This window comes from Periplaneta americana, chromosome 1, assembly GCF_040183065.1.
Source record: "Periplaneta americana isolate PAMFEO1 chromosome 1, P.americana_PAMFEO1_priV1, whole genome shotgun sequence".
Taxonomy (NCBI): domain Eukaryota; kingdom Metazoa; phylum Arthropoda; class Insecta; order Blattodea; family Blattidae; genus Periplaneta; species Periplaneta americana.
Window position 1 is genome coordinate 172,964,652 of NC_091117.1, and position 72,089 is coordinate 173,036,740.

Sequence of the window (72,089 nt, forward strand, 5' to 3'; positions counted from 1 at the left end):
TATTGCAGAGGAAACGGAAGTGACACGGAAAATTGATGTTTGTGCACAAACATTTCCACAAATTGGAATCTGAGATAATTATATTAATACGAACCCTCCGTGTCGCATGTCAACATTACCCCTTGGATTAATAACGTGCCATGAAAGTAGTAAATTTAACGGGATTTAGGAGGAACTGATAGTAGTTTATTTCAATTACCCGTCCTACATTTCCGGGAAGGAACCGATGAAAAATAGAAAAATATCAATCAGTATAGTTTACCTTGGGAATCAAGGCCATTATTTCCCTGAAAATTAACCCCGCATGATAACACCATGGCTAACAAGTTCGATCAATGAAAGTATTTTACAGTTATGTTCAGATAAAGGAACGTGATTTGATTCACGGTATGTGTAAGAGACAACTAAGTACTTCAATATCCAGATAATTTACACTTTTTTTTTGTTGTTGTCTTTAGTGCTGATAAGGGTGTTCGTCTTGACCGAGGGGGCCCAGAAAAGATATTCGACTTTGGTTAGGGTCAGTAAGCACACTAGATTAAACAATAACAAGAGTTTTTTTTTATCGTCACGGATGTTGTCAGGCCAACGAAGAAGTTCTTCTGTTTCTGGGAAGGCCGTTGTACGGTGAGTCAACTTTCGTTCGTCTTGCGCTGACCAAGTCTATCGGTATAAAGACGAGTGTACTCAGTAGGCGTGCGACTTTCGAACCGGAGTGTAGTGTGTGTGCAGTGTTCCGGAGACAAGAAGTGTTCCATCACAGTTGCCGGGCGCCGATTCTTGCTTAGTACGTACTACGATAATACATTCTATTTTTTATTTAAATACAGGTGAACACTACCTCATCTCTTCTCCCAAACACAGACAGCATAAATAAAGGATGATGCATTCACTTTAATTATTATAGTTTATATATTTCAACTTAATCAAAAATTAAAGATGGACTAAACAGTTTTCATCAGTGTTATATAATTTAAAAAAATCAGCTTATTCATTTATTATTATCTATTACAACACGTTCGAGATTAGGTAAACTAGATTTTTATTTATTTTAGTAGATTATTTTACGACGCTTTATGAACATCTTAGGTTACTTAGAGTCTGAATAAGATGAAGGTGATAATGCCGATGGGATGAGTCCGGGTTCCAGCACCGATAGTTTCCCAGCATTTGCTCATATTGGGTTGAGGGAAAACCTCGGAAAAAACCTCAACCAGGTAACTTGTCCCGATCGGGAATCGAACCCGGTCCACCTGGTTTCGCGACCAGGTAAACTAGATATAGGCATAAAAGAATCTAACAAATACAACGTAATAATAATAATAATAATAATAATAATAATAATAATAATAATAATAATAATAATAGTAAACTGCCCCCCATTGAGGGTAGTCCTTACGGACTCAGTATATCCTCAAAAAAATTATTATACATATGTAAACATAGATATTAAATTTTAAAGAAGGGAAACAAAGAAAAGGGTATGAAAAATTACAATTGCTATTAATGTGGCACCATGTGATTAATTATAACCAATAAATAAAACTAATTTATTATTATTATTATTATTATTATTATTATTATTATTATTATTATTATTACTGGTATTATAGTAACATTTACATAAAATGTAAGGAATAAAAGCATATGTCTGAGATATTTTGGAAACAAAATATGAAACACTGAAATAAATTGTACTTCGATTTATTTGACAAAAATATAATCTACATAGGCCTACGTTTTTTTTTCAAACCGAGAGAAACAGTTTACATAGAAGTCACTCTATTTATCAATTTTCAATAAATAAGTACAGGATGATTCACGAGGATTTACCGCCATTTACGTAGCTTATTTCCGAAGATTTTCTTAGCAAAAAATGTCATATAAACATGTGTCCTAATCTCATTATTTCTCATTATATGGCTACCAAACGTACAACAAGGACACCTACCACTAATTTGAGAAACTGACACTACAGGCAGTTTCATCCTCAACTAGTGCCGATCCAGAATTAGTGATCATACCCTAATGTTAAAGGGGAAGAAGCAAAATTTCGAATCTTATAAATTTTGATAAATAGTTTGGTTCTTGAAAAGGTCAGTTTCATGGTCCAGGTTACATCAATAAATATATATTTTTTAAAAATAACTGTTAGGATACATTTTTAACGATCGGGCAGTTTTTGCGACCCCTTTCACAGGTTGGACATAAAACCTAAAAATTAGTGCTATTGATCGATCGAAATATTTAATCGATTAACTATTTGAATTTAATCGATTAATCGATAGATTAATCGAGTTTTGATCGAGTTGAAAAGATGTTTTAATATACTGTAATACACAATTATTGTTAAATTTAACTTGTGTTTGGTGATAAGCATAAGTATTAAATGTTGTATATCTGTATATATTGTATCGTTATATTACAAAACAACTATTTTAATTACTTCCTAATATATTTATTATGAGACTTATAATTTATTGTATCAGTTTCTCTGGAAATTTTCGAGACAAACATAAATAACAAAAAGTATGAAGACTCATCTAGTTAATACTGCTTGATCCATGATTTTAAACACGTGAGTGCATTCACATGCTCCGAATTATGTGCCGTTCTACGTTTACTAGCAATGTTTCCTGCATCACTAAAAACGAAAAAAACTTTTTTTTTCAGTCAAGCACTTCTTCACGATCGTTCAATTTAAATCCAAACGTTTCATCGAGTTTACTTCTCAAATTCTCATATGACTTAATGGAGTTTACACTTTTCACAAATCACATAAAACAGATTTTTTTCTTTATCAAACTAAACACAGAACCTTCATATACAAACTCAGTACAGAAACTGCAACTGCAAAAGTACAGCGGTCGAAATAGAAGACTGGCCCCTATTGTAATCGAATTACCAGATTTTAGAAAGAGAAGAAGGTAATTGCGCTCTCACTTGCACACAGTGTAGGCATGGCTATTCTATAAGGGATGAGGGGGACGAATCTCAGGGAAGTATGTATTTTATATGCTAGGAAGATGTGCTGACAACAAGGTGGAAGTTTGCTTGGAAAACCATAAAACTTAATAAGGGTTTCACATTGTGTTTCAACTTTCAATAGAGGTAGACTAGGTCACTGTCCTCATATCTCCATCTCTTTCTGAAGTGTTTGTGCAAAGATTTTCCCTACGCTACCTGGTTTACAGTTAGAAAATAACAGTACTACTGTGCTTTTAAGTAAGCAATTTCCGAGAGAGAAATATTATCGGAATTTTTAGTATGAGTCTGTATTAACAAAATAATAATATCAACTACCTACAACCGATTAATTTTAATCGACTCGATTATTCGATTAAATATTTTTACAACATAAATTGATCGATTAATCGATTAAATCCCACAACACTACTAAAAATACCTATTTTACCTATTCCAAAAACCTAAAATGGTCTTTTTAAAACCTAAAAATCTTGTCCCTAATTATAAGACATGAATACGCAAGATAGGAAATGATTCTTCGCACTCTTACTGTGAAGGACGTATTGTACATTAAAATGTTGCTTAATTTCAAATATAATTTCTAAAAAGGCACTAGAAGCATTAGATGGCTAGTATACAATCTCATGGTAAAGTGCATGGTGGCCGAGGGGCAATGAAACCGGAACAAGCATCCTAGTCCAATCCTGGAAAGTTATGAGAAGAAAGAAGGAAAATATTTGGCTTATGTCTGATGATGATGGTATCATATAATATGATATGATATGATATGATATGATATGATATGATATGATATGATATGATATGATATGATATGATATGATATGATATGATATGATATCATATGATATGATATATATTTATTCATCTATCATATATCTGTAAGACAGACCTGTTACAATTCATATTGCCCCAGATCTGCCTTACTTTACAATTTTAATTATCTATGCCAAGTCTCACAACTAAAAAAAATAATAAACAAAAACAAATCAATTTAATATACCATTACTTTTAACTTTCTTTTCCCATTTCATCTTCACTATCATTAAAAATTTGCTCAATTTATTTAACTCTCTTTACATATTATCTTATATGCTACATATCTATTCACATTCAAAAATGTATTATTTATCCACTTTTTCCTTGTATTGTCCGTTTCTTGACATTCTAAAAATATATGGAACGCGTCTTCTCCCATGCCGCAAAGGGGGGCAGATATCCTTCTCTATGGTACCCCTCCTTTTTTTCAATTTCCATAATAATAATAATAATAATAATAATAATAATAATAATAATAATAATAATAATAATAATAATAATAATCTAATGAATTATTTACCATTAGAATGTTAGACCATGTAGTCTATTTAGCATAAATCTGTAAATAAATGATCTTGATCATTTCATTAACGCTTCGATTTTCCCTGGTTTCGGGATCCTCTTGGACGATATGAAAACGATAATTCTGAGTACTGTATCTTTCCATTTGCTGTAATTATCTTCCTATTTTGTTGGTGTTGGTTGATTATGCAAGTAACCTGAAGCTTATCTTCAGTGTTGGCGTCATCTCTGGCTGTCTTGCGGTTATCACGGTTATCATTCCAACCATTGGATCCGAGATTTAAGATTTAAAACAACGCCGAGGGCATCGGATTTTAAAGGGAGATTAAGTGCTAAGTAAGCACGACATCCTCCAGGAAGGAAGTAAAGCTGAGAGACCCATGTCGTAGATTTACGGCATGTAAAGAATCCTGTCCCTGATAAGAGGCTGGGCAAAATTCGTCAGCCATTTCTCGTTGGTATCGAATTTCGAAAATGAACAAACCCCACAGTTGAGAGTATCGTTAGACTGCTACTTGTATTACTTCATGTAGGTATTTCTCTCATTATTTGATTTGGCAAAGTCTAATTATAGTCTTCGAGAGCACATTTTGTTCTGCTTCAAGAATTTGAGAATTTTTCATGTTTAAAATTTATATTTCATTCCCACATCGTTTATTATTTTTGAAGTTAGGCCTATATTCTCATGTTACCGTCACTTTGTTTCATCTGCCATTTTTATTGGTATCTACCGAAATGTCTTCAGAACTCTGTTCATCTTGCAGAATAAATTTAAGCAATTACTTTACATGACATTCTCTACTGTAATCTGAAAATTACTTTACAAATATTTAATACTGTATCTTACATTTGCTCAATTAATTTCCATTATTATGATCATCGCTCTATTTATATACTCGTACTACATTTCTAATGAATAGGCGACAGCATGACTGTTGTAATTACCAGAGTGCGAGTGTTCAAATCTCTCTCTAGCTAGCATTTAAACAGACGTTCTGTATCAAACTCTAAAACCATTTAAAGCATCCTAATTTAAATCCAGCCTTTTATAGGCTATAGAGGATGTGTATCACAGTTTACAGACAGTTTATAGCAGCAGTCATCAGCACAGTGCACCCTCGGGCTAGCGTCTCTTACTCGCGGATAAGAGATGTGCACTAGCGTGCATCCGTGGCTGGTGGCGGGTATGCTTTCTCCCTCTCCCTTCTGCACGATGGTGCATATTCCGATACACTTCTTACCCGTTACCCATTTCAGCGAGAGTTGACGACCACTGGTTTACAGACTTGTATTTCCTAAACTCTCTCTCTTTCTCCTTCTCCCCTCTCCTATATAAAAGATTTGTATTAAACTTTGTACAGGGTTTACAGGTAGCATATATTTTTTGTTTACAAACTCTGATTGCATTTCTATGAGAGAAAGTACCCCTTTACAGGGGATGCATTTAGACATCATTAATAACTTCTCTATCTAATGTATTTTATAAAACTTTTCATAGGAGTTACAGGTAGAATATATTTTTCTGTGCAAACTCTCATTACGTTTATGTAAAGGGAATTACCCTTTTATATGGGGTGGCTTTAATGAAAATTAATACATTTTCTCCTTTATAATAGATTTTTATGAAACTGAACGTAGTGTCTTCTTTTGCAACTCTTGACTTTAACCTCTTCCCTTACTATATATTTCAGCAGTTTTGTAAAAAAAAGTGTCATATTTTTTATTTTCGTAAAGAGGTCATTTAATATTGCAGAATCACTGAACATCACTAATTTTCTTACATACCTAAAAATCACTATGAAATAGACATACATTCATACCTGAATTATTATCCCGAGTTATCTCGTGCACCTTGATTCCAGCTCTGGTAGTTGTCCCACTTTGAATATCTCTTGAACTAATTATCAACTTATGCTTTTTTATGGATTAATTTATGAGCACAATGCCAGTGCTGTTATCAAGGCGTTAAATGTTGCTTGTCGTGTGATAGACTCGAAAGCAGGATATTACGCACAGTGGCACATTGCATTCCGGACAGTAGTATCTGCTCTCCTATATGAGAGCGTTTTGGGAAGAATGGTGTAGCAGTCATTGAATATTTGTACCAGTACATCTGTTCTTCAGGTTTGTGAATAATGTTCTGCAGTATCACTATGCCCAAAAGTACACGTATTTCAGAGTCTGTAGTAGACCGCCACGAATTATTTTCAGCATTCTGTGAACACTTATTAGCATGCCGAATCGTCTCTTCGAATATAATGTTGATGTGGTCATTATTAAAGAATAATTTTAAAAAATGAGAATTATCCTTATCAGAAACAATGTTAAAATTTCAGGGAATGGGGATCTCGGAGGTGCAGAAGAAATGGTACCAGATGTCTTCTATTCAAACCACTGTCAAAAAGACGCGACATCAACTGATCTGAATTTGTTTGTTGGTCTATAATTTCCTATTCTGATACCGGTTTCATTTCCTAATCTTCTACAGGAATACAGTATATTCCTGATCAAAAGTTTCGGAATAACTAACTTGATCCATCTTTACACAAAACAGCAAAAAGAAAACACTAAACACAAACAGAAACCGCCAAAACTAACTAGCATCTACTCACTACTGTGTGTGAATGCTATATGAGCATAGAATTCCACTCGCAAGGAAGGAGTACAAAAAACACCACCAGATATAGCAATATCACTAACTTCTTGTAGTCATCTAGTGAGGAAAAGGTTAATGAAAGAATGGAAACGTATGTATTCGGGATATAATCCTTAATAATAATAATAATAATAATAATAATAATAATAATAATAATAATAATAATTTATTTTAGCTGGCAGAGTTAAGGCCGTAAGGCCTTCTCTTCCACTCAACCCGCAAAAAATGTATATACATATGCATGAACTGACAAAGAATTCAACAATTTGATTTAGATGAGAGTTACATGTATACAAGAGTTATTTACGAATTAAACAACAAAATACTATGAACTATTAATTAAACACTGAAATAAACTGTGTAGCAGAATTAAGCTAAAATACATAGAATGTTAATATATTTCAAATAATATTAGATAATAGAAAGAGATTATTATGAGACAAATTTGAAAATACAGCACTATCAGGATGATGTCTAAAGAAAGAAGTAACAATGTAGTCAGCGATAGTTTAAATCAGCATGATTGGAGTGAAATGCTAATAAGTTTATCTTTTAAGCTGTTTTTAAAGGTGTTTATTGTCTTGCAGCCCGTAATACTTTGTGACAAGGAATTCCATTGACGCGAGGTGGATACTGTAAAAGATGATGAATAACAAGATGTTCTATGAAAAGGTATACTTAGCGTGCCACAGATAAGTGATCTGGTATTTACGTCGTGGTTAGAGTATAGATAAGAGAAACGAGACGAAAGGTAATTTGGTGTTAAGGTGTGCAGAATTCGAAAGAGTAAAGACAAAGAGTGTAAAGTTCTGCGTTCTTTAAGTCGGAGCCACGAAAGACTTGCGAAGGACGGTGATATGTGATCATATCGTCGGATGTTGCACACGTATCTGACGCACATAGGTCACTTAACAAAACGTCACAATAATCGAAGTGCGGCCTTACTACTAAAATTAGCAGCGAAAATGGGACTCAAACGAGTTAACTCGGGTTAATAAATTTTGGCACAAGTTAGCAAACCGAGTTAATTACTTTGCTTCTGGAAATCGAGTCAAATCGACAAAATGTTATGCAGGTCGATTTTATATTCATGGCATTTCTCGAAAATTTGCCTTACTATCGGCCCGTATTATCAATGGTTGATCTATTTGGTCGGAAACCCATTTGATACTCATCTAATTTTCTCTCAGTTACTGTTGTTAGTCTTTTATTTAATAGTATAGCAAAAATTTTATATGCTATATCCAACAATGTGATTGGCCTATAATTATTACAATTCAGTCTGTCACCCTTTTGAAGATAGGATGTATAATGCCTTCCTTCCACTGATCAGGTATCCTTTCTTCATCCCATATCTTTAATATTAATTTAAATAGCCTCTGCTTAAGTGTTCTCCCACCATGTGTGGCGTCTTTCTCTTGCACGAACCATAATGCATGTAGGTCCTATTTTCGAAGTATCATGCTTCGAAAATTCACGCATTTACCTTGGAATTTACTGACGAACATCACGAAAGGTGTCTCCAACATCCTGAATGGGAAAAAATAACGCAAGGCTTGAAGTCTGTCCAAATGTTTGCCTGATGATACCATCGTTAGGATTATTACAAGCGCCTTGAAGTCCTAATCCTTGCATTTTTCGCCTGGCACTTTTTTGATATGGAAGAAGCAAAGCCTCAATGTAGCACACCGGAACAAATTTTTAAAGCACGAATTATAACTTACTCATTTCGAAGTCCGATATTGCCACATCAGATCAGAGTACTTGGAGTAATGCTTGTACAGGGACATCATTTTATTTTTACTTCAATTGTTATTGTACCTGAGTTTTTGAATGTACTTCACTCCCACCCCTTCTACTAATGAAGTTCAACCGTCCTCCACACATATCCAAGACCGCATATACAGTCATAGTGTCCTTACGGTCATAGTAAACAGTACGCTCCAAAAATATGTTCGCGTTTTCCAGTGAAAGAGCTTTCAATATTGAATCATTTTCGCACAGGTACTGTCGTCCATTTGCCTACGTCATATCCCGGTTTCCCCCACTAGCTTTTATTCGCCAGCTAGTGGCTGGGCTGTCTTAGCTCTTTTCTGAGAACATTAATTTCTGTTAGGAATTGGACGTCTATGTAATATTATACAACTGTTTAAAATAACTTAAATAAAAGAGCCTCGTTAAGTAATTAACTGTCACGTGATTTCCTCCCTTTCTACGACTCTACGACATAACCACTTGGACGGACAGTAGATAGTATGTCTGAGTAATTTTATCTTTCCGGATCGGGCAGAAGTGAAGATTGAATTTACAGTACGTAAGGTACTCTTTCTTAGAGTAGGTACAGAATTATTTCAACATCAGTTACTAGTACGAAGAACGAAACTGGTAATTGGTATTATATACAATAGTCTATAGTGCGATAATATGCACATTAGAACTGAAGCCTGTATCGAAATGAACGGCCACCATTTTAAAAAATGTGTTTAAATATCCATATGATGATTATTTTTTCAATTTAACTTCATTCTCTATAGTGTACGCTAATGTGCTGTAGACAGTATAATATACACTGCATAATGAATACGTCTGAATGGATAGCTCAGTTCGTGAGTAAAAACACTCATTGTTAATATTGTACTGTATTTTGATTAAACAAGAACCTAATGAAAATGATCAAACTAAAAATTGCGATATTTATTAGTTTACGTAAATGGATGAACTACTTTTCTTCTCTCCTATACCTAGTAAAGTGATTTGTTTGTATTTTACGCCAGTATCATCGAACTCCAGTCGTGGAAGGGGGTAGCAAACGGCGTTGATCCAGAGGTATAGGCAAGTTATATTAAAAATGTTAGTAAAAATAAAATGATGTCCCTGTACTTCAGTTGGTAAAAGCGCGTAGTCGAAAGAGAATGGATGGCTAGCATACTCTGTGTGAAAATGTCGGACGGAGTTTTAAAAGTACCGTTATTTTAACTGATGATTATTCATGTCATAAGGAAGAAATAATGTAATTACAATTCTTTTCTAATTGCAATATTTAACTAAATATTAAAGTTTACAATATTAGACAACGTTACTGGATAGGGAGGAGGGGATTTACAAGTACACAGTACAGCTCAAGCGGGTACAGACATACCGGTACAAGACAGATGCTCTGTTCTAATGCATGGACGGACCAGGACAACTGTTGTTTACATAGAACGAGCAGCAAATACAAACTTTCAATCTCATTAATAGAACATTATAGTAAATTTTCATTTTATTTAACAATACTGCTCCATTTCATAATTGTACGTCTAAAAAAGAAACAATAATGGTTTTTGCACAAAACCAAACTAATTTTTCTCTAATGCAAAATTTTAATCTCTCCCGCTTCCGTATGGCAATATCATTTTAAAAGAAATTTCTGGTTGTGTGATTTTCGAAACGGGGTAAGAGACTCCCAGTTTCTAATAATCGTTGAGAAACTGCTACAAAAGTTCGTCGATTAAGTAACCTTCTTTACGGAAAACGTTGGCGGTACATCCTTCTTGCCTCACTTGAATTACGACGACTTTCTCCATAAATTAATAATATGTGATATTCCTGAATTGTAAGTTGTTTATCGAATACCTGTACTGAACTGCCATCCGCTCGGCAGAAGACCTATGGACAGGGAGCTTGAACTCAGCTCAGCTGTACGTCCGTGCAGAGTACGTAAGCTGAATGAATCCTGCTGAACACGTTGCCACGTCTATCACGCCAGAATATTAACAAACTTAAGCATGCATTATCATTTAATTTCACGGAAACGTAATAGAAGACACTAATATTTATTTAAACTAAAATTAACTCTTAGCTAGATATAACTACTGATGTAACTGTTTTCGTAATTTTACTAACGATATAAGCAGTATAACGCAAATAAAATAAGGAAAGAATTTTTTTTTTCTGGGAAAACTATAAAGTTTTGATCCTATGTTGTATGAACATTTGTTGATCCTGTGGACCGTCCCCGACGACTGTAAACAGGACGGTACTTACACCCCTTACCGTATACCATGTTGTCGATTGCGTTAAATTCCTCAAATGGTGTTTTGAGCGGAACACACTAATTATACGATCATATTCATCTTCATCTTCTCTGTCGTGTTCATCACAGGTGTCATAAAAAGAAAAATTCTCCGGCTTTCGAAACACGGAATTCATGGGGTATCGCTCGAAGATCTCTTAATGATATCGGGTTTGCTGGTAAGATAAATGCTGCTGGTGTCTTTTGTTAATATTTATCTTTGAAGATTCTTTTAGCGGAAGGAACGGCAATATTTCTGATGGTACCCTCTCTGACTCACGCTGAATTTTATTTAAACAGGAGCGACAGCAGTTCGTTATTTGCATTTCGTTTAAGCTGCACACACCTGCCAAGTGTTTCAATCATTACTTCTTGGGATAGTGTATGATCGTGATTGTTTGACTTCAGTACCTACACATTACAACCGTTAGAGATTGTTATTATTACCCGGTTTGTGTAAATAGGTTTATTCCTACTAATCCAATATGCCCTTGTCCGTTTACTGTTTCTCGAATGTAAATTATACATGTATTCTTTATGAGCTGAAATGATGCCATATCTTGGAAAGGATTTCTCATTCTTTTCCATTAGTTCGATTACTGTTATCATCACAAATAGCTTCTAAACAATGTCAAACTCCAAGCGAAACACTCTTCACAAGTCTCTTCCTTAGCTCTTTTTCACAGAAGATGCTCCTTTTTCAATTGAAAGCTTTCTTTGCAATTGTTAAGGAACTTGTTATTCTTCATTATTAATGGATTCAGCTTTGAGAAAAAAAAGTATGACGAATTTTCAAATGTGTGTTGTTCTTACAAGACAATGTACCGGTTCACAAGTTCCTGATTGAATTGTAGAAAATTGATTAAGTTAGCTTGGAATTGATTGACCATCCCCCATATTCGACAGCTTCAGTCCGTTCGGACTATCACTTATTTCCGAAACTTAAAAAAAAAATTTAAAGGGGAGTAAAGAAGTTTTCATCGAATGAAGCAGCAAAAAGTGTTGTGGAAGAGTGTTTTATAGACGAAGACAATTTTTTAAGCCTTAGAATTGCTTATGACCGTGTGCTAGTAAGAGAATATACTTACAATAAGTGGTTGTTATATCAAATAAATAAATAAATATACATAAATAAATAATTTTTCACGCAAGTGAAGTAAGTAGGCATTAGACACACACACACACACACACACACACACACATGTTTCAATATACAGGGTGATTCACGAGGATTTACCGCCACTTACGAAGCTTATTTCCGAAGACATTCTGGGCAAACAATGTCATATAAGCATGTCTTCTAATCTCAGTATTTTCAGAATTTTCAGGAGCTAATTTGAAGTCGTTAGTAAAATACCTTCAGTTTCAAGGGCAAAAGAATATTACAAATAGAGAATGAATTATTCAGAAATATATATTTTTTTAATTGGCTAGTATTCTGAAGCTAAACATGTGTTCTTAATTGTTTTGTACAGATTTTGTTTTTAAAATTTTAACTAAAAAATTACACTCTTCTTACGCACTTATCACAAAATTGTTACAAATCACACGACTTTAGGAACTTGATTATTTACAGCTTAATTATCCCAAAGTATAGTCTTGAAGAATTTACAAGAGTGGCGTGATTTGTAACAATTGTTGTGACAAATCATTAAGGAAATTGTAATTTTGCAGTTAAAAATCGAAAAAAAATTCTGTACGAAGTAACAATGGAATTCACAACACATTTTTAGCTTCAGAATACTAGATAATTAAAGAAATAATACTTATGAATAGTTCACTCTTTATCTGTAATATTATTTTACACTTAAAACTAAAGAATAACCGGTCCACATCTGTGGAGTAATGGTCAGCGCATCTGGCCGCGAAACCAGGTGGCCCGGGTTCGATTCCCGGTCGCGGCAAGTTACCTGGTTGAGGTTTTTTCCGGGGTTTTCCCTCAACCCAATATGAGCAAATGCTGGGTAACTTTCGGTGCTGGACCCCGGACTCATTTCACCGGCATTATCACCTTCATCTCATTCAGACGCTAAATAACCAGAGATGTTGATAAAGCGTCGTAAAATAACCTACTACTCTCTCTCCCTAAAGAATAACGGTATTTTACAAACAACTTCAAATTAGTGTAACTCTGAAAATATTGAGATTAGCACACATGTTTATATAACATTTTTTGTTCAGAAATAAGCTCCGTAAGTGGCGGTAAATCCTCGTGAATCACCCTGCATAGAAACTATTTCATTTTAGGCGATGAACATATCAATACCGCCTCGTTTATTAAATATTCGTGATTAATCAGATTTTTAATAATAATAATACTTACTTACTGCCTTTTAAGGAACTCGGAGGTTCATTGCCGCCCTCACATAAGCCCGCAATAATAATAATAATAATAATAATAATAATAATAATAATAATAATAATAATAATAATAATAACAATAATAATAATAGAAGAAGAGATCTAAAATTATAAAACAAATTAGACCTAATTTATAGACTGAATAAAAATATTGCTAGAGCTATGAAAATATGGTTTCCAGGTATAGCTCTCTTTAAAGCTGAATGTGCACTCAATGTCGGGCTATTGACGTCTTGTCAACCCACATATGGATATAAAGAGAATAATTGGCCCGGGGTTTGATACAGTTCTTGGGTAGCTCAGTCGGTAGAGCACTGGCGAGCTTAGCCAAAGGTCCCGGGTTCGATACCCGGTCCAGGAATAGTTTTTCCCTCGAAATTATTCACTGCTAGAGCTATCTTTACGAGTAAAATGCAAGTCAAACACTAAAAGAAATGAGTAAAGCCTTTTTAAAAGATTATTGAACAGGTTTAATTAACGACGAAAAGGATCGTTAGGTCCGTAGGCCCTACCACTTAAAAGTTGCGTTTTAATAAATTTGTACTTACTAAAATGTATAGCTAATTTAGGCGATGATCTGAGCTATGTGAAAAAAATTATGAAATGAGAGACGGAAGGATATTACTTCACAGAAGACAAAAGATGCCGTTACCAGTGCTGAGATAATTCGTATTGTTGACCGGCCAGATTTAGGATCACGACCTCGAAGCCTTTCTTTGCGTCATGTAGTCTTTAGACGATAACACTGATATGTTGTAAATAAGAGTAATTTACGCCGTTAAGTAATAGATATTGCGAGAATAACACGTTACAAGGTTGATAAAGTAGGCTACGAGTGATTTTGTTAAATTTTTCTCACTTATTCCGTCATGAAAGTAGAATTGGCATGTATCCTATATTAATTCCCTTTCGAGCTATAGGCAGTCGTAAATTATTGTAGTCTTCGTGCTGTGTATGACCGTTAGAATATTCAAACCCAACCGACAAGCCATCAAGTGACAGTTATTGTCCTAGTCCAGGGATGTCAAAGCGCCTGCACTGCGTGCTCTCAGAGCGATGATTGTACAGTAGTGGCAAAAAAACCGGACCGACCCTTGTAGCTGATTTCAGAACCTTGTTTACACAGAGCACGATAGACTGGTAACTAAGACTTTCGTGGTTCGAATCCTGCCTGGGAAGGAAACTTTTTTTTCCTTATCCAAATTTATTCCCAATACTTTTCGATTTCTGGTGAAATTCATGTTCTGGGAATAATAAGTTAATTAAGTAGTAAAATATCGCTGCAATCGAAAAGCATTGGGAATAAATTTGAATAAGAAACAAAAAAAAGCTTCCTTCCCAGGCAGGATTCGAACCACGAAAGTCTTAATTACCAGTCTATCGTGCTCTGGAGTGAACAAGGCTCTGAAATCAGCTATAAGGGTCGGTCCGGTTTTTTTTTGCCATTACTGTACTTTATCTTGCTAAAAAGTGAACCTTGCTGGATTTGTATTGCTTGTAATATGAGCATGTAATACAGGCGCTTTGACATCCCTGCCCTAGTGAACGCCATTATTGTCCCATGAAATCAAACTTATTCACTTATAATCACTAAATCAATCAAAAACATGCAGAGTCCTGTTTTAAAACCAATTCTTTGAATATTCCGTCGTACAAAGAAATCTATGACAACATGCTTTACTAAGTTATAACTTACAACAAGTTACTCTTTTGTACTCAGTGATGTTGCCAATAAGTTGAACTTTGATCTCGGAATGTGGATGACGTTTTCTGGACTGGAAAAAATGAGGAAAGATGAGATATCAGATAAAGATGGAACAAATTCTCTATAACGTTATGGCGACGTTTTTAAAATGCTCCAACAGCAAATAAAACGAAGACATGATTTAAAATTTTCAACTGACTCATAGAGCAAACAGGTGTGTGTGTGTGTGTGTGTGTGTGTATGTTGGTGTTTGTTGGTGTGTGTTTTGGTGTTTGTTGGTGCGTGTGTGTTGGTGTTTGTTGGTGCGTGTGTGTGTTGGTGTTTGTTGGTGCGTGTGTGTGTTGGTGTTTGTTGGTGTTTGTTGGTGCGTGTGTGTTGGTGTTTGTTGGTGCGTGTGTATTGGTGTTTGTTGGTGTGTGTGTTAGTGTTTGTTGGTGCGTGTGTGTTGGTGTTTGTTGGTGTGTGTTGGTGTTTGTTGGTGCGTGTGTATTGGTGTTTGTTGGTGTGTGTGTTAATGTTTGTTGGTGCGTGTGTGTGTTGGTGTTTGTTGGTGTGTGTGTTGGTGTTTGTTGGTGCGTGTGTGTTGGTGTTTGTTGGTGCGTGTGTGTGTTGGTGTTTGTTGGTGCGTGTGTGTGTTGGTGTTTGTTGGTGCGTGTGTTGGTGTTTGTTGGTGTGTGTGTTAGTGTTTGTTGGTGCGTGTGTGTTGGTGTTTGTTGGTGTGTGTGTTGGTGTTTGTTGGTGTGTGTGTTGGTGTTTGTTGGTGCGTGTGTGTGTTGGTGTTTGTTGGTGTGTGTGTTGGTGTTTGTTGGTGCATGTGTGTTGGTGTTTGTTGGTGCGTGTGTGTTGGTGTTTGTTGGTGCGTGTGTATTGGTGTTTGTTGGTGTGTGTGTGTTAGTGTTTGTTGGTGCGTGTGTGTGTTGGTGTTTGTTGGTGCGTGTGTATTGGTGTTTGTTGGTGTGTGTGTGTTAGTGTTTGTTGGTGCGTGTGTGTTGGTGTTTGTTGGTGAGTGTGTGTGTTGGTGTTTGTTGGTGCGTGTGTGTGTTGGTGTTTGTTGGTGTGTGTGTTGGTGTTTGTTGGTGCGTGTGTGTGTTGGTGTTTGTTGGTGTGTGTGTTGGTGTTTGTTGGTGCGTGTGTGTTGGTGTTTGTTGGTGCGTGTGTATTGGTGTTTGTTGGTGTGTGTGTTAGTGTTTGTTGATGCGTGTGTGTGTTGGTGTTTGTTGGTGCGTGTGTGTTGGTGTTTGTTGGTGCGTGTGTGTGTTGGTGTTTGTTGGTGCGTGTGTGTGTTGGTGTTTGTTGGTGTTTGTTGGTGCGTGTGTATTGGTGTTTGTTGGTGCGTGTGTTGGTGTTTGTTGGTGCGTGTGTGTGTTGGTGTTTGTTGGTGTGTGTGTTGGTGTTTGTTGGTGCATGTGTGTTGGTGTTTGTTGGTGCGTGTGTGTTGGTGTTTATTCGTGCGTGTGTATTGGTGTTTGTTGGTGTGTGTGTTAGTGTTTGTTGGTGCGTGTGTGTGTTGGTGTTTGTTGGTGTGTGTGTTGGTGCGTGTGTGTGTTGGTGTTTGTTGGTGCGTGTGTGTTGGTGTGTGTTGGTGTTTGTTAGTTCGTGTGTGTGTTGGTGTTTGTTGTTGTGTGTGTTGGTGTTTGTTGGTGTGTGTGTGTGTGTGTTGGTGTGTGCTGGTGTGTGTGTTGTTGTGTGTTGGTGTGTATTGTTGTGTGTTGGTGTGTGTGTGTGTGTGTGTATTTTTTACCTTGGAATTATTTTTGACGACTAATTAATCTGGAAAAACACTTTTTATGCTTCGGAAGAACTAAGTATTCTGACAACGACTTGCTGGATGTAAATGACTAAGTTTCTGAACCACATTAAACACAATATACTTACAAACATTATCCCTATATTCACATAGTGTTGTGAAATTGTCATTACCGCTCCGAAGGTAAACTCAACATGCTAGCACTAATCGAAAATTGGACTCTACGATTGATAATCTAACAGTGAAAATAACATCCACTGATACAATATGGCTGTCACAAGCGACAAATCCATACAAAAAATAATATAAGAAAATACAGTGTTTTATTCGATTCTTAAAGACGCTGTATTTAGCGTCAATGGAATTAATGATAGCGAGATGCCATTTGTCGAGGTGAGGCCGAGAATTCGCTACCTGACACAATAAACCTGTAATGAAAACAAGAACGATAATTGGAAACGGAGGACGTGAAAGTGAAGATTTTTGATTCGCAATCAACAGAGGACAAAAACGGCTATGCATATCGATATGTACAGTATGTCAATAACGATATGTAAAGTCGAGATTACATATTCTGATGTTATATGTGTATAACTGACCAATGACGTTCTCTCATAAGAACTAACCAGCCAACATAAACACAGGTTAACCAACTTCAGAATTTAAGACAAAGAATATTTAAGAATTCAATTCACGTGGTAATCTGGTCACATTTATACGCGTAGCATATATTGAAAGTGATTCTACTGAATTTCCGAGTTAGTTAGAAATGATACATGAAGAAGAAATTATATCATGGCCTCCTTGCTACAAAATATATGACGTTCAAATAGCTTTATCATGGCGACAAAATGAATCCAGTAGGTTGTGATCGGAAACGAGTTGTATAGGTATCTTATTCAGTGATTTGGTTGGGACAAATATTTAGCCTATAGAAACTCGCCTTTTCAATTTAGAAATCGCCAAATGGACTCGTATTGGGTGCCAAGTTCATGTTTCATGTTTCCGGCGTTCCTGTCCAACTAAACCACTGATCTCATTAAAAAAAATAAATAATAATAATAATAATAATAATAATAATAATAATAATAATAATAATAATCCTGAGTTTATTAATTATTTATTCACGAAATAGTCTTAAAACGCGAGATATTCATGTCAAAACCTCTTGCGTTACTGTTATTACTTATTCATGACAATGTTAGAATTGAGAAGGTCGTCTGTATCATTTCCTAATGTATTGATATCACTGTATTCATACATGAGAATAGGCGTTATTCACCAGCTTTGGTCCACACGTGTGGAGTAACGGTTAGCGCGTCTGGCCGCGAAAGCAGGTGACCCGGGTTCGATTCCCGGTCGGGGCAAGTTACGTGGTTGAGGTTTTTTCCGAGGTTTCCCCTCAACTCATTATGAGCAAATGCTGGGTAACTTTCGGTCCTGGACCCCGGACTCCTTTCACCGGTATTATCACCTTCATCTCATTCCTACACTAAATAACCTAAGATGTTGTTGAAGTGTAAAATAACCTAAAAAAAAAAAAAATTCACCAGCTGTCATGGTTTTGTTGGTGTTATGTTGAGACGAGAAATCGAGTTTTTTGTTAACTGAACTTCAAGACAGCTTTTTAATTTCTTCCTTTGTTTTATTATTTCATGTTCATCTCTTTCACTATTTCGTTCTCTGCTGTAAGAAGGCTATTCGTTCTTGTGTTTGTCTCTTTGGCTACTTATCTATGCTTTCGTAGAAGGTGCAGCGTATATTCTGTTATCTGGTAAACAATCTATTGATCTTGCGTGAGATTTGCCTCTATGATCGTAAACACATCAATAGAGTATTTTCTGAAGGTCACTTCTACTTCGTTAGCCTATCCGCTTGAGGACTCAGAATTCTCGTTCGCTCTAATAAGAACGGTTTATTCTTGCTCTATGACTATCGTATGTCTTTATTTTTATTTCTCTCTGGGCCAGAGTTATGCCACAGTTGAAAATCACTCTGGTGTAAAAGGCGATGTCCAGGAGGTGTGTATCTCTTTTAACCGAAAAGTAGATTAATTGACATAGAAATGTGTCATTGTTTATCAAGTTCTTGATTAAATAATAATATATTTACTATATTTTGAATCTCTTCTTATAAATTATAGGTATTATACAAATTTTAAGGTTATTTTTATATTCATTAATTTTTATTTCTACGTCATATTTGGTGATGGTAATGAGTAGAACCCGGATGTTTGGCAAAATGCCTTTTTTAGTGGGTGGAAGTAAATCATTATTTTCATGGATATAAATGTGATTTGAGGTAAATCAAAGTGAAAGGACTAATTTTTATTTTGCCTATTTTGCCTTTTTAAGGTGTTTCTTGCTAATACAATAATAAATATCCTTTTTTTGTCATTTTAAAGCAATATTTCTTGTTTCCATGTTGAATCTTTCGTACACTACTTTTAACACTTGAATATAAATACCGGTAATTGATTAAATGGCGATCTTACTCGTGTTAATTATGTAAGCATGTGCGGCTTACAGCTATTTCGGTGCTACTTGACACCATCCTCAGAGCCTTCTGTGTCTCTGCGTCATCTCAACTTCGCTGCCTGTTGTGTGGGTGCGTTCGTGTGATGAAGAGTTGTGTCAAATAGTGTGTGAAATACAGACATGGGAATCTTACACATACAACCCAAAAACCAAAAACTCAACACACTAGAACAATATGAAATATACAGACACACTAAAACACACCCTAATCAAATTCTCAACACACAGATCAATTTCAGAACACACACACTATTTGACACAACTCTTCATCACACGAACGCACCCACACAACAGGCAGCGAAGTTGAGATGACGCCGAGACACAGAAGGCTCTGAGGATGGTGTCAATTAGCGCCGAAACAGCTGTAAGCCGCACATGCTTACATAATTAACACGAGTAAGATCGCCATTTAATCAATTATTTCTTGTTTATTTGCAAAAATTAACTATAATGTAATGTGTACAACATTTAAATATATTAAAAAATGACTCACTTTACTAACAGCAGTGAATAAAAGTAATTTATTTCGGTGCTTAATCTGCTAATAATCGTGCTTTATTACTATTGGTGTAATATATACTTTATGCTTATGTTAGTGAATTTGGTGCCGATGGAACAGTTTTGTTACGTAAAGTTTGTGAAAAGACAGTTAATGACGAAGAAAAGTGTTTTATAATTCAACATGTGTCAACTACGAAGTAAAAATGTGAGTTATGTTGATATAATTTAAATTCATTGCTAAAATATATTATGCCTTTTTAAAATTTATAATCCCTTTTTCAAAATTGATTGTGCCTTTTTTTACGTTTTTATTGCCTTTTTGCTGCCTATTTCAACTGTTATAAATACCTAAACATCCGGACTCTAGTAATGATGACCATGACCATGACCATGATGACCATGACGACCATGATAATTACCGCACTATGACATTGACCATGCCATGACAATGACCATACCGTGACAATGACTATGCCATGACAATGATCATGACGACGAAAAAGACGACGATGATCGCGGCGACGATGACACTGAATTTACTCTAGAAGAATTAATATATTTTCAATTTCTGCAGGAACGAATCAACGCAAAGGATGGAGTCGGTGATACAGAAGAACTACATCAATAACACCTACAGCAATGGCCCATACCTAAAACTGAAACCTTGCGTGAAGACACCGACGGTGGAGACGCTGCAGGACCTGATACGAGAGCTACATGTTGTGTTTGAGTCTGACTCTGTCAATGTTGAGTACGTGCACCACCTCATGTCCAGCTACAAGAGCAACCCGGCCGAGTGGCGTAGGTTTGCCAAATTTGACAGATACAGGTGAGAGAAGACCTTTATGAAAAGTTCCATCCTCAGTAAACCAGTAAATATGTAGTGATAAACAACCGATATATGATAAATTAATACAGGGACATCATTTTATTTTTACTTCAATTTTTATTGTACCTGAGTTTTTGAATGTACTCCACTCCCACCCCCCTCTACTAGTAAGCTTCCATCCGTTCTCCACACAGAACCAAGACCGCGTAAGCAGTACTGAGATACTGAGTATAGTACGTTCCAGAAATATGTTCGCGTTTTCCAGTGACGAAAGAGCTATCAAAATATTGAATCATATTTTCGCACAGGTACTGTCGTCCGTTTGCCTACGTCGCATCCCGGTTTCCCCCACCTGCTTCTGTTCATCCCTCTGTAAAGTCTAGTAGCTGGGCAGGATTTGGACGTCTACGTAATATTATACAACTGTTTAAAATAACTTAAATGAAAGGGCCTTGTTAAGTAATTAACTGTCACGTGATTTCCCTCCTTTTCTACGACCCTGCGACAAAACCACTTGAACGGACAGTAGATAGAATTTCTGAGTACTTTTATCTTTTCGGATCGGGCAGAAGTGAAGACTGAATTTACAGAACGCAAGGTACTCCTTTATAGAGTAGGTATAGAATTATTTCAACATGAATTACTCGTACGAAGGACGAAACTGGTAATTGGAATTAAGTACAATAGTCTATAGCGCGATAATATGCACAAAAAACTGAAGCCTGTATCGAAATGAACGGTCACCATTTTCAAAAATGTGTTTAAATATCGATATTATGATTGTTTTTCAATTTAACTTAATTCTCTATATTGTACGGTAATGTGCTGTAACAGTACAATATACACTGCATAATGAATACGTCCGAATGGATAGCTCAATTCGTGAGTAAAAACACTAAGTGTTAATACAGTACTGTATTTTGATTAAAGAAAAACCTAATGAAAATTATCAAACTCAAAATGCGATATTTCCTAGTTTACATAAATGGATGAACTACTTTTTTTCCTTCCTATACCTAGTAAATTGATTTGTATTTTACGCCAGTATCATCGAACTCCAGTTTTGGAAGGGGGGGGGCAAGCGGTGTTTCCGGTTCTAGACCTTTAATCCAAAGGTATAGCCAGGTTAATATTAAAAACTTTGTAAAAATAAAATGATGTCCCTGTACAAGATTTATATATGTGTGTTACGTATAGCTTTCTAAAAAAATATGTTTACTTGATACAGATAGATAGGCCTACCTAGCGAAGTTTTCCTTGTCAGTATTACTGATTAATATTATCTCAAAGTGGTTGCGTTACGCCACCGTGTGATATCTTGGATCCTATCACTGTGAGGGATATAGTCTTAAGTGATGCTAGCCGTTGAATCCAAAGATCATGGATTCAACCGGACCGAAGGTGCTAGATTTTATTGGCGAGTCCATTAAGTTACGCCAAGGGTTGTTCAGGTTAGTCTGTCGCCTGGAGTCAGAGCGATCAGATGTCACGCATGCGGTATAGCGTTGTGTTTCCAGTACAGTTAAGCCAGGCCTGCACAAACAGCGCTCCTTCAGAGCGGGAGAGCTGTGTTTACCGCTCGCCGAAACGGAGAGGAAGATACGTCAGAATGACATAGACTTGATATAGGTAGAGGAGAGGGAAACGACCACTCACGTCAGTTATCTAGTGGAGTGCAGTGTGTAGGCCTATTCTCAGTACCCTTTCACGTTGCTTACCTACTGCTACAGTACAGCATGGAGGAATCTAAAAGACTGAACGTAACATTTAACGATTTACAGCTCGAACTTATTGATCTTCATTGTGACCTAAGGGATAAAGATCGTTTGAATACTACTACTAGCCTGGTTGAGTTTTACAAGACTAAACATTAGCAATAATATCCACGACTACACAAGCTGGCTGTGAAAATGATTGCTATGTTTGGCTCAACATTTATATTTGTGAGCAACTGTTTTCTATAATCAACTTTAAAAAGGCAGACATCGAACATTTGTAACTGATGTTTCATTATGATCAGTAGACTACTGTTTCTTTCAGCTGCCAACAGCATAAAACCTCATTTTGATGTACTGATAAATAAAAATATAACAAAATGATATTGTACATTTAAGTAGCTATAGAATTTCTATTATTTCTGTAAAATAAATATTTCTTTATTAATTAATAATAGTCCAAGATAGTTTTGCAAACACTGAACGGGAATTCATTTCATAAATACTCGTAATAGTACTTCCTTTTATGTATATTTTGTACGAGATCACCCCTTCTTCCGTCCACCCTTATACAGAGCGCAGCTAATATCTGCAATCCGCTCATGCGCTGTGAGCCGGCTCGGAGAGCGCAAACCTTGTGCAGGCCTGAGTTAAGCTATACTGAGTCCTTTTACCGACCGCTCGCCCTTATCCCTACTTCGGAACTCTCCCCACTACTCCTATTACTTCCCCTCTTTCGCGTCGCTGAGCTGTCAGGACTAAATAATCGGTCTGTACATGGCTTCCTTTGGGAAAGAATTGTGTGTCCCAATTAGTACATTTATGGTACGTAAAAGAGCTCTGTTTTAGATTGAGGGCTACAGATAAAATCTGTTGGCCATTTCTTATCCACGTTGAATTTCGACGCTGGAAAAGCTCTGCAGCTCAAAATATCGTTAAAAATACTACTCCAACTTCTTGATCGATCTTGTAGTATATTTACATTAGCCTATATAGGCCTAGTAATGGTAGGCGCTTTTCTCCAATAGTAACTGAAAGCACGTCCATTGCATAATATTTAGGCCTATTCTTTGTTGTCCTGTGCTGATCACATGTCCAAAAATTCTCGCTACTTACGAATAGCTGAAGTTAATTCAAAATGCTTGCGTTAGTGAGGACGGAAAGAATCAAGAATCCAGTCCTTGAAGTAGGTGGTGGAGATAGTAGTGGTGTTGGTTCGTTTGTGAAATATTCCAAATCAATTCGTCTCTTTCGCCGAACGTACACATTAAATGAGCCGTTATAAGTCAACTGGTTGATGGTATAAATAGGGTGTTGTGAACGAAAATGTTCCCACGGCTCCAACCGACTATTTCCACTACTCCCATCTGTCATCTCTAAGCAATTTACTTGTGTACTTAAGATGTCAGAGTGTTTGTATGTCTCTCTTTTACCTTAGCTTCTTGTGAAGAAGATTTTACCTTTTCAGTGTTGCCATGCAAATGGATAAAATGCTGGAGAACCACATTTTTTTTTAAATACGCTCTTTGTTTCCATTGTAACATTTTATTAAATATTGTAATTGTCCAATAACACTGATGAGAATGTTCGACTATTAGTAACAGAAGAAAAGTTCATATTAAGCACCACCACCACCACCACCACCACCACCACCACCATCAATCAGTTTCGGTCTCAGTAGACTAATGTAGGTCTAATTTTTTCAAGAGTTTCCCAAAGGGTATACCCGCATTCTACCGATATGGTTTTTCAGTCTTTGTTTATATTTGCTAGGGAAAGTGATGGCAGATGTCATTCGTTTTGTAAAATATTTTCATTTTCTTTTTATCTAAAATTGTGCAACTTGCCGATTTACGCATAAAACTTGGTTTTGCCAAACGTTTATATTTCGGTATAATAATAATAATAACAATAATAATAATAATAATAATAATAATAATAATAATAATAATAATGTGCTGCCACGGTGGTCTAGTGACTAGAACGCTGGACTTATAATCCTGTGGATCCGGGTTCGACTCCGGTGTACCCCCGATTTATAACTTGTGTTGGGCAAGCCTGTGGCCCAGGTAACACAGGGGTTTTCTCCAGGAACTCCGGTGCCCCTGTGAAATCCCAACAAATCTCCATAATCATCTCATCTCATCGCGGGTGTAGCGTAGATCAGCCTCTTATGGCGCACCCTGGCAACGACTGTCGGTAAATGGTCTACATCAGCAGTGGCGAAGAAGAGTTCGTGCGCCGAGCCACTGTGTAACCTGCAACGTGCATAGCACCTGTGGAGGGAGGCGGACACCCGAAGGGGAAATAAAGCAACTGTCTGACTCAGTAACGGATTTTCATTTTCCTTACGTCCAGCATTTAAATATAATTTTATATAGTACAAGACTACAAACTAATGTTTCGTACGTACAACGAAAAGAAAAATGTACAAGAAAACATAGGCCAAATTATCACGACCTGAAATTAACTGTCTTCAGAATGTCTCTGCGACAGAGTTTCAAAATCAGGAATTATGTCATTTACTGCCAGACGTAGTTGATAACGAAGGTGTTTGTCTGTCAGTCGTGATCTACATTTGGTTTTAACTATTTTCATTATTGAAAATAATTTTTCACAAACGTAAGTTGTAGCGAACATGGCTTCAACAGAGCAAGCGAAAGAACGAAGCTTCGGATACTTATTTTTTGACAAAGATTTGAAAAGTTCAACATCTGTCAAGTCCTTACATCTAGCTTTCATTGCAACATCACATTGTAAATCTATGAATTCAAATTGAAGATCTAACCGCATCATTCGTATATCTACTGAAAAAGGGTCGACGTACAGAGATGATGATGATGATGATGATGATGATGATGATAATGATGATAATGATGATAATGATGATAATAATAATAATAATAATAACAATCACCTTTCAATATTTCATAATGTGGGTGACATGTAGTATAATGCCGTTTTATCTTATACAACCGTTTCCTCGTAATACTTGTGCACAAATCATACATTTAATATTCTCACCATATTGGCAGCAAAAAAATGCGTCTTCCCATCCTACTTGAAACTTTCGTTTTTTTAGATGTACAGTACATGTATTGGAGAGAGACATTGCGACGATACGCCACTCGCAGATCAGAGGCAAATACAAATAGAACGGAGTTTGACTCCAGTAAGTGAGAGGGTGGGGGTTGTGGGAGGTAGGAATGCACAGGTATCACTGCGAGCCACAATGTGCTCATGAGTCGCATTTTCGCCGCGGCTGGTCTACATAACTGACTTCAAATGGGTGAATGACGTAAGTCAAGTACTCGCTATTAGTTTAATAATAATAATAATAATAATAATAATAATAATAATAATAATAATAATAATACTAATAATAATAATAATAATAATAAAACTTTAAAAATCTATCTACTTTAAGACGTCAGTTTCATTAATAATTGCTTTATTGATAAAATTAACTAAATTACTTTTTTTTTTCTTTCTTCTGTTTAACCTCCTCCTTGAAAGCTACGCATTGCGGCCTTACATGATCATGTAGTCAGTACGACGTAAAGTCACCGCTGAAACAATACAGGACAGTACATGACAAGGGGAAAACACCCAGTTCCATGGACCACAGATCGCTTGGTTGGGATGACCAGATTTGTTTGGCCCAAAAACGGATACCGTCAAGAAATCTAGATTAATCACAATAGTACCGTCAGCGTATAATATTAAATCATCTGCAAGTTAAAGGTTAAATGCAACAAAAGTAAACTTCAGGAAACAAAATTATTTTCTAGGAGCAATAATGGAGACGAATATTCCCCGGGGACAATAATTGAAAATAAGAAACTGTCTTCGTAAATAGAAAATGTCTGATTGATAGCCTTATTCTGGATCAACTTTTGGGATTTAAAGAGTCGGACTAGGGGTACTACGATGTTCGTAATGTGGTAATGCATGTCTTGCAAGTTTTTAAAATACATTTAATGAAGTCACAGAAGAATTGCTAACTGTTTTTGAAGAAAATGCGGGAGATTAAGGAATCGAAAAATTTCACATATAAAATTGACAAACATTCCTTTCACTTATCTACTAAAAACAACTTCATTCTACACTTCGCCAGCTAGGCTTCAATTACGAGTATTTTGAGACAGATTTCTCTCGTGTAATAGTTGAAGTCGACTGCAGTTTTCAGCTCTGATTTGATTAGCTGTGTCGTGCTCCTGTTTCGAACATCTGTCCAATTGTCAGTTGGGAGAGCGTTGGTACGTTTAACCAAAGGTCCCGGGTTCGATACCCGGTCCCGGAACAATTTTTCCCTCGAAATTATTCAAATTAACTTTACAGGGAGTTATACCTGAAAGCTTCATTTGCATAATACACGTCACTGTGCGTAACAGAAAGCCACAATTTAAGTCACACAGAGTTAGTGTGCACTCAATGTCGGTTGCTTGACGGTTGTCAGCCCACTTTGAGGTCTGTGGATATAGAGGGAAAAATTGGATCGGTGTCGGGTAGAGTTCCCGGGTAGCTCAGTTGGGAGAGCGTTGGTACGTTCAACCAAAGGTCCCGGGTTCGATACCCGGCCCCCGGAACAATTTTTCCCTCGAAATTATTCAAATTAACTTTACAGAGTGTTATACCTGAAAGCTTGATTTGCATCTGTCCAATTGTTCATGAGGTGAAACACCCCCTTTGTATGAGCATTACTATTTAGTATTACTTACTGACTTACTTACAAATGCTTTTAAGGAACCCGAAGGTTCATTGCCGCCCTCACATAAGCCCGCCATCGGTCCCTATCCTGTGTAAGATTAATCCACTCTCTATCATCATATCCCATCTCCCTCAAATCCCTTTTTATATTATCCTCCCATCTACGTCTCGGCCTCCCCAAAGGTCTTTTTCCCTCCGGCCTCCCAACTAACACTCTATATGCATTTCTGGATTCACCCATACGTGCTACATGCCCTGCCCATCTCAAACGTCTGGATTTAATGTTCCTAATTATGTCAGGTGAAGAATTCAATGCGTGAAGTTCTGCGTTGTGTAACTTTCTCCATTCTCCTGTAACTCCATCCCTTATACTCCCATTTTTTCTCCAATATCTCCTTTATACCCTTATATAAATCTCGAATATTTTTATTCTTACTATTTGTTTCTACCTCATTCAGTTTTTCCTTCAAGTAACCTCTCTTTTTATTCCTAAGTGTACGACTTGCTTCCCGTCTTTCATTGAAATAATTACCTCTATTCTTCTCAACTGGATCCTGTAAGAATTTCAATTCTGCCTGTTTCCTTCTTTCTACTACCATGCAACAATTTTCATCAAACCACGGTTTCTTTTTCTTAGTTTCATAATAACCTATGCTCTGCTCAGCTGCAATTTTGATACTATCTCTGATATTTTCCCACACGCTATTAACATCTAACTCTTAGTATGCTTAAAACAAAACTAGCCAGTTTTTACAGATTTGTAACATTAACATGGTTTCATTTTGAACGGGTAATCACTAAAAAAATCCATTCTTGGTAAGCATTACTTCAAATGAAGACTGCACATTTCAATGCACCTCTTGAACAACAAAATTCATTATATAAACAATCATCATTCACGGCAAAATTAAATGTTTAGAATAATGATTTTTACATTATGCAAAAATAAGGGAGAAAAAGGTTCGAAGAGGAGGAAAATACGAGAGCCGGGAGAGTGTTAAAAATTAGGGGCAAATACGGGAGATCCAGGGAAATACGGGGGGGTTGGCAATCCTAAGTCACACACACACGGATCACTTCATACGATCTGTTGTATCTCTTTGCAAATTGACTTTGAAATTGGCGAGTTTGTGGAATAACGTTTCACAGATTTTCAAATTCCTAAAAAGCAGAATATATTTTACAACACGCGATATCTCTGAGGGTATCTCATTGTACAGACCGTTTATTTAGTCCTGACAGCTCAGCGGAGCAAAAGAAGGGAAGTAATAGGAGCAGTGGGGAGAGTTCCGGAGTAGATAAGGGCGAGCGGTCGGTAAAGGAATGCATTACAGCTTAACTGTACTGGAAACACAACGCTATACCGCATGCGTGACATCCGATCGCTCTCACTGCAGGCGACAGACTAACCTGAACATCCCTTGGCGTAACTTAATGGACTCGCCTGACCCAGGCGCACATTCCTGGCGACTGTCAGGACTAAATAATCGTACTTGTACCTTACATTTACGTACCTGTGTGTTTTATGCCCTCATTTTAATACCCATTGCCAATGAGATGTTTATACTCCACAAAACACTAGATATTGGTTTTGGTAACCGTACGATTATTTGACTGATACGATATCCGCTTTGCCGCAATAAGAGATGACGTGAAAGTTTCTGTTAACACGTATCATCACAACTCACCACACGCAGTTTATTGCATCGGCAAGCTCACATTCCAATATGACGCACTTCTTTCCTTAATTAAGGCTGTTGCTAAGCTTTCGCCTTTCTTTGTTTCGACACCTCCATGACAACAAACAATCAACAACGCGTGTGTTTTCTCCGGCTATGCAAAGATTCACTTCTGAAATAAATTCATTCGTATCATCTTCTCACTTAGTAATTTCTTTTTTTCTGTTTTTTATTTTGTTTCTAATTATTCTGCACCTGTGTTGTTCCCTTCGATACGTATACATTTTACAGCTTTCTGGTGTGCTATTTGTTTGTGTGCTTTTATACATATTATTTTCTTTCTTCTATTCAATGTTCTACAATTTTGCGTAACTTCAGCTTCATTCTTTCCCCGTTAATTTCCAATTTCCTACCTTCAAACACAAGTTAAAATTATAATAGTTTGTAATTTTTTAACCGTGAGTTATATTTATGTTCTTAGGTCTGAAATTATTTCTCCTATTAGAGTAATAATATAAATAATATAACGTGAATACTTTTATTGTTTACACATAAATTACCAATCAACAACATTAGTCCCTAAATTTGTCTACATACAGAAATTAATGCGCAATACCTTAAAATGTATATGTTAAGCACAATTTTAAAAGTCTTTATAATCTGAAAGTGTGGTGTTCCCTACCTTATGGAAATATTAAGAAAGAAGATGGAATTAATGTGAAAATGGGCTACGGATGAATAAAATCATATACTGTATACTTTGGTGAATATCAGAAAAATGTAAGGAAATAAAATTTAAAATGGTATGTAAGCTAAATTTTATTTGAAGTAGTAATAGAAGGAATTCAATGGAATTGAGTATTTAAAAGTAGATATTTTATAAAGGCAATAAATTCAGTAAAAGTTTGATAGTGTTTTTTTCAGGATATTATCGCTATGTTTCTTATGTATCTGTTCACATAAATGTGAAAATTAATCCTATATGGCCTATATCTTTTAAAACTGCAAAAATATTTGTTTGGCGTACATATTATGAAAACGCGTAAGGGACAGAGACGTAGAGTACATATGATTTCTTAACTCCGGCACTATGATCATTAGACTTAAGATTAAAGAATCCTTGGAATAATTCGTTGAAGGAATGTTGAGAGGACCACAAGATCTTTTAAAAAATTCGGCGAAGAAAAAATCACGTCGCTAATCGAAATCAAACCCGTAGCTTCCTTATTCTGCTATATGAATTAAACTTTATTCCGTAGATTCATATTTTCGTAGTAGGCCTAAGCCTAACTATTTCGTCCAACTATGTACTTTGCGAAACTTTTATGTGTGACTTTTCTAGCCTGTTACACAACCTGTGAATTACAGTAAAGAATACAGCCATTAGTTGTGAAAGGGAGACTAATAAAGGAAGTTTATATTTTAGTTGTCTTGATTTCACTGTTTTAAATAAGCAAGTTAATTAAGGTTTCCAGATGTCCCGATATGGCGGGACATTCCCGATTTTCATTAAATTTTCCCGTGTCCCGCTCATACCGGCAATGTCCCTCTTTTTAAGATTTATCCATTCTTAAGCGAATTAAAATTCGCGCATGACGCGAAACAAATGCACCGCGCACCATGTTCAGACTTGTGGGGTATGCAGATTTACGACAGCACTCTCTAAGTTTGTATTTTGATATTGATATGTTAATTTAAACATTACTTAACAACGTTATATAGCTCTCTATATACTTATGGCTTATAAGGAACCCGCACGTTCATTGCCGTCTTCACATAAACCCGCCATCGGTTCCTATTCTGAGCAAGATTAATCCAGTCTCTATCATCATATAAAATTTCCCTCAAATCTATTTTTACATTATCCTCCCATCTACGTCTCGGCCTCACCAAAGGTCTTTTTCCCTCCGGTCTTCCAACTAACACTATTTATGCATTTCTGGATTCGCCCATACGTGCTACATGCCCTGCCCATCTCAAACGTCTGGATTTAATGTTCCTAATTATGTCAGGTGAAGAAAACAATGCGGGTAGTTCTGTGTTGTGTAACTTTCTTCATAAGTTACTCCTGTAACTTCATCTCTTTTAGCTCTAAATATTTTCTTAAGAACCTTATTCTCAAACACCCTTAATCTCTGTTCCTTTCTTAAAGTGAGAGTCAAAGTTTTACAACCATACAGAACAACAGGTAATATAATTGTTTTATGAATTCTAACTTGCAGACTTTCTGATAGTAGATTAGATGATAAAAGCTTCTCAACCGAATAATAACAGGAATTTCCCATATTCATTCTGCGTTTAATTTCCTCCCGAGTGTCATTTATATTTGTTACTGTTGCTCTAACATGTTTGAATTTTTCCACCTCTTCGAAGGATAAATCTCCAATTATTCTTATATTTCCATTTCGTACAATATTCTGGTCACGAGACATAATCATATTTTTTGTCTTTTCGGAATTTACTTCCAAACCTATCTCTTTACTTGCTTCCAGTAAAATTTCCCTGTTTTCCCTAATCGTTTGTGGATTATCTCCTAACATATTCACGTCATCCGCATAGACAAGAAGCTGATGTAACCCGTTCAATTCCAAACCCTGTCTGTTATCCTGGACTTTCCTAATGGCATATTCTAGAGCAAAGTTAAAAAATAAAAGCGATAGTCCATCTCCTTGCTTTAGACCGCAGTGAGTTGGAAAAGCATCAGCTATATATATTAAATTTTCATATTAAATGACACAGTACCGTACCGGTATAGTAAATTATAACAAATGTAATAATAAATATTCATTAAAAGTAGAAAAAATAATTCTTTAATTATCCTATACGCCTACATATAATAGGCTACACGATGTTGATGCACTATTATTCAGCCGCTTGTATATCAACAACAGTAAAATATCTGTCTGATATTTTTAAAATCTGGCAACATTAGGTAGGACAATTGAAGGGTTCAGAACCATAATGGGCTAAGCGCCATTTACTGAAACCGTAGAAAACAAGGGTTAAAATGAAGTTATTACCATAATTCAATGGAAACATATAGCAAGTAATATAAAGTATACACATTAAAACTAAATGATATGTCAATCTTCATTAAACTATGGTATTCAATTAACTTTATAACTCTTGTTTTCTCCGTTTTTAATAAATGACGCTTGGCCCACTATGGCTTTGAACCCTTCAATTAACGAATATAGTCTAACTAAACTAATACAACTACAAGAAAATGATTCTATGCAAAAATATATCATATTAAACGTTCATACATTTTGGCTGTTCCTGTGCTGAAGTAGGCCTATAGCTGAACATGGGGAATCTTTTAGCTCTTTGAACGTAGACTTTACAGTCAGAAAGGCTAGTCTCACTAAGCTTAGGATGATGATGATGATGATGATGATGATGATGATGATGATGATGATGATGATGGTGATGATGATGATGATGATGATGAGGAAGAGGACTATGACGAATTATTTTCTGCCATAAATTCAGAACCTCATCTTATCAGCTAAACGCTTGCACAAGAAATGTATGTATATAATGTGAAAATGTTCTGCAGAAACCCGTTTCTCAAAAACCAAAGTTACTAGTTTGTGTACTTGTTCGTCTAGAACAGGGCTGGGCACATTACGTGAATCTGAGAAATGAGCGCTCTGTGCTTTAAAGAGCGTATCTTCCGAGCGCTCTGACGTATGCATACTGTACGTCATTCAGTGTCGGTGCAGTGGTGACTCTGCAGTATGATGAACTTTGAAGACGGAGCCTCCGCTCACACACTAAACCGTCCCGCTATTCCCAATGCGTTTAATGTATCATGGGAGGAGGAGTTCTTTTTGGTAGAGAGCAGTGGATTAGCAAAGTGTTTAATTTGGCATAAAACACCCCAACTGATTAAGAGGTTCAATATCCAACGGCATTATTCTTTACAACATGCTACTGAATATGACAAATATGTTGGTAATGAACGCCATAAATTAATACAACTTAAAGAAAATGTTTCTCAGATACATTATATTAGAGTATCCATTTGATATTTACATTGCATTATAGGTTATTATACACTTAGTAATATATAATTTTAAATTATACAAGTATTATGATATATCATAGTATAGTATATTACAGTTCATGATATATCATATATCATGAACTGTAATACACTATACTATGATATATCATAATATTTGTGTAATTTAAAATTATATATTACTAAATGTACTATAATAACTTATAATGCAATATAAATATAGAATATATACTCTAATATAATGTACCTGAGAAACATTTTCTTTAAGTTGTATTAATTTATGGTCATATCATATCACATCATATCATATATCATATCATATCATATATATTATATTATATTATATTATATTATATTATATTATATTATATATTATATTATATATTATATTATATTATATTATATTATATTATATTATATTATATTATATTATATTATATTATACTATATATTAACAGAATGACAGTAATGCACTTAGTGAATCGGCTATGAGAATTAGCTACAAAATTTGCCACGAAATTGCAAAGGAATTGAAAACATTCAACGAACGTAATTTCATCAAGCGATGTTTAATTATATTGGCAGATGAACTCTGTCCACAGCAAGTAGGGGAAGTGGAAGCCATACGCCTGTCTCGTAGAACCGTGGTGAGGAGATTGCAGTATGTGCGTATGGGTTATGTAAATAAGCCTAATGATTTCTGTATGTGCATAGAGCGAAGTTTATTTCATTAAAGTAATAAGAGTGTTATAAATTCTGTAATGTACAATGGGTTGATGTAATATCCTTATAAACTATTATGTACTGACAGACTGAATGACTAGAACAACCGTGGCTCTTGTTATATTAATGCAGGGAAGGTAGCTGTAATGCGAGTCCGCCACTGAGTGAGCGTTCTGCTCTGGCTTGGAATTGAAGTGCCTTGCGGAGCGAGAGCAACTCTGGCAGACTAAATGGAGCCGCTCTCATGCCCGGCCCTGGTCTAGAACGTGGGAAATCTTTTGGCTTCCTGAGGCAAATATTTTTCTTTTCCAAAGAACCGTAGTTTTTGTTAGAAATCCTTTGTTAAATCTTCGATTAAAATCTCTCTACCCAGTGTGTCGCGTTCACACAATGCTGCCAATTAATTTTTCCTCATCTTCAAATAACTTTTATTGTTGTCTACGTTTATAAGTAAGTTAGTTGTTTTAAAACGCTTTTAGCTGCATCCAGTATGGCGTCTCCAAACAATATGCCAATCTTCAACTTTAAATAACTTTGATTATATTCACTGTAAATAATACAACAAGTATCCATTATAGCTTGTTGTGTTGCAGTTTGGCTCGCATTTTATTTATTTTACGTCATTATTTTATTTAGGGGTATAGGTACTTAAAGGACAGACGAAGGTTTTCTGCCGATAATCTAGTTTCGTTTGCCGTTTCAAATTCTACCATTGCTCCATTATCGCCAAAGACGTTATATATTATCGCCATATCATATCAACTTCTCAGACTAGTTATAATGACGTTAAATAATCCCATTGCAAAGTATATTATGTAACAATGTGGAAATAGTAGATACAAAACAAAATGCACGTGCCATAAGACAATGACACGCTAATGGGAAACATTAAGAATGAAGTTACGTAGTTTTTGTAACACAAGTGCGATAGGAAGGAAGACCCTGACCTTCCCAAACGCTGTAATTAGTCGCTGCATTAACACATACAAAACACGGAAGATTGTATTTTGGTCAGTGACCCAGGAAATGCAAAGCTGGTGAACGTACAGCACTACACATCACATAAACCATGTAGAATTCTTGCTGCTTGGCCTATGTTAACTACGATTGTTTAAGGGGTTAGGTACAGCTTACAGCAGTAAAATTTTGAAAATATTCAACATTTTTTTCCTCCATTACTGTAACTTGTACAATAACGAAAATTAGTATGTGTAAAACACTGTCCTTCTGCTATATGAAAAAAATATCTTTACGATTAAAAAATAATTATATATTATATATATATATATATATATATTAACTGTGCAGTGATGAAGCCTTTTCCTCATAACTCAAAAACTATTCAAATTTTTTGTGTGTATTTATGCATGTCATGTCCACAATATGATGCAAAATCACTTCTCTACCTTTGAGAGATTGTCTGATAAAAAATAAATTCATTTTAAAAAATGGTCAAATATCAGTATTTTCTTGTAACACAAAATAAAATAGTACATTATGCAATGAGCCTATAATGATAGTAATTAAGAAGCGAGTATGGATATTTATGAAACCAGCGCAAGCGAGTTTCATAATTTTCATACGAGCTTCTTAATTACCATTATAGGCGAGTTTCATACGACTTTTTATGCTCGACCATATTTCTAACTTGAAATTACCGGTATTCAGATGTATACATTTTATTTGTAACTGACAAGATCAGAAGTGACCTTGTTCTAGGTCGTGAATTGTGAGATGTGCGCAGACGCGAAAGTATTGATTTTTTCCGAGGAACAATAATGTCATTGACCTTGACGTAGTCCCGTTAAACTTGATAATATTATAATATTATAACCTTGATTATTGAATTCGACATTGAAAAACGAAATGACAAATTGAATTTATTTGAATATTATTTACAATTAACGCTAATTATTATAGTAACAGAACATAACCTTCTGCGACAATATTGGATTTCCAGCCTCCGTGACTTTTCGCTAATTCTCTTTCGATTGCATATCCGAGAATAATCGATACTTGCGGTTTTATAACGGTACAAAGCTGACTTGTCATTGGCTGAACACATGTAAGCTGAGTTATCATTGGCTGAAGACCTGTACTTTAATGAGTAGGTGTACTTTAATGACATGCATTAAAGGACTGCTACCAGATGTATAATTAGTACATTTCGGCATGGTCGAGCATAAAAAATATTATTTATTAAGGAATATAATTCAAAGAGCATGATATTGTAAACATGAGTTTCAGCAATAAAATAAAAGAGAGAGAGAGAACATAAAAAAGTTAAAAAGTGTATGAGTTATGAGGGAAACGCTGCAACACTGCTCAGTGAAGTGCCACCATTTTGAATTTTGAAAAAATATATAAATAATTTTTTTTAATCGTAAAAATATATTTTTTTTCATATAGCAGAAAAACAGTGTTTTACACATACCAATTTTCATTATTGTACAAGATATAGTAATGGAAGAAAAAAATTTTGAATATTTCCAAAAATTTTACTGTTGTAAACTGTACTTAACCCCTTAACCACAAATAACCTAACCTTCATTGTCCACATTATCGGAAACTGCTTTTAAGTTAAAATAATAGGTTACCTATAAACACTACAGTCATTAAAGCTGTATAGCCTATAAATTATAAAAAAAATCTAGAAAAAAAAGCTATATTATTTATTCGTTCCAACTCATGTTATGAATCGATCTCAATTTTCAGTGTTCCCATTATGAATATTAGCAATTTAAATTAATCTTTCTAAGCCAAAGATGTTTTCATCTATACTAGCTCAGCCTTTAATTTTTTTTATTTTATGTTACCTGATATAGTAAATTACGAAGAAAATCTTGGGATTTAATTGCGACTATCTCGCCATTGTGTGTGTTTGATTTCAAATGGAGGCCCATAATTCGTTATTAAGCATTATTATATTTCATGTGCATCTTTCTCGGTAATTGGCTCGTGTAAATATTGAATGTGTACAAAATCAGACCAATAGTTCAGAAGTAATTTTTAAAGTGTGGTCCGCGGACCCTTCGGGATCCAAGACCTAATAATCAGGAGTTGGCAGATGAGTTTCCAAACTAAAATTTGATTTTTTATTTCAGTAACAAAATTACTATGCAATCCTACTTACTTACAAATGGCTTTTAAGGAACCCGCAGGTTCATTGCCGTCCTCACATAAGGCCGCCATCGGTCCCTATCCTGTGCAAGATTAATCCAATCTCTATCATCATGCCCCACCTCTTTTGTCGTGCTAGAGAATCAGTCCCATTCAGAGGCTTATTGTATGGATTCGTAACAAGCTGTTTTTTTAGGGTGATGGGTTGTTAGCCCTTCACCCAACCCTCAGCTGGAGGACCACCCCTTATCGGCTGTCTACGACTGCTTATTTAATATATTCGCAGCTACATATGTCCCGCGCCGTGGCGTCGCGGTCTAAGGCATCCCGCCTAGGACTCGCGTTACGAAATGCGCGCTGGTTCGAGTCCTCATGGGGGAAGAAATTTTCTCATAAAATTTCGGCCAGTGTATGGGACCGGTGCCCACCCAGCATCGTGATGCACTTGGGGAGCTACGATAGGTAGCGAAATCCGGTTGCGAATGCCAGCTATAACGGCTGGGGGGATCATCGTGCTAACCACACGATACCTCCATTCTGGTTGGATGATCGTCCACCTCTGCTTCGGCATGTGGGCGTGAGGCCAGCAGCCGGCTGGTCGGTCTAGGCCTTCACGGGCTGAAGCGCCACGGATTAGATTACCCTCCATATCTGGAGGCGTCCGCAACCTGAGGACGCGCCATGCCGTCGTGATAGGGGCTCACAATACGTGGACTGTGCAATCCTAGTAATAAATATCTTTTAATTTTAATAAAAATGTAAAACATAACTCTATTATTATTATTATTATTATTATTATTATTATTATTATTATTATTATTATTATTGGCATCACTCATGAGACAACTAGGCCAGGAGATAATAGGGTAGGGTGGCCAGTTCCTTACTCCCTACAATGCATAAACCGCCGAATTATGATTTTATTATTATTATTATTTATTAATTTTTAGTTGTTTATTTAACGACGCTGCATCAACTACTAGGTTATTTAGCGTCGATGAGATTGGTGATAGCGAGATGGTATTTGGCGAGATGAGGCCGAGGATTCGCCATAGATTACCTGACATTCACCTTACGGTTGGGGAAGAAAACCTCGGAAAAAACCCAACCAGATAATCAGCACAAGCGGGGATTTTTATCCTTATTAACAAAGATAATTTTTACAAAGTTTGTCAAGTAAACTTGAGTTTGTAGTAGTTAAGCGAAAAATTAATAGCTTATACAAATGAATATATTTTCTTGCCTTGTACTTAGCAAAAGTATAAAGTTAATAAATGTTCGGTGATCCGGCAAAATGCAAATCACATGAAAGGGGTCCTCCAACTCAAAAGTTTAAGAAGCGCTGGCTTAGAAGATCCATATACACACATGTAGGTTTTATTGATTTCGTTGAAGCTTTTGATAACGTTAACAGAGACAACAACTACTCGAGATACTGGTCAATGATAATGTACCTAATCGATCAGTTCATTACTGCAATATATATATATATATATATATATATATATATATATATATATATATATATATATAAAACCAACCTAATTGCTATACAAATCGACGATAGACTCTCCACCTGGGCTCCCATAAATCGAGGTGTCCGACAGGGCTGTAGTCTTTCTCCACTCCTATTTATTATCTACATGAACCATATTATTCACTTATGGAGACAAACTTTCATGCTGGAATCCCACTAAGCCGAAATAACCATCTCAATACATGAGACACTGCGAAGATTATGTTCAAACAATTGTAAATTAAAAGTAATGGATAAATCTTCACCTTGGAGACATGTGACATAGATTAATTTTTAAGCCTCTGATCATAATATTGTTCTATTATAATATACGCCTAATATGCTACAATCGAATCCCTCTTTTTAATTTTGATAATTTTTGTATTCATTATGTAAATCTTAACTTCATAAGCCCTTTATATTTTAGTGCCTTTTAATAGTTTAGTATTTCACAAAGTCTGGCTACCAATTAAGATCCAAAGTTCTACGTTAAGTGGATTTGTTTGAGCAATAAAAAACATCACTGTATCACTGTACATAACATTTGATAATATGAAGCATGACCTTCAGTCACAACAAAGTTCACATAACGCAATGATGGAGTAAATAATTATTTGCGTCTAGCTCAATTCTCGCATTAAAAACAATAAAATTGAGTACTTTTTCCGATTAGGTATTGTAAGATTATTTAGGATTTGTCGAATAGAGTAGGCCTATTTAAAAAGTGTGTAACTAGTTATTTAGTGGCTAAGTAAACTATTTATAATTGTCTAAAACATGTAGAGGAGAAGGTGGAAATATGGGCTACCATTTTGTTTTCCTCATAATAATGGAAAATGGTGTGGCATATTGCTTGGAAATCTTTATTGACATACAGAGTAATTATTCATATACAATTTTTCCAGTCTTTACAATGGATATGTGCATACATACGAACTGGTCCTCTATAGGTAGTAGGGTCTAAATATGGGCTACCACAAAAATTTGAAAATAAAATTAGAAAAAACAAAGAAACATAAGTAGGAAACCTGTGTCTCATCAATGGCAATATTCTGTAACAAATAACGCAAATCACGATAGTGAAAATACGGAACGTGTTAATGTGCTGGTAATATGGGCTACCTATCCCATATTTGACACATAGCGGTAGCCCATATTAGCAACAGCGACTCATGAAGGTTTCTATGATTATGTATGGCAATTGTTGTCCTAAATAAATGAGGCTATCAAATGCAAAACTCGCCTTATCCAGTTAAAGTGATTTGTCAGAAAACAGGAAAACCCGTTATAGCTATTTACAATTTTGCATTTGATAGTAGTTTACTTAATACAGTATATTAAACTCCTAGATACTTTTTTTAACGCTACAGGCACCATGGAGTAATAAATTGCTGAGTCACTAAAGAAGCCATAAACCAAGGAATATTGGGAATCTCTGGTATTATGTACAGTAGTGGCAAAAAAAAAAACCGGACCGACCCTTGTAGCTGATTTCAGAGCATTGTTCACCCTGAGCACGATAGACTGGTAACTAAGACTTTCGTCGTTCGAATCCTGCCTGGGAAGGAAACTTTTTTTTTGTTCCTTATTCAAATTTATTCCCAATACTTTTTTATTGTTGGTAAAATTCATGTTCTGGGAATAATAAATTAATTAAGTAGTAAAATACCGCTGCAATCGAAAGGTATTGGAATAAATTTGAATAAGGAACAAAAAAAAGTTACCTTCTCAGGCAGGATTCGAACCACGAAAGTCTTAGTTACCAGTCTATCGTGCTCTGGAGTGAACAAGGCTCTGAAATCAGCTACAAGGGTCGGTGCAGTTTTTTTTTTTTTGCCACTGCTGTACAGTATTATAGGCTTTAATGAGCTTCTGTTGAAGCAATGAAAATTTTAAGAAATAAAGATTCATTCATTCGTGTGTCTGTCTGTCTGTCTGTCTGTCTGTCTGTCTGTCTGTCTGCCTACTCATTCATTCATCCATCCATTCATCCATGTAGCTATGTAGGCCTACTTTTCTGAACCATAAGTATAACATACCTTCCACGTTATTACCATAAATTAGTGTTCACCCTATATATCTGTTCAAGAATGTTGGAAGCTTATTTTTTCAAAGAAAAATCTGATAATCATATTTCAGATATACACGGAATCTGGTGGACGAGGGGAATGGCAAGTTCAACCTAATGATTCTCTGCTGGGGAGAAGGCCATGGTTCTGCAATACACGACCACGCAGATGCACACTGCTTCATGAAGATGCTACAGGGGTCACTCAGCGAGGTGCGATATGCATGGCCCGGAAACAATGCCAAAACAGAGCATACTGGTGACGATTTTGACGATCCCCTGGCATTGAAGGAAATAGGCAGATCCCAGCTGGACCTCAACGAGGTCTGCTACATTAATGGTACAGTATAACAACAAATTAGTTACCAGTTACCTTAACAAGAACTCGGTAGGCCTATCTATATAATAAAATCTTTAATGCAAATTACTAATCATAATTAATTACAACGATGAAACATACATGAAGAAACAACATTAATAGCCTAATTGAATTAAAATCAACAACAAAGCGACAAGTAACATAAAACTTGTAACAGACCACATGTGACGTAAGATATAGTTACACATCATTAAAGCACAGAGAAGGATCACCTAACATTTCGATCTATAGGTAGGCTACGAGTATAAAAAATGAACAGAACAAACAAATTGAAATTATACAAATTGTAGAATCGTAATTCAGCTAATTCAGGCAATCTAAAAGACGAATAACGTGAATTTAGATTTTGTATTTGCGTTAAAGGAACTTAAGGTACGGTCACACGTCGCTACTTTTGCAGCGCTACTTTTATACTGCAGCTGCAAAAGTTGCGTGTCGTGTTCACAAGTAAGCCAAAAGTAGCGCGCTGCACGCTACTTTTCGTGCTGCGCAACCCGAGTGCTGCAAAAGTTGCAACTGGAGGTTGCGAGTCTGTTCACACGCAAGGCGCTACTTTTGCAGCTGCAATCATGCTGCAGGTTCCCATCTCCGTGTTGACTTCTCAATATACATTTTGTGGTTATGTTCGCATTATTAAGAAACTCATGCGAAAGCTTACTTATCTATTATTTGCTTTTCTGTCGTACTAGTATTCAGAAATTGACATTATTTTTACTATAAAGCTTTTAAAAACGCCTATATACTTAAATGATAACCAACAGTATATTCACGTAATCAATGTTGGCAACCCTCCTGTTTGGAACTACTCTACGGAAATTTTAAAAAATGAATTATATCGTCAGCGATTATGCTCAGACTGTGTTGTACATTTAATAACTGTTACAAATAATTTATTTTCATCACATTTAACATTAAAATATATCCAAACAATAAAAGTATCATTGGCACATTTGGGTGGTAACACTGGTTGCAACCGCAGCAAAAGTTTCAACAAAACCGATATCAAAAATGCTGCGGCTGCAACCCTGAGAACCCTGTTCACACGTCGCTACTTTTAAGTTGCGCGCAGCATGGAAAAGTAGCGGGCAGCAGGTTCGGCAGCCGCTACTTTTCGGGTTGCACCGTTGTTCACACGTCGCAGTACAAGAGTTGCGCAGTTTTTTTGTACTGCAGCGCTGCAAAAGTAGCTACGTGTGACCGTACCTTCATAAGCAAAATTCTCTATAATACACGCTTCAGGAGAAAAGAAAATAATTTCAGGGGTATATTTCGTTAGGCCTGTATTTACTAACAGAACCATTTCACTAATCAAGGATACAAGTTTATTCAACTATTGGATGCATTCATGTATTGTTATAAATGAATGCTTCAAAATTACTTTTTTTTCCACTGAAGTCACATATTTTGTTAATTTGATGTTACAACCTTTTTCGAGGGAGATCTTCAATTATAATCAAGGTAGCAAAAAGGCAGACGAGACTGATAAACTGGTCTTGGAACAAATTTTCTGGCATTCATTCTTATTTCTCTCAAGACAATCAACACACTGTTATTCAACATTACTCACACGATATCTAAATATGGGCAAACTATGAAAGTTGTTCAATATGGCAAGAAGAACAAATGCCTAGAGAATGGAAAGTTGGAATAATCTGCCCAATTTATAAAAAAGGAGACAAACTAGAGTGCCAAAATTATAGAGGCATAACTCTCCTATGTACAATGTACAAAATATTCACTTACATTCTCCGGAAAAGATTGGAGAAATACTACGAGAACATCATAGGCGAGTACCAAGCCGGCTTCCATGCAGGAAGATCGACCATAGATCAAATTTACACTGTTAAAGGCATGACAAAAAAGTTCTGAGAGTATAATCTCAACTTATACCATTTGTTTGTAGATTTAAAAACAGCTTATGACAGCATTAATAGACAAGGGTTATACAAAATTATGATTCATCAAGGGATACATCCAAAGATAATCAAGATGACCATGGCAGAAACCATGGCTCAAGTGAAGATATATGGTGGTTCAACAGAACAATTTAATATTGATAATGGGCTGAAACAAGGGGATGCTCTAGCACCAATGCTCTTCAATCTTGCTTTACATTGGGTGATAACACAGACAGGTATAGATCCTAACAGCACTTTAGTTTACAAAAGCGTTCAAACAGTAGGATAAGCAGATGACTTGGATGTTATGGGACAGTTCGTTGACAGCAATAGAAGAAGTGTATAAAGACCTGGAACAAGGAGCTGCTAAAATCGGGTTGCAGATTAATGCAAGTAAAACCAAACAGATGACACAAATAAGAAATAAACAGAATATATACAACCCTCCTAATCTGACGATAAACATGTTTGAAGAAACTGAGAAGTTTAAATATCTTGGAACAGTAATGACAAGTAACAATAACGAATTAATTGAAGTGCAGAGTCGAATCACTGCAGCCAATAAGGCCTATTTGCATTAAGCGCAATATTGAAATCTAACTATGTGCACAAGGATCAAAACTTAAAATATACAAAACAATTATTAGAAGTATTCTCTGTTATGCAAGCGAAACTTGGACATTATCTAAGGGGACAGAAGCTAAACTAGGTATATTTGAGCGCAAAATACTCAGAAGAATTTTTGGACCGGCGCAAGAAAATATGCAGTGGAGAATACGTTATAATAACGAGCTATATAAATTATATAGAAGTTTCGATATTGTTACTTTCAATAAATTAAGGAGGCTTGAATGGGCCGGACATGTCTATCGGATGGAAGGGAACAGAATACCAAAGAAGATCTTAGAAGGGAAAATACATTGTAAAAGACCAATTGGAAGACCCAAAAATAGATGGATAGATGTGGTAACGATCGATTCTCAGGACTGTCTTTGAACAACTGCCTGGAGGAGATTAGAACAGGACAGGGACAGTTGGAGGAAGAAAATTGAGGAGGCTAAGGCTCGACTTTGGGCTGTGATGCCATCGTAGTAGTAGTATGAAAGTTGTTCATTGTTTCTTCTATCACCCCTAATCACTGAATCACCCTGTATGTACAAGTTATTTTCTTGTTCACAGATTCACTTGGTCTCCACAGAGTAGAAAATTTGAGCAATGTTGACACTGCTGTTAGTTTACATCTCTACTGTCCCCCATTTGACACATGCAATGTGTTTAATCAGAGGTCAGGTCAACACACTCCATGTAAGATGACTTTCTGGTCCAAGTTTGGAGAAAAGAGGAATAGGGTAAGTTTCAATATTCACTGAATGTTATTATCCTGATACCCCTTTTTTGCAAAGTGCCTGTCAGGAAATTAAATAAATAAGAAATAAAGTATTAAAATATTATTATGGAAGTATTCGTTTGATATTGATATCTTAGACATTTTAATCATGGCGAACTTTAGTAGATAATAACGTTGAACAGACACCATGAAAAAAGATGATAAATATTTTCGAGACTGACTAAGATTTTAGTCAGGTGGTTTAGCCTAATGGTTGAACAGTTAACCTACAAATAAATATTACACAGAAAACAGGTCTAACAAATAACGAGTTTGGTTCGGATATAAATATATAAAGTTTTAGACAAATAAAATGACTAATAAATAATCAATTAAATACATAGGACTTTTAATTACATACCGTGGACTGTCCTCTTGTAATAAACATGTAAATATTATACAAAACATTATGTAATGAATGAAAAGAATAATTTCATTTCTGATACTGTAATTTTAAAACATTCAAATTCGAACTTTTCTTTACATATAAATTAAATTATTTCACAGATTAACGTACTGAACAAATAATAACTGCTTTACTGTGTTAATAGTATATAAATTTTGATGGTAAATTACCTGGCTGAATTTCGACGTGGTTTGCGTCATTCTCCGAAGTCTAGTCCAGTCAGGTAATGTACCACCAGAATTTATATAACATTAACATAGTAAAGCGGTTATTACTTGTTCAATAATGTTAATCAGTAATTATTAGAGACGAGAATTTCATGCACTATAAAATCCCAAAATATGCATGCATTCATGCACTATCAAACTATGAAACATGCACGATCAAGCAAAAAATACATTAAATATGCACTTTCATTTTTGTTCCAAATTTCTTATTTCACTTCACTTTTTTGCACAGTTAATAACTAATAACATTTCTAAATTTTGGAAAACGTATTACATGTCTTTCATGTGTTAAATGTTATGTTACATTGTTAACATGTTTCGGCCTGCTATTGGCCATCATCAGAATTGGTTGTTGCTGGTCTTGGCGCCTTTTATTTTGTTTCCTGTGGGGGTGTGTTTGTGTAGTGTAATGTGAGTCAAAGAGTGTGTGTGTTCTGAAATTGAGTTGTGTGTTGAGAATTTCATTTGGATGTGCGTTTGTGTGTTTGTATATTTCGTGAAAGACATAATACGTTTTCCAAAGTGATATAGTGTTAAAAGTTGTGTAATAAAGATTATAATTTCTAAATTATTGGTTTCTGTGAGGTTCCTGCGCTTGTCAGTTAATGTTTTTGTAGGCAGAGAATGACCTCTCTAAATTGAAAGAAGTTATGGGTGCAAACTTGAATGAACTTTTTTCTTTTATTTAGTTTCCCCCCCCCCTTCTTCAATCCTGATTCCTGAAACTAAAATAGGGGTTATAAAAATCGAGAAACTTAGGTGTCCACTCAAAACCATTAAAACATGCATTTAAACTGAATATAATATATATTATATGCACTAGCCGTACCCGTGTGCTCTGCTGCACCTGTTAGAAATAAATATAAAGTAATTATGTAATTAAAATAGGACATTTGATCCAGGGAACATTCGTGTTTGTTAGAAGGATAAATCGTTTAATATGTTACTTGATTGAAATTGTATTTAAATAATTAAATTGCGATCATTTTGGTCCAGAGAGCACTCATTTGGTGCAATGACAATTCCTTTAACATGTTTCTTATTTGTTATTACACGCAACTATAGTTTAATGAAGATTGACATATCATTTAGTTTTATTGTGTATACTTTATATTACTTGCTATATGGTTCCATTGAATTATGATAATAACTTAATTTTAACCCTTGTTTTCTACGTCTTCAGTAAATGGCGCTTGGCCCACTATGGTTCTGAAACCTTCAAATAACTTAAATAGTGATACAGCATAAACAGTGATATGTAATTATATTTCTTTCTTTCGAAAATGTAAGAATTCACGATCTCCTATGTACCATTGCCATGGAATGAATAAATGTGTTTTTTCTTCCTACTCAAAAATGTTATATTTTGCACATGGGAATTACTGCAGGAACAACAACTCTACAATCTGAGGCGGCGGTGAAAACGTATTGTATTATTATTTTAAAAGTCTATCAGACCTACCAAATTTTGCGTAGAAATCATTTTTAAAGAAACTTTTGTTATGTAACATTTTTCACAAAAAAACAATAATAAGCGAGATATTTCGATTTAATTCAGGCCCCGTTAAATGAAGTACAGTATTTTGAATGCCATATAGCCTAAAATCTAAATTACAAAAACTTAACTTATATTTCAATTTTCATCGAAATCCGTTCAGCCATTATCGCGTGAAAAGATAACAAACAGACAGACAGACATACAAACAAAAATTTCAAAAAAGCGATTTTCGGTCTCAGGATGAATAATTATACATGCTAACACCAATTATTTTTGGCAAAGGGAAAATTACCAGAAAATTTTCGGCTACATATTTATTATTATATTATATTATATTATATTATATTATATTATATTATATTATATTATATAAAAAGTGCGTTGATAACGGATGTACTCCGATAAGAAAGTTTTTAATTTGTTGTCGGAGCTCTTGAATCTCAGAAGCAACAACCTTTACAACAGCGCAACATAATCTGCTTGGCTCATTACCCAATTTTTTTTTTGCATTGCATTTATTGCATATATAGTCTATTTTATGTATTTTAACACGATTCAATTGAGCATAGTTAAAATTTGAATTATAAAATAATGGATTGCTAAGCTAACATAGTATTACTGCATACTAAATCAATACACTCTCGTTGTTCATTAATTCTCTGAGATTAAAATGAGTGTGTACATAAATATTATTTTAAGAAATACAGAAAACGAATGTACAAAAAAGCCTACTAAATTGTCTGTGCATAGGAATAGTTTAATAGCTTTCGACTGTTGCTGTCCAAGGCCCCTTTTTCGATTGTTGTTGCCCAAGGCCCCTTATAGACGAAGTCATTTGTTATTTCATTGCACCATCTTAGATGGCGTTATTTTAATTTTAAAACTCATTTATCTCATTAAATATCAGTCCTATCAAAATTTTGTAAAGAATAAAACTTATCGGAAATAATTTTTAAAGAAACTTTTGTTATGTAATATTTTTCACAAAAATCAATAATAAGCGAGATATTTCGATTTATTTAATTCAGGCCCCCTTATAACCCCCCTTTTAAATAAAGTATTTTGAATGCCATATAGCCTAAAATCTAAGTTACAACGAACTTAATTTATATTCCAATTTTCATATAAATCGGTTCAGCCGTTATCGCGTGAAAAGGTAACAAACATACAGACAGACATACAAACAAAAATTTCAAAAATGCGATTTTCGGTTTCAGGGTGGTTAATTATATATGTTAGGACCAATTATTTTTGGAAAATCGAAAATTACCAGAAAAATTTCGACTACAGATTTATTATTAGTATAGATGATTAGGCTAAAAATTGCTTCAATATGCATTACCAGTATGCATGTTTTCATCCCCAAAAAAAGGCCAAATCATGCAAATATGCACGGAAAAAGTACACATAGGCCTATTTTTAACCGAAAAATAATGAAATTCAATAAGTACTAAGTTTGAGCTACTGTATGTTCCTATAAAAACATGCATTTGAATGAAATTCTCGTCTCTGGTAATTATAGGTATTAAAAGATTGCATCCAAAAATGAATAAATTATTTATTACTTTACTGTGTACCGTATTGTTACAGGCAATTCAGTCAGCCAGGGCACCAGAAGATAATTAGCATCTGGTTACTGAAGGCATCGTTATGAAGACGTACTACTTTCAAACAATTGTGTACATATAGTTTGTATACTGCGTAAATCATTTCAATTCATATCAGTGAAAGTGAAAAGTGTGAGATTGTCTAAAGACTGCTGTTACCATAGTAGCTTCAACAATCACATCTGGGTGCTTTCTGCTAGGATAGGAATTATTGTCAGGAAATAGCAAATATATGTGTGGTTATATCTCAAATGGAAATTTCATACTCTGATGTGGAACATTAAAATTGTATGTCTATGTTAATTATTATGGAACCTGCTGAAACTTAATAAATATTTCAGAATTCCTATGCTTTCAATGTACAAATAAACTAAGTTTAAATGTATTAATTCTTAAATTGAGTAAGAGAAGAAAGAAAACAAGACTTCGTGGAGTCTCTGCTGTACAGCCCAGTTACTTGTAAAATTGTGATATCACTATTTCATTGTATTTATTGTAAGTTATGTTATGTTAGTTCTCTCTTATTGTAATGTAAAACATATGTAGGTACTATTTAAAGAATGATAATGTAAATTTTAAGTTAGAGAAAGACATATAATAAACAATTTTATATAAAAATGTCATGTATCACTAAATGCAAAAAAAGCAAATTACTGCAATAAGGAAACGTGACTAAATATGTTTATAAATGTAAAAATATAGAAATTGTTGTTGTACCAGTACATAGAGCGCGTACTATAGTTCAAATTAATGGAGTTACAATCAAGGAAACTGATAATGATATCGGTATTAGTTACTATCAAGGAAACAGATGGTGATAGTTACTATTATTACAAATAAGTACATAAACTTTAACTTATATTACTGAGAACATTCGAGCAAATTCAGAAACTGCAAGGTCTCACCGACTATAACTTGCAGACTTTACAGATTATATCGATAAACTTATGTTCAAGTTGAATGAGTAGATAAGCGATTGCAAAATTACATGTCTTGGCATCTTGAATTAATTGTAATGATAGTTTGAATTACGTTGCACAACATTTTCCAATTCCGTTAACATAGCAACAAGTAACAGCTACCTCTCAAATGCCCTTGTTTTTATTCTATCCTTTATAGCTTATGATAAAATATACAAATCAAAGCCTCAAATATGACTAAATATTTTTTAAGATTATAAGTTCCATTTTTGTATTTTGTGTCTGTAATAAAGACTGGTGTATTATATTTAAATACTGAATTTCTGTGTGTTTTTATTTTACTGAAAAATTTAATAGTTTAAGTATCGTTGTGACCTTCCCTGAAAATGATTGCCAGAGAGAAAAATATCACACATTTTAATGCTTTAGAGATCAATGTGATGGTTAGTCTGTGTACCGAGTACATTAACCTTAGACCTGCATTACATGCATCATATTTTACATATTCATAGTATCATTTATGACAACAAAAATTAAAGTGAAACCGAAACATAATAGGCTATTCAATTTCAATTGTGTTCTTAGCTGTCCAACATATTAAATAACATTTCATTTTAGTTTATTTCACTGGATATTTCTTACACATAGGCTTATGGTGATAAGTTTCCTGAAACTGGAACACTTTTATTCAGTGCTAAATAGTGTAGGATCCAGGTAAAGCGTGTTTTATAATAATGCCAATTTAACCTTATTTCTATCATTATTTTACATACCAGTACCGATATCATAAAACTGAAGTTAAAATTATTGAAATGACTGTACCGGTACTGGTACCTCTCATATAACTTATAAGATTTCCATACAGATAAATGACAAACATGAGGTTTTATAATAAAGAATTAATTTGTACAAGACTAATGAGTCATATCATGACAAAGTGAGCCTGACCTCAAAATTTTCAATAATAGTATCTCATATTACCCAGTAAGTTACATCGAATTTTGAAGATTTAGAGAGACATAACACTGAAGTAAAGTTATCTGTGTAGGAAGGACTGTGGATATCAGCTCACCATTTATCAAGAAATTACGGTATAAAGAGAGTAGTGGAAATTTGCAGGCCTGAACTGGATTTTTGTACTGTACATCCATTCCACTTGTTTGCTATTTTATTATGCTGAATGAAAAAAGATATCGGTAGTCCACTGTTGCAGCAACAATAATATTTTGTTCTGAAAGTTAGGTATATTTGCTGAAAATAGTGCATATTATAGTATTTGTTTCAATGCCCTGCCTGTGACAAAATAACTTAAAAGAGTTTGTTTTTATAAAAAAAAACAAAGCCAGAGGTTAAAGTTGAGGTTATGTACAAGTAAACATGTCCTCATTAACAGCCGTATATTTACCAATAAGCAAACCGGGGCAGTTAGCCTGGGACGACAAAATTTAGGGGGCGGCATTTTTTGCCCAAAGAGCTTGCAAAACGTTCGCGAATTTTGTTGTGAGCGAGGAAAAAAAAAAAAAAGACTTAAAAATTCGCTTACAGGTAGGCACTTAAAATTTTTGTCATTTAATTCTTTCCGAAAAAAATATGATATGACATTCGAAGAAGCTCAAAACGAATAAAAAAACACTTTCGCTGCAACAAAGAGCAATTACAATTTCGTCTGAAACAATCTATGATATCTGTATGGAATTAAGCTAAAAAAAATAGCGACACAAACATTCAATATCATTATAAGAAAATAATGGAAAAAGATTGAAAGACTAACAGTTATGTACTGGTCATGTACATAGGATTTAATGTAGCACACCTGAACGAACAATTGTGAACCGAAACGTCCTTACTCATTTTTCAAACTGCACATTGTTCACTGTTGAATTATTTACGTTTACATTTGTTTGCAGTTGCATATGCGGAGTGATGGTAGCCTTGTAGGTTGGTCAGTTGGTGTGTGATATATGGTAGTGATTAATTATTAAAGAATGAGTGACCGCAGAGTTAAATTAAGTGGTGAGCAGTAGTACGAAAAACAACCAAAAGAAAGGGCTTTTCGGAACAATGAATTAATCAGACGAATTCCAAAATTATAATTATTTCTTAAGAAATCCGATTCGAAAAGTTCGGCCCAACAACTCTAATACTTCTGTGTCCACTGCTTCTGATTTAAGTGATAATATTGTTGAATTAAATGATACAGACTCAATTCTTCGTCAGTAATAGTGACATTTCCTCCGATAAGTACAACTTAGTAAAAGATAGGTTAAATTAATTTATAAAAATATTAGTTGCTGTTATTTTAAAAACTTATTTGTACAGTCATTTAAATATCTTTTTAAATATTTTAAGTTATGGTTTATGACTGTCAATTTTTCATCAATTCTTCCAAGAGCAGAACCTCTCTTGCTCTCTCTGTTTGAAACTGAGTAGACTACACAGGATATATGATTTCTATAATTTTCGAAGTAATGACACTGTTGACTGTTTGCAATGCAATGATTCGATTAAGAATGGAGTGGTAAAATATAAATTGTCCCAGGTGGCAGAATGTCTAAATACAGCCTTGCTCATTAACATTTTGAATCCAGTGTTTCAGGCTGGTACACAAAGAATTTTTTCGAGATTTACCATAATTATTGTGTGTCGCACCCATGACAGATTTTATGGAGACATCTCTTTTTTTTATAATTTAAGTCTGGACTTTCGATCTTTTCCAAACACTGGTAAAACGACATCAGCTGACAGGATGCAGAAGTTGCTAAATGAGATAAAAAAAAGTATGAAAGTCGCAAAGAAAGGAAAAGAGTACGGGACAAAAGATGGCAGGAAAAAATGAAATTAAAAGTAAGAGAATCGAGAAGTGTATTAAAAGGAAACAGATGTAAAGAATCTGAAAAGAGAAGAAAGATAATATTGAAAAGAAACAAAACAAGTCAGTTGTTATTTCAAATTAGGATTATATAGGACTCCACGGGCACTTGTGAAGTAGAGTTACGAAAATTATTTCTCACATTCTGAGGAAAAAAATTTGCTATCGTAAAGAAGCTTAAGTTGGAATTTATATCTAATACTACCAAAAGAGTACTTGAGAGTCAAGAAAGTATATTCACTCATTATATGAAGATATATGGTAGTTACTAACGTTCAGGAGTTTTATGTTCAAGATCATGTCATTTGGCAAGCCCCTGATATCAAAGATGTCCTTGAACATTAGACTGGCAAGAGGATATGGTAGTTTAATATAGAATCCTTACGTAATTGTTATTGTTAAAGAAACATACAATGTGTTGAAATCAGAACAACCAATAGCCAAAATCAATTTATCAAAATTCTACGGACTTCGATCAAAGAATATCCTTCTGCCAAGTGAAATGCCACACATTGTGTGTGTAAGTTCCACAAAAATTTTAGCTTTCTTCTACACCATCAACAATAAAGTCCTGCATTTTGCTTCTAATAGTATAGAACTTTTAAAGATCATGTGCTGTGATATGGAAAATGAACAGTGCATGACTGACCTGACTGTAGTCAAGGCATTATTTCAAGGGCTATGATTCTGGCAACTTGATTATTAGTTTTGCATTACAATGAAACTTTTGAAAGAAAAATATCGTGAATTTAATATAGAAACACATATTGCAATCATTGACTTCAAGAAAGCTTTTGATAAAATAAACTGCAATAAACTGCTAGAAATAATGGCATATGACCATATTTCGCAACAGATAATTCAAAATATTTTTAACTTATACAACGAAACAGGGATTCTGTTAAAGTTGATGATAAACTGCAGGGGCGATTTCTCAGGGCATGCTATGCTTGCTGCGCAAGCCCAATATTTTCGTAGAATGTGTATTTCTCAAAATGGGATTATGTACATTAAAATTTATTTTGATTTTTGGAATATTGTATAGGCGTAGCACCATCCACAGGTTGCACACCGCAAGTATCGCAACGCTTGCTCATTTCTCGGAGCTACAGGAAAGACGTAGAAATAGCGAGAATATGATGCGCGAGCAAGTGCCTTCGTCCTTAGTCCGTCCTAGGCGCACATGCTTCTATTATGTGTTGTTTGAAGCTCTGGTCCGAGAGCTACACCAACGACTATTTAACGTTACACAGAGCAGTATTGACAGCGGGAATGTGCTGTGATTTGCGAGTACAATGTAATTGTATGAGCGAAATGCATATGTTACCTGCTGAATGTATTATTAATTCTTAAACATTAATTTGAAGTATTGCAATGAGTTCGGAATTGTGTGTTATTGAAACCTTATTATTAAATCTTTTTTCCCGAAGGACTATTCAAGAGAAGACAGACATTATAGAGAATATGTGCTCAATACAACAATATGCATTGGTTGGCAGGGTCGAAAAAACTAAATAAACTGTTTTGTTGGCCATGTTTTTTATATTATATAGAATTTCTACATCTGATAAGCGAATATGATCCATGACTCATAATGATTTCATAATTATAAAATAAATTATTTATGTGGGTCTGATTATTTTTATTAATTATGAATTATATATCCTCCCATCTTCCCCTATGAATAAAAGAGCAAGCCTAACTTTCGTGACTAGCATTCGCCCCTGATAAACTGTCTAATTGACTTGAAATTTCTTCTGGAGTTAGAAAAGAATGCCCACTTTCACCTCTTTTATTCAACATTTATATGAATGGAATAATACACGAGTTTAGACATATAAAACATGGACACGTACTTATCAACCAATAGTTATGTTTAGGTACACTAATCTTCGCAGATGATTAGTTCTGAAGATGAGCTACAACGATTAGTCTATCATTTAAAATTAATTGCTGACAAATTTCATATGGAAATCTCCACAAAACTAAAATAATAGCTTTCTGTGACAAAGAGTGATCAAATTTTAGAAAGAGTTCATGAATTCAATTATGTTGACTTTAAACTATCATTTTTAGGAGATTTAGATATTAATGCAAACATTTTTAAATTTAATAAAGCCATGGACATCATTAACAGTGTAACGAAACCTTCCCTAGTCCCAAAACATACCAGCTGTTGTCTATACAAAACCCTAGCACGACTGATACTTTGTTATGGTAGTGAAGATTGGTCTTTAAGAAAGAATGATGAAAACAGAATTACTGCTAGCGAAATGAAGTTCATGCGCCGAACAGCTGCCTGTACCAAATGGGATCACAAAAAGAATGAAGACATCCTACAAGAAAGAACTCAGAATTGAACCATACTGCAGTATATACACTGATACCAAAATAACTGGCACAGTCATGTTAAGCATATGCCTAGAACAAGGATCCCTCGAGCAGTCTTGGATTACAGACCAGCTGGAGAAAGATTACTAGGACCCCTGTGAAGAGATGGAAGAAAAATTTTGTAGACTGCAACTGTTCTTTTTAGGACTATATTACCTATTACGAAGATGATTGATGATCGTGATGCATATCTATCAGAACTAGTGAAATACAAGTATTTAAGCCCTATCCTGACTCTGATAGAGACACTGGATGTGAAAATGACGATTGTCGAAAACTGCAAAAACATAGTGCAGGAACAACAGCATCAGCAACTCATGAAATTAATTCAGGATTGTTTGTGCTAGTGGAATTTATTAGTAAACTAGAAAAACTCTATATCAAAGCATAAGTATGCAGCCATCTGCCAAAGTAATGTAGACGAGGATGGTGATGTGAAAATAATGTGCATGTGAAGTGTTGGTGAATCAGGGAAAGTTTTCAGAAATGATGAAATCTGATGTGTCATATTATTGTAGATATGAACAAATTGTGTGTGTGCTCCCCCGGCCAGTAATGAAATAGCTATGTGAGAAATTGCATTTTCTGTGAGTTAAATGAAATTGCATTTTCTAAGAGGAAGGATAAACTGAACAATTCACACCATGTCCCACGTGTGACATTTGACTGTCCCACCCATGACATTTAATAATTTATATTTTGCATGTAAACGTAATTATTCTTATTTTTGTGAAAGTCTCAGGAATCTTCTATGCCACATCAATAAATTTAGGAATGTAGTTATATTGTCAGACTCCAAAGCAGCTCTTCTATCAATCGTCTCTAAACACACACCTTCATCTCAAACAGCAGAAATAACTAAAATGCTCTCTCAATTAATATCACTCAATAAAAGAATTGTATTCCAATGGATACCATCCCACTGTGGAATCCTGGGAAACGAGAATGTGGATGCTTTAGCAAAGAAGGGCAGCACTGCTACTTACAGACCTGTTACTAAATCTACGTATTACTCTGTGAAGAGATTTATTAAATCTACATACTTAGACTTCAACAAACAAAATTTGATAACTCAATCCCAAGGGAAAAAATGGAACTCCCTGCATCAAAATCCACAGTTAATTCCCGATTTACCACGAAAATCGTCTGTAGCTGCATTTAGATTGGCAACAGGCCATGATTGTTTGGCCAAACACCTGCATAGAATTGGAATATATCAATGTAATCTTCATCTTACGATGTTTGGATGACGTATATACGTCCGTTGATGTGACATATTAATGAATTAAATACTGTTATAGTCACAATCATGCCATGGTATGAAAGAAAAATTTCACAACCTCGAGCGGAAATCGAACCTGCGACTTCCTGGTCTCCGGTCAGGCGCTCTACCACTGAGCTATCGAGTTCGTCTCACGCCAAAGGCTCGGAATTATCCTTTCATACTGGCGACTCTGTTATAGAGTAGGGTAAACCATACAGTTATTGGCCACCCTACAGTTATTGGCCACTTGAACTTTGGTGTGTTATTATAAGACAGGATGTGCAAATAATTAATTAATATTTTGCCAGATGGTAGCAGCATGTTTTCTTATTTGGTAGCTACTTTAATTTTCAACAGATACCACTGTGAGATGAAAAAGATATTTCTGCAAAACATACGTTCCCGGGCTTTGGTTTCTTGTGAAATTCTTAAGAACTGTGTTGTGGTTGAGTCGTAATAATTACTGTTTCCTGTAACTGGTATTCATTGTTATTCCAATTATGAGGTAAGTACATCTCTATTTTGACTTTACACCTATAAAATGTAATAAAATACAATCCCTAAATTTTGAAAATTTGCTGGCTAATAACTGTTTAATTATAACACATTTTTCAGTTATTGGCCACCCCGGCCAATAACTGTAATTTTAAAGTAATTTTAAATATCAATTATTTTCCTTCATTTAACTTATTAGATGCCACTATTTCACTAGTATTTTTATTCTGAGTCAATTAAATGTGTACATAGTTATTAGCCACGTGGCCAATAACTGTCTTAATGGGTGGCCAATAACTATACTTATTTATTTTATACCCTGGTTAGGTTATTTTTAAGATTCCAAAATGGGCTGACTATAAGCCAAAGGCGATGAAGGTAACATTGGAAGAATTGGAAACTCTCAGGACTTCACTTAGGGTCATTGCTAAAAAGTACGGTGTTCCTATGGCAACCCTAAAAATCAAAATAAAGAATGCTAGAAAGGATAGGGATTTGAATCTTATAGCTTAGGAGGAAATTGATGAGTGTTCTGAAAATGTCATTTCTTATCGAATACTGGATGCAGACAAGTCTACAGGGTTGTTTCCGATCTCTGAAACGAATTTGAATGACATCATGTACGTCAGGAGTCACATGACAGCTAAATTGTGGCGCGAGATGACAAACCAGTAGTGAGTGATCTCATAGTCAGAGTGCACGGCGACTCACAGCAGAAATTCCCAAGAAAATCGAGCCTTTTTTGGGAGGGGTACATTACGACCCTTTCCAATGCCCAGTACAGTTAAGTGAAAGTAAAAGAAGCCTGCAAAAAAAACGAGGTTTCGTTATTTCCAAGAAAGGCATCTTCTGTATACTTAATAAGATTGGTGAAGCTCGAATGGAATTAATTTGTATCATCTCGTGTGGTGCGGCGACTTGTGACGGGGTGGATTTGCTTGATTTTTTCAGTCTGGAATTAATCCCATCCGAGTTTTGCCAGTCTTATTAAGTACACGTAAGCTGTCTTTCTTGGAAATAATGAAACCAGGTTTTTTGCAGGCTCCTATGATTTTCATGTAACTGTACTTGACATCGGAAAGAGTTGTTATGTACATCTCCCAGAAAGGTTAAATTTTCTTCGGCGTTGCTACTGTGATACACCGTGCACTCTGATTATGAAATCACTCACTATTGGTCTGTCACCTCTTGCTGCAATTTAGCTGTCGGTATGATTCCTGACGTACATGACGTCATTCAAATTCGTTATCAGAGATCGGAAACAACCCTGTACTCAACAGGAAATTTTGGCTGACAATATTGACAGTTACACCTATTATAAAATGCAAGAGATGAACCCCGGAATGTGACTCTCCATGACAATTTTTTATATTGTATTTTTGTTGGCTATTTTAACAACGCTGTATCAACTACTAGGTTATTCAGCGTCGATGTGATTGGTGATAGCGAGATGGTATTTGATGAGATGAGGCCCAGGATTCGCCATAGTTTACCTCACATTTTCCTTACAGTTGGGGAAAACCTCGGAAAAACTCAACCAAATGATAATTTCAAGCGGGAACGAACCCATGCCAGGACACAAGTCTGGATCGGCAGGCAAGTGCCTCAGCCGACTGAACTACGCCAGTGGCCGACTCTCCATGACAATAGCTCAACAAGCGTGAATGCAGGTTGCAGTAGTCAACATTCTGGTTGTGGTAACATATGTGAGAGCCACTGGCGTAGCTCGGTCAGTTAAGACGCTTGCCTGCCGATCTGAAGTTGCATTCGGGTGTGGGTTCGATTCCTGGTTGGGTTCTTTCCGAGGTTTTCCCCAACCGTAAGGGAAATGTCAGGTAATCTATGGCGAATCCTCGGCCTCATCTCGCCAAATATCATCTCGCTATCACCAATCCCATGGACGCTAAATAACCTCGTAGTTGATAGAGCGTCGTTAAATAACCAAGTAAAAAGAACATAAGTGAGAAAATATCGTCCATGCTCAAAAGAGCCAAGAATACATCACTCAGCAAGTTTCTGGTGTGGCCAGAGACACCTAAAAGAGAATGCAAACATGATATAGAAAGATTGCCATTTTCGATAATATCACAGTGCTACCAGGATATGCACAGAAAGAAGCGCGAACGGAAAGTTGTCCAAGAAAAGAAAAAAATAAAGAGAAAACGTAAAGTTGCGACAGAAAAAAGAAAACGAATACTCTTCAGAGAATTGCAAAATTAATCAAGTCCAATTTGTGACATTTGCAAGAAGCTTCCAGTGAAATTTGATGTGAAGATTGTAAAAAAGTATTTTATGTAAATTATAATTCACGTAAACACAAACAACACATTCTTGAAAAAGAAGGTGATATCTCCCTGTGTCACTCATTTTTATAAAGGAGAAGATTCACATAACATTATGGACCTTAAGGGTAGTTCGGAGGATGATGATTTCCTTGAAGAACTTGATGAACTAGCAACATATAAATAAGGGTCTATACAGGAAACAGACATGTGGATTTATATTTTACATAAAACTGGTATTAGGGGAGTGCAATGCATGTGTAAATAACTAATGGAAATAATAGCAACAGTTCAAAATAATATTTGCAGCCAAAACAAAAATAAATGTCTGTTATAGTTGATAATTGTTAAGCGGCCAATAACTGTGCAGTCAGTGGCCAATAACTGTCAAGAAGTGGCCAATAACTATAATTTCACACATATTAATTTTAATTGGTCACTAGTATCACACAGTATTATTGATCCCATTTTTGTAACAGTGATTTGAATAAAGAAATAATTGACAATTACAGATGCACCAACAGCTCCTCCTTACAATATAATGCATTGAAATCTTCGACTTTCAAACATAAAATTTTCCTTAAGTGGCCAATAACTGTATGGTTTACCCTACTGTAAATAGCGTCTGATCTTAGTCAGCAATGCTTATGGCTGGAAAGAAACTTTACAAAGACCAGGAAGTCGCAGGTTCGATTCCCGCTCGAGGTTGTGAAATTTTTCTTACATACCATGGCATGATTGTGACTATAACAGTATTTAATTCATGGAATATATCAGTCCCCTAACTGTCCATTGTGCAACTCAAACCAAGAAATGGATTCGGAACACCTCAAAATCTGTGCTTCAGTGGCTGGTCATGATAATATCTTTGAAAAATATTGGAGTGCAAGAGGTCAAATGACTTTATTGTCAAACGCCTGGCATTAGAAAACAAAACAACATTCTTATTTTTGTATAATGGTGAAGTACAACTCGTCTTGTGTCAGTCTGAAAGTATTTTTAATTTCTTTTACCACGCACTTCATAGAATTTTAATAAAACTTCATACAGCTGTCCCACCCATGACAAGAATTCAGAACTGCTACTACTACTACGATGGCAACACAGCCCAAATTCGAGCCTTAGCCTCCTCAATTTTCTTCCTCCAACTGTCCCTGTCCTGTGCTAATCTCCTCCAGGTAGTTGTTCCGAGATAGTCCTGAGAATCGATCGTTACCGCATCTATCCATCTATTTTTGGGTCTTCCAATTGGTCTTTTACCATGTATTTTCCCGAATTCAGAACTGAATAGTATTAAAAGTGAGACAAAGATTTTTTTAAAATTCACAAAATATGGAAGATTTTAATGTTAAGAGTGCTTATCAAATAGTGGTTTTTCTTTTCTTTTTTTTTTTTTCTTCTTCTCATTTTTGTTCCTATTGAATTAAATATCTCTCAAATGACCAGAAAAATGTAATGTAAATGTCCCATCCATGACAATGGAATGGCCCTAATGCCTTCAGGCATTTATGGTTTTCTTACTCTACAGACATAAACTGAAACCACCCATAATGAGCAAACAGTATTGCCACAGATATCATAAATGCTATAGAAAGCAAGGAACCAAAACCAAAGATATTAATATGAATTAATGTCAACTATATCAGAATGAAATGTCAGATGTAAAAATAAATTACGTTATCGGAAGCTAAATTTAATAAAAAAAATTGATCGAGCGAAATTGTATATTTTCTTCTTTAACTGACTAAATACAGTACATAACGAGCTTAAACACACTTGATACCAAGAGAAAGAATAGGCATCGTAATACCTATCGCGCATTTAAATCATTGTCTAGTTGTTAACAGCATGCATAACCCCTAACCTCTAAAAGCTGACTGTAAACAAGACCTACTGTGACCTCTTGCACTTACGTTTCATATGGATGGAATAAAGATTATTCGTTAATTGCTGGTAACAGCACTACACTTAACAAAAAACCACAGCTTAATCAGCTCATCACTAAGGCCTACAGCTAGAAGAGAGCATGATTCAGTTCTGGATGGAGTCTGTGTGAAACAAAAGTCTGAAGCAGATTTTCTATAAATGCACGCTTTTACCACAGTTTAGTATATACAGTCAAGAAGCTAAAGTTGTGAGGGTGCTAGGAACAATAGACTGTGCCGGTACTATTTCGCATTGTCTGTAATGAGGCGATATTAGCGATCCTAGTGGTTAGCAACTATCTATGGACGCATATTTACTACGTATTGAGCTTCGTGACTGTATATACTAGACTGTGCTTTTACCTTTATCTCTCATTTTACTATTGCTTTATAGCCGCCAAAACGATCCAGAGGCTAGAGCGTTGGACTCATAATGCTGTGGACCTGAGTCCGATTCCTGGTGCACTCCAGATTTATGCCTTATGTTGAGAAGCTCGTGATTAGGTAATACAGGGATTTTTACTGAGAGTTCTGGTTCCCCTCTCTATGGCATCCCAGCACTTTATCATCATCGCAAACTGTTAAATACCGCCTTTAGAAAAAAAAAATAACATCTCGTCCTCTATAAAATTGATCTCAGTAGTAGAAAGAAAAAAACTGAAAAGCTATTATCAATCACTAGTCTTAATTACGAATTCAATGGTGTTGTAATTCCCCAAGAACAATGTTGTAAATACCTAGGAGTGTATTTAAACTCCAAACTTTCTTGGGGGAGCATATTGACAATGTCACGGGTAAAGCATGGAGGGCACTTCACTTTATTATGAGAACCTTGAGAAAGGCTAGCCCCAAATCGAGGGAAATAGCATATCTAACGTTAGTGCGACCGTTAATGGAATACAGAACTACATGTTGGGATCCCTATATAATATATCAGGTAAATTCGTTAGAAAGAATCCAGTATAGCACAGCGGAATTTGTTAAAGGTAAAAGAGAAGATGGAAACGATACGATAAAAGAACTTAAATGGGAAACTTTGGAAAACAGACGTAGGAAAACTAGAATAACATCATTGTAGAGAGCACATATAGGTCAGAAAGCATGAGTAGACATAACGGCTCGATTAGAAAAGCCAATGTAAGTTACTATGGTAGGAATGATCATGATTTTAAAATCAAATGTAGGAAACAGAAAACAGATGTAGTTAAATTCTCATTTTTAAATAGAACTATAAATGATTGGAATGACCTACCTGCAGCGGTCTTTGAGGGCTGTCCTTCCTTAAGGAGATTCAAGAATAACTTAAAAAGTTGTGTATAAAGTGCAAATTAAAATTAAGGTGACATTTAAAATTTAATTTCTTTAAGGTGACATGTATTTATTTAGCCTGACGAGTTACTCCCTTGGTTTGAATTGTAAATTATTTAAAAAATAGCATGTAAGAGGGCCTTAGACTAGAAATGTTTAGCTTAAATGTAGTTCTGTTTATAAGTATGCATAAGGGTGTAATTATCTGTCTTATTTGAACTGCTGTATCAGTGAAGTGAGGTGAGTCAGTGAAGTTATGGTTTTACAGTGCAGTGAATAGTTCCGATCAGTGATAATTTATAGCGTCAATGAAATGTGTTCTATAGTGTCAGTGAAATGTGTTATAGAGTGTCAGTGAAATGTGCCCTAAAGTGTCAGTGAAATGCGTCATAGTGCCACTACAGTGAGTGAGATGAAAGTAAAGTGAAAGACTATTGAAACTTATGTAGGGCCTATACATATGTAATTATTGTGTTAAATTGTATTGTGTATTCTTATTGTATTGTGTATAGGCTATAATTGTATTGTGTATTGTATAATTGTATTGTGTATTGTAATTTTATTGTGTATTGTTTATATTGTGTATACCACTGCCGCTGGGTGCTTGCCCACTTGCAGTGTAAATACATACATATTGTACATATATACATACATACATACATACATACATACACACATACATACATACCTACATACATACATACATACATACATACATACATACATACATACATACATACATACATACATACATACATACATACATATATACATACATACATACATAATTGTGTTACAGAAATGGAAGTAAATTTCATACATTTTTTAACAAGTGCCTTCATAAGTACCAATATGCATTATTAGCTGTCTAATATGCAATGATATCCACACATTAGTCAACACTGACACTAAAGATAGAAGAAAACAACATTCAGAAGGTTGGCTTTCACACCATAGCAGAATCATCTCAAAACAATGATAAATAAAATTGGCTCTAGAGAAATGGACTAAGAAAAGAAGGAAAGAAAATTAAAAATGTGCACAGCAAAAGAAAACAAATACAGACAACCCGAAAGGTAAGGCCTTTCGAAGAAATTTCAAGAAAGATTTTCCATCCAGTGAAGAGAGAATGAGCCCAAAATCCACAAACTGTGCACCTGTATCACATTTCATTTTCTCTTCTAAACTCACTGCATATTAAACTTTTTTCCTGTCACATTCAATGTAATCGTTTTTGCCATCATCACAAAAATATTCTCACCAAAATATTCGATGTATAATTTGTTATATTATAGTAACAGTTATTATTCCGAACTAAATATTTCTGATGATAAAGTGTATGATGATATATTGAAGAAAATATTGAGAATTATCAGGTATGGATTTTGAGTAATTTATTATTTGCCATATTTTGCTATAACTACTTAAAATGAAATACTCTTTTCGAGTAAAATTGTTATATTTTGTGTGCATAACTTCCAAATGGATTGTTAAGTAGATATTGGTTGTGAACAAAATTCACACATAGTTCAAATGAAAAAAAAAATCTTACTACAGATGGAGGAATGGACGAATTGTTTGCCAAAATTATATTGTAATTATGCAGAAATTTCCATAAAAATTTCGAAGTAGATTTCTGCAATACTTTGTCTTCTTATAATGGGAAAGTAAATGGAATAAATAACTCTCTATTTATTGCTGGAACTAATGTTCAGCTACATAGTAAACTTATGACTTTTTTGCAATGAATTTCACTATGAAACTCCAAAACAAAGCGACTTCGTCCTCAGACTTGCTATTCCTAGTCACATGAGCTTGCTCCAGATGTATTCTATGTTTTATTTCTTGTTATCGACTGGACATGCTTCATGAAGAGCGAAACACGTACAGTGCTCAGTAAGAAAATCTCAAGTGCATGGAAACCAGTGTACTCCAGTTTTTCTCTTTAAGGTCACAAGAGTTTAACTGCTTACAAATCCTCAGATTAATAAATTACTTTTGACATGTTTATTACAATATTATCAAATGACCAGCATCACATGTTTATTATCTCATTATATACTGAAGTCAAATATGATAGATCTCTATGTGGAAAGAGTGCTGATTTCATTAGTTTGTTCAATGTAATTTTAATTACATATCTACGTTAAGACAGATTACAACTCAAGCTGATCTGGGTTCGATTCTCGCCATAGAGGTTAGGGTTGCCAGGTGTCCCGTATTTGAGACTGTAAAAGCTTGTCCCTTATTGGTCCCATATTTATGGATTAGTAAAAGAATGAATTTTTTACATCAGTGCTGTAACTTACCTACTTACAAAAATCATATACTGTAACAATGTTTCGAAACATCTGAATCTACTAAATGTAACATGTGTTGAATTTTCAAAATTTGAACAAATTCTCTGAAATTCACAGATGTTTGTCTAGATTCCTATATAGAAAGTTTTATAAAGAATTTTCAAAATTTAAGGAAGATATAATACAATGAAAGTGTAAATACAAAATGTGTCAATTTCTTTATCGAAGTCAATTTAAGTGAAGTCCCACACATGTTAATGCTTGTATCCTACTGCCTATCTATTCCAGATTCCAATGCCTTGTGTGGAAAGAGTATTTCTGTTATGAAAAATAAGTAGAGGAACAAATAATCTACAGATCTCACAAAAAGTGAGGTCCAAGGTACTTTAGATTTTAATCATAGCTGTCGTTAAATGTTTGAAGCAATTAAGATAGATTAAATCTTGTCAGTTAATGCTAAAAAAGAAACAAAATATCAATGACTATTACAATAAACTTTGTACTATACAGTAATGCGATAAATTCAGGTTATAAAAATATATACTTTTCACTAGAAATCAGTAGTTTTATTGGATAATTTAGTAGCATAAAACTATATCAATTATTGTTTTTGTTTTATTTTTAAATCTAAATCTCAGGTAATAAAATTACAATAAAATAAGCTGCTAATTAATAATCCAGTGTGAGTGTTTTCAGATAGGTACAAAACTATAGCAATAATATGGTATGCTGTGCATATGGGATTCTCTCAAATTATGTGTACTTTTCTTGCGATAAATACCACACCTCAAGACTCGACCTCATCCTGTTCCTTACTGGCATTTTGAAAACCTGGTAACCCTAATAGGGGGGATCTCCCTCCCTTAACAACTTGAGATGTGTTCCTCATCCTATATTCACATTGTGCTACTAAAATAGTGGCCTTTCGCCATGCTCACCACATGACCATGACATTGTTAAGTTGGATGGCTGGTGTTGATTCATAATTCATACAAAGTATGAACGGAAAAGTCACGAAACTCAGTTATTAATTCGTATGATCTATTATATAATATTGTAACAAGCCTGGTAAATCTACATCGGGTGGATAAGCAGAAAATCGGCTGGAATTTGAATGGAAAAAATGAGTTTATTACTCACTTCACTCTGTCACCCTATAAGTTACACTACCAGCCAATCCCCAGTCCTATTCAATTGATGATGAAATGCCGTTTCTTCTACCACGCAGACTGAGACGACATGATGCGATTTGAAAAGCGAGTTTTGAGCATAATACACACGTCACTTAATGGCCTCAAGACAGTCTTAGGGTGGCCCGAAGGCTCCCTGATCCATACAGAAATCTGTTTACACACGTTGCTTTAGATCTTTTGAAATATCCTGTTTTTATTTATGTTACAGAAATATTAGATAGGTATATAGAATAATAAAAGCTCTTCCAAGAATCTCATGGAGAGGGTGCACAGAAGTAATTTTGCACTATGACCAGTGCTGTCATGGAGGCCATACAGGATCATACATTGTATGGAAACCTAGAATCTTTTAATGAACCATATGGAGAAGGGAAAATTTTGCCTATATGGAGTGTATGAGTGCTTAAGTTTTGTACATGGAGATCTGTACTGATCTTATATTATCATCTCTTGCAGTTCCTAATATATCTTCTTTGATGTTCATAAACATAAACAGCCACCTCTACAGTGCTGAAATCCAGAATCATATATAAAAAATGGCATTTTTCTAGAAAATCTACACCAAATGGGACAGTTATTTTTTATTTTTTGCTTCACTAGTTTCTGTGTGATATATATTGTGATAAATGTATTATTTTAGTTTGCAGTCACAAATACTTTCAACATACAAATCGTTTGATACTTACCTGTTTATTCTAATGCACTGTTGTAGTGTAACATTTCCTACTACTTATTACTAATTATTGTCGGACCATCGGATCTGTGCCCCGGTAAGATATGCGAACTGAACCCTAATTCCTTCTCAGCCTCGGTAATTCATTTCTCTCCCTGCATTCCTATCTCTCTCTTTTCTATCTCTCTCCCTTTCTCTTCCCCACTATTCACAATTTTGAGCCTTCCTGCGGGACAGTTTATTTGCACTTGCAGTCCAGTGTTGTCAACTCATCATGAATATTATAGCACGGAGTGGTGAAAAAAATATTATTAAGCAAGTAATAGCATTTTGCGATGAAGAGAAACAAACAGGTCAATATCTCTTTCCTATAAATAAGGCAACTATAAAAGCAGCTGCGATCACTGGTGAGGATTATTTTATTTCAATTGATTACGTATTAAAATTATTTACTTAACTAATACTAATACAATACAATAGCGCCTAATAAAGAAAATCAGGACAGAGGGAGTCTGTGCAGGAGATGAAAAGTTAGAATCACCAGGGAAGAACAGACCAAGGGAACCTTTAATTCTTGTAGATCAGGGCTGGGCACATTACGTGACTCTGAAAAATGAGCGCTGTGTACTTTAAAGAGCTCATCTTCCGAGCGCTGTGACGTAAGCATACTGTACGTCATTCAGTGTCGGTGCAGTGGTGACTCTGCAGTATGAGACGAACTTTAAAGACGGAGCTTCCGCTCATACACTAAAGCGGCCCGCTACTCGAAATTCTTTTAATGTATCATGGAAGGAGGAGTTCTTTTTGGTAGAGAGAAGTGGATTAGCAAAGTGTTTAATGTGGCATAAAACACTCCAACTGATTAAGAAGTTCAATATCCAACGGCATTATTCTTTACAATATGCTACTGAATATGACAAACATGTTGGTAATGAACGCCATAAATTAATACAACTTAAAGAAAATGTTTCTCAGATACATTATATTAGAGTATCTATTTGATATTTACATTGCATTATAAGTTATTATACATTTAGTAATATATAATTTTTAATTATACAAGTATTATGATATATCATAGTATAGTATATTACAGTTCATGATATATCATATATCATATTATATATCATGAACTGTAATATACTATACTATGATATATCATAATACTTGTATAATTTAAAATTATATGTTACTAAATGTACTATAATAACCTATAATGCAATATAAATATCGACTAGATACACTAATATAATGTACCTGAGAAACATGTTTTTAAGTTGTATTAATTTATGGTCATATATCATATCATATCATATCATATCATATCATATCATATCATATCATATCATATCATATCATATCATATCATATCATATCATATCATATCATATCATATCATATCATATCATATCATATCATATCATATCATATCATATCATATCATATCATATCATATCATATATCATATCATATATCATATCATATATCATATCATATCATATCATATCATATCATATCATATCATATCATATATCATATCATATCATATCATATCATATCATATCATATCATATCATATCATATATCATATATCATATCATATATCATATATCATATCATATATTATATTATATTATATTATATTATATTATATTATATTATATTATATTATATTATATTATATGTTATGTATTAACAGGATGGCAATAATTCACTTAGTGAATCGGCTATGAGAATTAGCTACAAAATTTGCCACGAAATTGCAAAGGAATTGAAAACATTCAACGAAGGTGAATTCATCAAGCGATGTTTAATTATATTGGCAGATGAACTCTGTCCACAGCAAGTAAGGGAAGTGGAAGCCATACACCTGTCTCGTAGAACCGTGGTGAGGAGGTTGCAGTCTATGTGTATGGGTTATGTAAATAAGCCTAATGATTTGTGTGTGTGCATAGAGCGAAGTTTATTTCATTAAATTAATAAGAGTGTTATGAAGTCTGTACTGTACAATGGATTGATGTAATATCCTTATAAGCTATTATGTACTGACAGACTGAATGACTAGAACAACCGTGGCTCTTGTTATATTAATGCAGGGAAGGTAGCTGTAATACGAGTCCGCCACTGCGTGAGCATTCTGCTCTGGCTTGGAATTGAAGTGCCTTATGGAGCGAGAGCAGCTCTGGCCGGCTAGACTGAGCCGCTCTCATGCCCGGCCCTGTTGTAGATCATATGAACCAATGTATATTTTAAGAAAAAAGATACAAGAATTTTATACCTTGCAAAAAGAAGTTCCGACATTGAAGAAATTACTGAAGGTTGCGAGAGAAGCAATAATTTCCAAGGTTGGAGAGAAACGCTACGGAAAGTGATTCGAGACATGGGATTCAGGTTTAAAAAATGTAGAAATACAAGATGTATTTTGTTTGAAAAAAATGATATTGTAGCATGGAGGACCAGTTATTTATGACAACGTTTGACGGAAGTTTGGCAACATCTCTATTCGGCAAGGTTCGTGGTCTGCTGTTTGACGTGGTGGGAGGAAAGCGGGTGGAATGGAATGAGTACAGGCATTAACTTTTTCAAGAACGACGACAGCGCTGAAGGGGCACAGAACTGATGGTCCGACTATACCAACATAACATTTGAGAGGTCCAGGACATATAGGGAAATGGCCTATTTCAACATATTGTGTCCTGAACCTCTCAAGTGTAATATTTGTAACAAGTTGAGGGGACTGCAATATTGCATTAGAATAGGTCTATATCATACAGGTAAGTATCAAACGATTTTTATGTTGAAAGTATTTGTGGCTGCAGATTAAAACTACTTCTTTATCACTGTATACATCTAACAGAAGCCAATGAAGCAATGGAAATGTTCAAGGGATAAAATAAGGGGGGGGGGGGGGGCGGACGTATGGCCAAGAAAAAAATTACCATGACAGCATTGGCAGTGTTGTCATGGAGGCCATACAGGGCCATAAATCGTATGAGAAACTAAGAAACTACAATTATTTTTTAAATTAATAGTATGGAGAAAAGAAAATTTTGTCTGTATGGAGCCATATGGCACATGGGTACCTAAGTTTTGTACACAGAGATCTGAACAGACCTTAGATCATCTCTTGCTGTTCCTAATGTATTTTGTTTGATGTTCATAAACAAAAATTGTCCACCTCTGCAGCACTGGAATCCAGTTATTATATAAAATAACGGTTGAAAAACAAGAAGTGCCGCAAATACACACTCCACGATTCATCGAGACAAGTGTGCATCTACAGTGGTACTACATGGTGTATTTTTTATATCAAACTTGTTGTATAATTAAAATGTAAAGCAAAACAATTTCTTTACTTTTTCTTTAATATTAATAAAATCATTAAATGACAGTCAGAGAGATAGCCTAGAGAGAGAGCAGAGTAAAATATATTTCAAGGGAAAAAACAAGGGTTGGGATGTATGACTAAGAAAAAAATTACCATGACAGCACTGGTTTCACGAGATACCGAAAGGCATATACACAGATAAATCAACATACTTATGAACCAAAAAGACTATTATCCTTAAAATTTATGACTGGTTCATAACCAATAAACTAGACTTAGCATTAAACATGAATAAAACTTACATAATTAAATTTAATATCAGTTCAAATTTAATCTCTCAAACATTAGACACACTAATAATATACCCCTGCCGGAAACATTAGCTAATTTTCTTGTAGGTATGGAAAATTCTACTATAGCGGTTACCTATGTTCTGCTTCTGGAATGATGGGTTCAATGAATGGATGGTATGTTTTGTGTCATCAGGAATAGCCAGCACCCTACACAGCACTGGTTATTAAAATAAAATTATACAGTTTGCTAATAATGTGTGGAGCCAGAAATCTTGGCCTGAAGTATTTTTCTGAAGCAAAGCCTTTCGTTTCCATAGTAACCATAGTTTGCTACGTAATACTGTTGTATTGTTTACACATTTTTGTTTTGAAGATCGTATATCTGATACAGACTATAGGAGTATAAGTTTCACATCTGTTAATAAAAAAACTAATTCAACTGTTAGGCCTACTATCTCATATTTTCATCTTACATGTTGATATGTGATGAATAGGGGCTGCATTATTGATATTGTAGGTGTATGTACTAATGTTTCGATTGGAAATCATATTAATTATAGAATGAGTAGTATACATATTATTATTGTTTCATCCAATGCCGGGTACAGTACTAGACTTTGGTAAGTGTCCCCATCTATGAATGATGCACCAAAGCTTGCCGTCACAATCATTGTCTCAGTTCACCATGAGAGGCGAACTACTTAGCTCTTCATGACGATTGTGATTTTTAGTGGGTTATTTTACAACGCTTTAATAATTGCTGTGGTTATTTATCGTTTGAATGATATGAAGGTGATAATGCCAGCAAAATGAGTCCAGCGTCCAGTGCCGAAAGTTACACGCATTTGTTCTTAATGTGTTGAGGAAAAAACTCAGAAAAAACTTCAACGAGGTAACTTGTCCCAACCATAATTTGAACCCGGGCCTGCTCGTTTCATGGTCAGACATGATAATCACTACTCCACAGCAATGGACACGACTGATGATGAAGAAAGCAACCAGACCAGATAGAATTTGTAATGAAAATCTCAAGGAAACAACGGATCAATTGACTTTCTTCTGGATTGATCTACTGAACACAGCAATAAATTTGAATGAGTATAATATGAAATTTTGTGTTTTTATATAATTGAATGAGAGGAAACACGCATTAACATACAAGGCGTTTGCGAGTATTTATCTCTGGCTATCAGGGATGTATGCAAGGGGGTTATCACGTTTGAACCTCCACCCTTGAACTTAAAAAAATATGTACCAATATTTAGATTTGAATATTTTTTATCCATAATCGTTTACCCTTCTCTAATTGTTCACTGTTTACTCTGTTTACTTACTTACAAATGGTTTTTAAGGAGCCTGAAGGTTCACTGCCACCCTTACATAAGCCAGCCATCGGTCCCTATTCTGTACAAGATTAATCCACTCTCTATCATCATATTTCATATTGTGTCGGCTTCATTTTATTATGAGATCGATACTAAACCGTAGGTCTCTCTGTAATAAAGATAGCATTGTTATAATTTGAACATGCCGCAGCACCAAGCACAGAGATTATATTGAAGAAGTCCACACCTGTGGAGTAACAGTCAGCGCGTCTGGCTGCGAAACCAGGTGGCCTGGGTTCGATTCCAAGTCGGGGCAAGTTACCTGGTTGAGGTTTTTTCCGGGGTTTTCCCTCAACCCAATATGAGTAAATGCTGGGTAACTTTCGGTGCTGGACCCTGGACTCATTTCACCGGCATTATCACCTTCATATCATTCAGACGCTAAATAACCGAAGATGTTGATAGGAGGACTATGTCTTATGTCTTATGTAAATGTAGATTTTATTACCCTAACAGTGATTTCGTTTATTTTTATTGCGTACTTGCTCTTCTCACGTAAATTTACATGATAAGTTAAAATTTCATTTATTGTCTCCACTTTGCGATGTGTCCCGATTTTGGGACGTGAAATTCTGGTCATCTTAATTAACATACATTACAGTTCTTCTGAAATTGCTGCAATTTCCCTTCTTATATTGCCTTTCAGTTCTTCCAACGTATGCGGGTTATTCTGATAACTTTATTTTTTAAGTTCCCCTGTAAATAGAAATCGCATATGGTAACATCTGGGGATCACACTGCCCATATTCCCTTACCGATAACCCTATCTTAAAAAATTTTCGCAATTGATGCTAACAAGAGATCAGCTGTACGATATGTGCTGTAGCAGAATCTTGAAAAAATGCCTGTGTACATTCAATATCAGACAATTCTTCTAGAAGTGGTGTGATTATGTTACCCTTATACCTCTGCACATTCACAATACAAAAAATAATATAGGTTCTATAATTCTGTGAGCATTCACTGCGCACCATACACTAATTTTTTGGTCATTCAATGGCATTTTGTGTGTAAGATCTGGTTTTCCTACATTCTATGCAAATAAAATCATGCTTATTTCGTGAAAAAAATAAATGTGGATCAATAGAGCCATTATTAACATTATCCAACACCCAACTGCAGAAATTTACGTACTCACATTATCATGTGACTGCAATACCTGAAAAATTAAAGTGGTGCATGGCTATTTTTATTAGACATGTTAATTTCGAGATTTTACAGTAGATGTTCTTGTAATACCATAACTTATGCGATTTTTTATTTTTGGGAGAACCTTAAAAAATAAATAATATAATAAAGTGTACTGGAATAACCGGTATAAGTTGGAAGAACTAAAAGACAATAAGAAGGGAAATTTCAGCAATTTCAGAAGAAGAATTAATGCGTGTTAATACAAATTTTCTTAACAGGTGTGAGAGACGTGTGGTGGCACTTTGACATCGTTTCCAACATCTTCTATGACAAAGGTACTGGTAAGCGGTTATTGTAATGTTCATGAGCAATCTATGCACTTGACTTAAGTGGCTGGAAAACAGCGTGCTTCCAGCTGCCACGTGTGGCAGTACACTCATAAATGAACGTCTACATATTTGAAAACTCTGTACCTATATAATTTATTACTTAAAAATACATATGTGATTAAAATGTGAAATTTGTCATTTATGGGCTTGAATTGAAAGCAATTTCTATGACCTAAATTAAAAAAAATAAAATCATCATCATCATCCTATAGCTCTACGGCCCTTTAAGTTTAGCCTCGGCTTCCTTTGTGATAGATGCCCATATGT

At 35.0% G+C, this 72,089-nt stretch overlaps 1 protein-coding gene across 1 annotated transcript; it reads left to right on the top strand.

Annotated features, from left to right (window-relative positions):
• The first annotated feature begins 616 nt into the window (after nucleotides 1–616).
• On the top strand, nucleotides 617–48,916 carry LOC138704132 (cysteine dioxygenase type 1). Its single transcript, XM_069832086.1, has 5 exons — nucleotides 617–787; nucleotides 20,462–20,716; nucleotides 40,346–40,614; nucleotides 43,731–43,900; nucleotides 47,660–48,916. The coding sequence occupies exons 2-5, from the start codon at nucleotides 20,481–20,483 to the stop codon at nucleotides 47,693–47,695; spliced, it is 711 nt and encodes a 236-aa protein (XP_069688187.1). The 5' UTR covers nucleotides 617–787; nucleotides 20,462–20,480; the 3' UTR covers nucleotides 47,696–48,916.
• The last annotated feature ends 23,173 nt before the right edge of the window (nucleotides 48,917–72,089 follow it).

Excerpts from the sequence above, each read along its gene's own strand:
- LOC138704132 (XM_069832086.1), top strand. The coding sequence starts at position 20,481 with ATGGAGTCGGTGATACAGAAGAACTACATCAATAACACCTACAGCAAT. Across the intron at positions 40,615-43,730 it reads CGAGGTCTGCTACATTAATG|ATTCACTTGGTCTCCACAGA; the intron begins GTACAGTATAAC and ends TCTTGTTCACAG. Across the intron at positions 43,901-47,659 it reads TTGGAGAAAAGAGGAATAGG|GCAATTCAGTCAGCCAGGGC; the intron begins GTAAGTTTCAAT and ends GTATTGTTACAG.